General features: G+C 34.9%; 1 pseudogene; it reads right to left on the bottom strand.

Moving 5' to 3' along the window:
• Positions 1–36,880: 36,880 nt before the first annotated feature.
• On the bottom strand, positions 36,881–36,970 carry LOC119871719 (annotated as a pseudogene).
• Between the last annotated feature and the right edge of the window lie 35,119 nt (positions 36,971–72,089).

Here is a 72,089-nt window from a genome sequence, read left to right as displayed (position 1 = left end):
AGAAGGTTTTGATAGTCAAGGGGCAGCACAAGGGGATTCTTTGGGTATTGGAATTATTCTCTATTCCGGTTGTGTTGGTTGTTATGTAAGTTTACAGATATATTAAAACTGAGAAATATATAATAAAAAGTAAATTTTACTTTATGTGAATTTTTTGAAGCCAATACAGTAATAGAATTTTTTTTTTCTCTCTTGTTTAAAAGAAAAAGAATCAGCGTGCCTGGGTGGCTCAGAAGGTTAAGCATCTGCCATGGGCTCAGGTCATGATCTCAGGGTTCTGGCATCCAGCCTTGCATCAGGCTCATCAGGGAGTCTGCTTCTCCCTCTCCCTTTCTTTCTGCACCCTCCACTCATACTCTCTCAAATAAATAAGTAAAGTCCTTAAAAAATAAATAAATAAAAGAAAGAAAGAAAAAGAATCTTCAAAAAGATTTTCTATACTATTTCCTGTAGGACATTCACAGCTCCAAAATTAGACATCACGCCAATCATATTTTTGACTACTTTATAATCTCCTGAATACCAGCACACCAGATGCAGCCATAAGAGGAAAAATACACCAACTTGCACTGATGGGAAGTCTAATGAAACAACACTTTGCAACCCAATGTTTTTAGTAAAAGGAACCATTAAACGTAGCATATTATTTAATAAAACAATGTGGAGATGTAGTCTGGGCAGAAAAAAAAAAACAGAATAAGAGACAAATTCTCTTTGCTTTTGAGTACTATTTAATGAATCTAATTAGTAAGCCTCAATGGTCTTGTAGAGGCTTTGGGGATTTTTGCATTCATTTTGAAAACAAAATGAATGTTTTGGCAGCTCCTGAAACAGAATGTTAAGATAAGAAATGTAACACAAAAAGCAGTCACCTTGAATCAGAAACGAAGAGCTGACTGGAGGTGCTGCTGAGACTATAAAGAAGTTTGTCTTTTCTCTGCAAGATCACCTTTCATTTCAAACCACCAGCTTCACAAAAAAAGGCAGGGATTAGGGAGAAAAACAACTGTCAGCTGGGAATAGAACTAGTGAGAGGTTAAAATTCTGGGGGGTTAGAAGAGGAATCAAACAGTATAAGGCTATAAATAAGTTTATGTACAGTAAGTTGGCAATTAAGTTGCATGTTAATTAGCAAAAATAAAATGGGTGACCACCCAGCAGAAAGTTAATGACGAAGGCTTCCATTTCCAGCCAGTTCTGTAAGGGAAGTTTAGTGTTTGCATTTTTCCAGGGAATCTCTCCAGACTATGCCAAGATAGGTGCCAGCCTGCCTACCAAATCACAAAGGTCACTCTTATGTTCTTTGCCAGAGCCTCTGGGCTCATGTCAAGATCACTAAAAAAATGCTTTCTTTCAAGAACGGTTCTTACTCTTTACCTCATCTCCCACTATCATCTTTTAAAAAACATGCTTGCCCTGGCGTTAGTCAGCCATTGGAGTGTGGTTGGGCTCAGCTTCCAGCTCAGTGACACAATATAGAAATAAGACACAGAGTTAACTTCCCGTTTGCCAAGATATGCAGGCATAAGGTGATGGTATCTGAGGCCCTGGTAATCATCCTGTATCCTAAAGTCATGTGAAGTTTTGAATCAGGTGAATACTCATATAAGACCAACAGCAATAGGTCACTGCAGAATTAACATGGCATTTTGGGAACACTTCACAGGTCTTTTGGAAGCACTGTCTCTGATGCACAACATAATTGCAAGAAGTGACAAGTAGAAAACTTGACCGAAGGCTTTGTTTTCTGCCCCATTGTATCTCACAGTTTGCTAAGGCAAATCTATGTGATCAGAATGAGAAAATTAATAAACAAAAGTAGGAGTGGATGCTAGTAAAATGCACACCATGGCTCAAGATAAATAGAATCTCCAGTGGATTTTCTCCTGTGTAATTCTGTCAAAATGCAAACCTTATATACTTAGGAACATAGAGAAATACAAGTACTGAATAAAAGGAAGAGGGAGGGTTGGCCATCTAGTATCTGCTGAAAGGAAATTATCGCAAGGCAATAATAATAGTAATAATAACTTAAAATGAAAAAGATGGCAGATAGGAAGGAAAATGTCTAAGTTAGTATTTTCATTTTTTATCAACTCTGAGTACACCTTGGCTGTGTATGCATCATTTGACTATTTTTTTTTGTATTTTTATTCTTAAAAGACTTATTTATTTACTTTTTAAGAGAGAGAGTGTGTGTGAGCAGGGGGAGGGCTGAATGAGAGGAACAGAAAATCTTCAGCAGTCTCCTCACTGAGCAAGGAGCCCATCTTGGGGCTCGATCCCAGGACCTGAGAAAATGACCTTAGCCAAAACCAAGAGCTGGCCACTTAACTGACTAAGCCATCCATGCATTTGACTATTTAAAATGCACAGGTGGTTTAACACATGAAGAAATTTAAAATAATGTATCCTGGTATGTAAATTACCTGAAGAGTGAACTCCATTTGTATGAAATTCATTCAAAGCAGATCAGACCTGAAATTCCATGAAATTAGGCATGTAATAAATATTTTTTGAGATTGCAATGAGGTTCATTTACTATTATTTACTTGAGCATTGGTATGAGTCAGAACGTAGATTCTTCTTTTGATGATCATCTGTTTCTGTTTATAATTGGTCATCATACTCTCCAATTTCCAACTTTCATATAACATATACTGTATAAGTATCTGTGGTCTTATTTATCCTAGAGTGCCAACCCTTTGAAGAGTAAAAAAATGCAGTTGTCTAAATAGTTTTTAAAAATTAGGGGATCCCTGGGTGGCGCAGCGGTTTTGGCGCTTGCCTTTGGCCCAGGGCGCGATCCTGGAGACCCGGGATCGAATCCCACGTCGGGCTCCTGGCATGGAGCCTGCTACTCCCTCTGCCTCTCTCTCTCTCTGTGAGTATCATAAATAAATAAAAATTAAAAAAAAATAAAATAAAATAAAAATTATATAACACACACATACATACATAGCTTTTACTAGCATTTTTCATTTCTTTCTGAAAAGCTAGCTAGTTATGGATATCACCATGGTCAACTTAATGAAAAATACATAAATAAAATAGCTAATTTTATGTCATAATGTAAGTTACAAAACCACCAAAGTTTGGCTGAAAATTTATTCCATTTATTTATTTATTTGAGAGAGAGAGAGAGAAAGAGAGAAAGAGCATGCATGCATGAGTAAGAGGTACTAAAAGGTAGAAAGAGAGAGAGAGAATCTCAAGTTGACTCCCCGCTGAGCTCAGAGCCTGAGTCAGGGCTTGATCCAGAACTCCAAGATCATGACCTCAGCCTAAATCAAGAGTCAGAGGCTTCCAGGTGCCCTTTCAATTTTTTTTTTTTATATGAACACAGTTTTAATTGAACTGAATTGATACAGGTATATTAAGCATAGATCCAATCTGTGTTTGAAAATATATTTACAGGGAAAAGCAACCAAACAAGTGAATCCTTCTAATTTAATGCTGAGCTATAAACTTTAAGCCACACCCTGAGAAGCTTCCAAGTGGCAGCCCTATCAAAATTTACAATTATCAAAATAATACAATTGCTGTTCAGTTAAAATTGTGTTACTAAATATAACAAAATATTTGGATATATGTATTTGAATATATAAGTCATTTCTGAGTTAGAAATCGTGGATGTTATTAATGAATATGGCAATTTTTCTATCACACCTTCTCTATGGGCCTCAATGCCAGATGGCCTTTTTTGACAAGCTTTAACTTAGGAGATGTATCTATTTCCAAATAGACTGAGAGAATTAATTTTTGATACATGCTCATGGTCTCTATCACAGGACTATACTTCCAACAACATTGAGGAGCTAACAAATTAAATAAAGGAAATAAGTAGTCTCGAAATATAGTGACATCTAATCCTGCAGTCCAATGGAAGAAGTTAGAATTAGGGTGTAAGCTTGTTTTTTTAACAAATCTGCTGAGTCTATGCAATGTTTTGCTTTGCTTCAATTTCAGTTTGCTGTTGGTATTTGCAGGTTTGTTTACTTAAAAAGAAAGAAAAAAACAAATAATACCATAGAACATTGTACACAACTGCATGTTTCATGAAGTCAAATGATGACAGACATAACTATGTCCCAAATCAAAATCAGATTATCTCAAAATACATTTATCTTTTAACTGTCTCTCAAATTATGTTAACTATTCATTTCTTGAGCCTCCCTCAGGCATTTGCATGGCAAAAAATTACCTTGAGGAAATCTCAGATATTTTTTTAAAGTTCAGATGATAAGTTTTTATCAATTAAATAAAAAGTTTTTATCAGCTTTTACACATTGTGTGTGCATATCAAGATCCTAAGCTACTAAAATGCCAGTAACATTTCTTTAACCTTAAATATGTAACTATTACAAAAAGCTAAGCTACCAATGAGCAAAGCCAGAGAGCTTTACTTTTCTCCATCTTAATCTTCTCTTTATTTTAGAAATCTTTATTGAAGATTTCTTTTGCACTTTGACTTCTAGAGTTTACGAAGTTGTCAAGCATATTTTTTTAGGAAACCAAGTTTTGACGTTGGAAAGACTTTGACAATAGAACTAAAGCCAAAAAAACAAAAAAACAAAACAAAACAAAACAAAACAAAAACAAACAAATGATAATAAATTAGTCTTCAGCATTCTTTATGCAATTTTCTGTGAGTTTTGCTACTCAGAGCTTTCATACAAATTTTTCTATATCTAGAATCCCATGCTCAATTTGGGTTATTGCTCCAGATGAAGTTATTCCAGGAAAATGCTTTATGCTTTATAACTTAATAGTTCTAAAGTCTAAGCAAAGAGAGTTCTAAGTAGCAGTGTGACCATGAGCAAGTTACGTGGCTTCTCAAATACAGTTTCATCATCTATAAAGTTGAACCAACCTCAGTGGTTTATTGCCAGAGATAAAGAGTTCATCTATATAAATCACTTATCATAGAGCCTGTCACATGAAATATGCTCTATAAATATTTGTTATCAATGAATCATGGCTCCGGTTCTGCGTAAGATGAAATAAACACCCCATTCTATTTCTTCCACTAAATACATCTATAAAATCTGAAAAGAATGCACAGAAGAGCTATTCAAGGGCTCTGAAAGTAAATAGTAGCACCAAGATTAGGGAGGAAAATCAAAATTTGAAATACTACTAAAATGTCCATGAGTTTACATTTTCTTTTTTCACTTTGACGTCCCCTAGCCTTAACTCAGTGCACTGATGTACAGTTAAAAATCCTCAAGTTCTGGTTCAACAGTGGAAAAGGAAGCCATTAACACTCAGAAAGATCATGAATCTTTGTTTTCTCTCAACTCTCAAAAGTCATATTGTACTGGTGACAATTATAGGCAATAGGAGCCTACACCAACTGGAACTCTGGTTGAGGTGAATCTTTCTCTTAGATCAGTGGAGCTATAGTTCCAAGAGATTGTGATATATCCCTTTCCTCTCTCTCTCTCTCTTCTCTCTCTCTCTCTCTCTCTCTTTCTCTCTTCTTGGCCCTAGACATAGGTTCAGTTGGTGAAGTATACATAGAACAAGTTAAAGAGAACCTCAGCTTTCTGGTTATAGGACTAAGAACAGGATTCCTGAGGCAGCTGAAAAGAAGTACAGCTCATAAAAGTAGTCCAAGAAAGGTTTCTATGAACTCCTATGCTTGCTCTTAGCTGTGCATCTATAACTCTGTCATTGGTCAATATCTTAAAGATATTGAGAGCTGAATTAACAGATTGGCCAACATCGTGGTCCCAGACTGGTGATTGGGTGATGCATGTGTGGAACAGATAAAAACAGTACTGTATTGGATTTGGAAACCACAGAATGGGGCAGCCCGGGTGGCTCAGTGGTTTAACACTGCCTTCAGCCCAGGGGGTGATCCTGGACCCTGGATCGAGTCCCATGTGCGGCTCCTGAATGTTTCTCCCTCTGCCTGTGTCTTTGCCTCTCTCTCTCTCTCAAGATCTCTCTCTCTCTCTCTCTCTGTCTCTCATGAATAAATAAATAAAATCTTAAAAAAAAAAAAAAGAAAGAAAACCACAGAATGGAATCTGTGGCTGAACCTAAACTAGTCTATTACCTGTTAAAACAAACATACCATTTTTAGAAGTTAGTCAAAACTCAGTCTTATGTAATAATATTCCAAATATCTAATATTCAATCCAAATGTAGTTGGCATAAAAAGAACTAGAAAAATCTCAAATCACAAGGAAAAGATAATCAACAGATATCAATTTTAATATATTAGAAATGTTGGAATTCTTTGACAAACATTTTAAAGTAGTTATTACAAAAGGATTCCAGCAAGCAATTATGAACACTATTGAAACACATTTTAAAAAATAGAAAATCTGAGTAAAAGAATAACTGAAGATACACGTTAAAAAAAACAAATGGAAATTTTAGGACGCTGAATGGCTCAATCAAAAATGGAGATGACCGTGGAAAGAGTCAATATATTTGAATATAAAGCAATAGAAAATACTCAACATTATTTGATTATTCTCTGAACAACAGAGAAAAAAATAAGGTAAAAAAAACTAAGGACCTATTGGACAACAACAAGTGATCTAAAACTTGTGTTATCAAAGTCTCAGAAAGATAGTGTGGAACTAAAAAAATAATATCTGAAAACTCTGCAGCGGTGAAAGATGTAAACCTACAGATTCAAAGTATTCAAACAAGATAAACTCAAAGAAAACAGTCATGGTGACTTCACAGTTGAACTGCATAAAACCAAAGATAAAAAACAATTCTTGAAGACAGAAAAAGGACATGTCATATATAGGAGAACAGCAATTTTAATGACAGAATTCTTATCAGGAATCATAGAGATCAAAATAAATTGGCACAGCATTTTTAAACTACTGAAGGAAAATATCATTCCAAATTCTAAATCCAGCAAAAATATCTTCTACAAATAAAGACATCTCAGAAGAAGGAAAATTAAGATAATTTGTTTCCAATGAACTGATGTAAACATAATTCATGAAAAGCCTTAAGATATAAGAGAAAAATAATTAGGGAAAAAAGAAAACTTGGAATACCACGAATCCATAAAAGCATCAAAATGGTAACATTTGGGACACCTGGGTGGCTCAGCTATTGAGAATCTGCCTTTGGCCTAAGGCGTGATCCTGGAGTCCTGGGATTGAGTCCCACATCTGGCTCCCTGCATGGAGCCTTCTTCTCTCTCTGCCTATGTCTCTGCCTCTCTCTTTGTATGTCTCTCATGAATAAATAAATAAAATCTTTAAAAAATGGTAAACATTTGAGTAAATATGTTAGCTTATTCTTCCCTTGATATTTATACATTTGATTGCTGAAACAAAAGATTGCTGTTGTATAATAAATAATTTATTTAGTCTTTGTCCCAGGTTCCTGGCATGAAACTCTTAAATATTTATAATTTCCTGAGCAATAGGAGTGTCTTTATCATTCATGAGCCTCTTTGAATTATACCTGATAGTTTATAAAAATGAAATGCTTTATGATAAGACCCTAAATATTTCAGAATTGGAGTAACAATACCTGAAAGACCAACCATGTGGTTAGAGAGTTGGGCCTTTGAGCTGGTCTGAACTCTGAGAATAGAAAAGGTGCTAAAGATTAGTTCAATCATGTGGGCAATGATTCAATCAGTCACACCTATGTAATAAAGCATCCGTAAAAACTGGACACCAGATCTTAGTGGAACATCCTGGTTGGAACATGAAGGGTGACTTGCCTTGATTCCATGTGGTGAGGGCACAGAAGTTCTGTGCTTGGTACCCTCCCAGATCTCACACTTCATCTGGCTGGTGCTGATTTGTAACCTTTACAATAAAACTGTAATTGTAAGTAAAGTACTTTCCTCAGTTCTGTGAGTCATTCTAATGAATTATTTAACCTGAGGAGGTCATGGGAACTCCTACATTTATAGATAGTCAGAAGTGTGGATATCCTGGGGAATTCTGAAGTATGATGGTACCTGAATGGGGTCAGTCTTGTTGGTGACCATGCCCTTAAACCTGTGGAGTCTGGTGTTAACTCCAGATGGTTAGTGTCAGAATTGAATTACAGTATACAAGTTGGTGTCAGAATTTTTTTGGAGGAGGGTGTTTAATATACATAGATGTAATACACAAGAAAACTATGAAATAAAAGAGTGTTAAAAAGAACTATAGGGTAGTTTCTACATTCAACCTACAGTCGTAAAATGCTAGCTCTATAGAAAGATTGTGAAGTTAAGTATGTTTTTTATAATCTCTAGACCAACTACTTCTAAAAAATATAGAGATATAGTTAAAAACACAATAGATACATTGAAGTAGAATACTTTGTAGAACAAAGTAGAATAAAAGACATTTAAATAACCCAAAAATTAGACGAAAAAGAACAGAGGGATTAAAAAGAAAAACAGAAAAAAATGGTAAATGCATGTATTAGTCTACTCAGACTGCTATAGCAAAATAACACAGACTTAATAGTTTAAACAACAGACATTTATTTTCTCATAGTTTGTGGAGGCTAGAAGTTCATGACCAAATGCCAGCAAATTCAGTTTGTGTGGAGAGCTTTCTCCCTGGCTTGTAGAGGTCTGCCTTTTTATGTCTTTCCAGGACTTTTCTTTGGACTCAAAAGGAGAGACAGACAGACAGAGATCTCTGGGGTCTCTTCCTCTTTTTGTTAGGACTAGCCTTTTCAGACTAAGGTCTCACCCATATGATCTCATTTAATCTTTATGACTTTCTTCTAGCCCTATCTTCAAATACAGCCACACTGGGGAATAAAGGCTTTAAAAATGAATTTGGGGAAGGGTGTACTTCAGTTCATAACAATGTAAACCCTAATGTATCAATAATTTCATTAAATGCAAAATGTTTACTCATACCAATTAAGACACATTAACTAAAAATTTCCATCTATATGGTATTTATAATAAACTAATTCTACATATAATTATATGAGTGAGTTAAAAGTAAAAGAATGGACAAAGATACAGCATGGAAATACTAATCAAAAGAAAATTGGAGTGGCTCTATTGATATCAAAGTATAATTTTCAGAGCAAAGAAAATTAGCAGGGATAAAGAGAAATATGTGATGATAAGATGGTTAATTCATCAAGAAGATGAAAAAATCCTTAAATGTGTTTGCAGCTAACAAATGAAATTTGAAATACATGATGAAAAAAACATTAAAAAATACATTTACAAACATATAAATATAGACTTCAATAATCCCCTCTCAGTAATATATAGAATTATAAGACATCAAATCAGTGAGGCTATAGAAGAGCAAAACAGCACTATGGAACATTTATAGGTGACATTTATAAAATATTCCATTAAGAGCAAAATACATTTCTTTTCAAGAGCACATGGAAAAAATCACAAAGATCAAAGATCAGCAATGTGGTCACATAAGCCAATGTTCATTGCACAGTGTGAGAGGTAAGTACCTACATTTTTTAATATCACGTGATGGGAATCATTGGATCTTTTTTTGAAGCTAGTTGTCATAGTCTTCCTAACAGTGTCCTCCACTGCAACTTTACTGTACATATCTCATGAAGGGGGAAATGAACAATTAAAAAATGGCCTATAGTCTTAAATAGACACATCACCAAATTAAAAATACATAGGCAAATAGCACAGAAAAAGCTATCAACTCATCAGCCACTAGGATAATCCATATTAAGATCATGATTAGATTCTGCTACAAACCTACTATAAGGGCTAAAACAAAACAATATTGACTACACCAAATCCTAGCAGAGTACAAAGTAATGGAAATTTTCTTACACTGATGGTAGGAATGTATAATGGTACAGAAAATTTGAAAAATGGTTTGGAAGTTTCTTATTAAGTTAAAAATATACTTACCCTATGACCTAACAATCTCATCCATAGGTTTTTACCATTGAGAAATAAAAACTAATGTTCATTCAACATCCTATACACAAATGTTCATAGTTCCTCTTTTATAATTCTCAAAAACTGGAATAACCCAAATGTCATTAATCAAGTAGAGGGTACAGAAATTGTGCTACATGCATACAATGGAATACTGCTCAGCAATAAAAGGAAACTGTTGATACACACAGAAACTTGGATGGATCTCAAAGGTTATACAGAATGTGAAAGAAATCAGTATCAAAAGATTATATTCTGTACGATTTCATCTGGAAATGCAAAACTTTAGTGATGAAGAATGTATCAGTGATTTCCAGGGAATAATAATATAAAGGTATAGTGAAAGGCCATTTTGGGGGTAATGGAACTGTTCTATATCATGATTTTGGTGGTGCCTGCATTATTTCATACATGTGTTAAAATAATGGTCACTGTGTGATAGTTTATAAAATAAAAGCAAATAAATGAAAAAAAAAATGGTTGCTATTACTATTAGTTTCTGGCCTCACCAACTTAGTACAGATTAGGTGTCCTCAGAAAACAGTATATCTATTTTTGTTTATCAAATGTAATGCACATTTACTAAAAAGAAGAAATTATAATTATTGATATTGTTATAATTATTTAATAAGCCACTTTCAAAGAATTCTGAAATGACACCTAATTAATCTAATAAAATATTTATAAGTTATTTATTGCTATATAACAAACTAGTGGCTTAAAAGAACACTTTATTATTTTACATTTTGTTCTTTAGCTTGGTGGCTTCTCTGTTCATTTTTCCTGGGTTCATATATGTGACTACATACAGCTCAAGAGTTGGCTAGACTAGAAGATCCAAGATGGCATCAATGACTTGTCTGGCATTAATGCTAGCTGATGACCAGGGTAACTCAAGTCTTCTCTACATGTCTCTCATCCTCTAATATTCTAGATCAACTTTGTTATGTGGTGGTTCAGAGCAGCACTCCAAGAGGGTGAAACTAAATGCTGGACCTCTTAAAATTTAATCTCTGGACCCACTTTGGGGTCCAAAGTATTGCTACTTTGCCAATATTCTATTGGTCAAAGCAAATTTTAAGTTCAGCTTAATTCAAGATAAGGGGAAACTGGCTTTATCACTTCATTGCAGAAGCCATGAAATACTTGGGCTGTTGTTTTCCTGTCTACCAAACCATTATATTTTTATATTGTGACAGAAGATAATGACTAAGTAAACATTTCTGGGATGGCACACAAAAATAAACATTTCAGCCTTTTTCTCAACCCAGTAAAGAGGAAAGTTCTTTCATTTATGCTGTTAATCCCATTTTTGATATGAATAGTCCTCTGTTCATGATGCCAACTTACATGTATGGACATCTCTATTTGCAGACTTCTTTTGCTTTTCTTAAGAATTAATTAAAATGGCTGTTTATTTACTGCATGGCTCAGACCAGCAGCTAGTTCCTTGCAAGGCAGTCTTGATGATCTGCTAACACAGCTTCAGTTTCTCTCAGAGGAAAAACAAAATCATGCTAACATAGGAATGACAGTCATTAAATTCAGTCTTCCTTGGTTAGGAACCAGAAATAGTAGCACTCACTTTTACTTGTCAACTAAGAGAGAATTCTTATGAATAAAATTTGGAGAATTATTTGTATTTTGCAAAGGTGCTAAGTATTTTTCCCAAAGGAAGTAATTTCTAGATTTCCATTTTTAGAACCGCTCTCCCAAAATTGTCTCTGCAAATATATTTTCAATCCTTAATTTCACTTCTTTCTATTGCCTTGGTCTTAATTTATTTTATTATTATTCCTTGTAGTCTGCTTATTCAACACATAGAAATTTCATGAATATACATATATTGATATTGCAGTTACATTGGTATGTGAAACAGTGTAAAGAGTCCTATATTTCCATAGCTGAATATAGGTTTCTTGAGTAACATACAGGTTTACTTTAGGACTTTTCTTTTCCAACCTAGCAATAGCTTTCAAAGGAGGGTTCACTTACCTTAAGAAACTGAGAAATAACAGTACCTTTTAGGAAGGTGCAATGACTCTTTGTTCCCACAAGTATGCTGTGCCTAACATTACAATCATATCTTTCGTTGTTTTCACCCTAAAAGTAATGCTCTAATATCATCCTTGAACTCTGCTGTTAAGTACAACAAGCAGTTTATAACTGACAATAATGAAATGGTGAAAATCAGAAGCTTTGGGACAAATTACATATACAGCAACATTTAATTTTCATATTGGCTGGATTTAGGAATTAGACGTAGTGTTTTAAATACAAAAAAAAAAATTGACCAGCATTTTATTCAGTCCTGAGCAAAATGATTTTTTCATTTAATTGGAGGCTTATTCGGTTGTAAGTGGATGTAGCATGGCTCTTGCTTCTAATTAGAATCTAAACTCTACCTTCTGTTTGAGTGTACCTAATGTTACCATTGGTTTGATCTATTCCTGACAACCATACATTGTGCTTTTTCAGTTAGCCAGGATTCAAGCTAGTCGCCTGATCTAACAAAACAAGAAAAGAAACATCGGAATGCAATTGACTAGATGTTTGCTATTGCAAAGAAATGAGGACACTCAGGACTGTATTTATCAGAGCCTAAGCAATAGAAGCAATTGGTATAAGGAGGTTTAGGAAAGGCCTTGAGAGATCTCATTGAGATAGGGTTGTTTGGTGTAAGAAACTTCAAAATATTTGCAACAGTAGTCTACTAAAAGTGATAGATCTCATTAATTTGTATGGTAAACTATACCATCCTAAGACTAATAAAATGACATGAAGTTCTTAAACCAGATTTCTTATTATACTGCATTATTTTTTTAGATACAAATCTAATTTCTCTTACATATAACAATGATTTGAGGAGTTTGTAGCCTCTAAATGCCCCTCTGCAGGAAAAGATTTTATTCTTTACTAGAATATCTCCAGTTTTTCTCAACAGTTTGGTTTATCAACATTCTTTCTAAAGAGTTCTCTAGAGAATTAGCACTGTGACCCAAAGGCAATTTCATCAGTATGAAGCACAATGTGATAATCTTCTTCTTTGCTGTTTATTCCTCCTAAGGTTTCATTAGAAGTCTTCAGAATCATTTCACACTATTGATATCCACTGGGCTTGTCCTCATCTAAAAGCTCATGCTTTGTTACTATGCATTTCTGTCAAGCCAAATTTCCTCTACCGAATGCTATATATGTATTTTTGTTTAACATTCATTTGTGTGTATGTGTAGGTGAAGGAAAGAAATGTTCAACATTTTTCTTCAGGATTTCTGGAGTCTTCTGAATGCTCATATTGTCAACAATTATATTAATTATGCCTCATGACTTTGTATAATGAATAAAACATTTTGTTTTCTCCCTCATGAGTTATGGGAATAAGTGTATGAAGCACATCTCAATAAAGGGGAAGATAGATTTCTAAAAATATCTTATTAGCTATCCAGTCACTATTAATATTAAACAAAACTTGAGTTACAGAAAATGAACCTGATTGGAAATTTGACAGAAAGAGTTGATTTTTTGGCAGTCTATTTTTAGAGGAAAGTCAGACAAGAGAAACTGTGAATGTGGCATGAAAAACAAAGTACACCTATGCACAACTCACACTGGACAATCTTCTTGACACCTTCACTTAGGTTTTAAACTATTCTATGAATTTTTCTACATATATATATAATACCTAGTACTCCATTCCGTTGAAAATTAAGCTCAGAATCACAAATCTGAGATTATAAGAATAGCATAGTGTAAAATATTAAGTGAATTTCACTATGCAACACTCTCAAAATCAGGAAAGTCAATGCAGATGTTTTTCTTATTTATTCTTAACTAAACAGAGGATCCCTGGGTGGCTCAATGGTTTAGTACCTGCCTTCGGCCCAGAGCATGATCCTGGAGTCCTTGGATCAAGTCCCACATCAGGCTCCTTGTAGGGAGCCTGCTTCTCCCTTTGTCTCTCTCTCTTTCTCTCTCTCTTTTTCTGTCTCTCATGAATAAATAAATAAATAAATAAATAAATAAATAAATAAATAAAAATTATTCTTAACTAAACAAAAATTCAATTTCTTCATTCAGTTTCCTTCTATTCATTTTGGCTTCTTGCATGGAAAGTTTTATTATTTTTTCTTTTACTAATTTCAAAATAGAATATACTTAAGATGATATATAAATGTACTCATCTCTGCTTTTCCTTTAGCAATTTGTCTTGCTGAAAGAATTATAGAACTAACAAAATGGATTGGTTTTATTTAGTATATAATAATTTTTAGAACAAGGACATGCATGGAAAATCAATTCACTCAAATAATAGATATTAATTCAATGTTTGGTAAACATTGTGCTAAGAATCAAAGTGACACCATGTGTAATTGCCAACTAATAAGTTCAAGCACAGAGTAGGTTCTCATTACGTTTTTAAAATTTCAACTATTTCACAAATGATTTTCATTTGAGATTTGAATCATCAAACCTCTAATTTCGACTTCTTCAACTTTCCTTTTGGTATTATTTATATTCAAGTGGCTATTATATAAGAATGACAGAATCTAACATATTTGAAGGAGCTGCTTCCAAATACTAGTAGAACAATCTAAATGGAATCTAAGCAGTCTAGAAGCAAAACTTAAACTCATTAAATTTGTAAGTTGAGACCCACAAGTGAAGTCAGAAGTGTATATACTACCAGAACAAAAAGTATTCTTAATAATCAATATTCAAAACCCAAGTAAAATACATGAATCAAAGTATGATCTTATTGATTGCTTATATAGAAAGCAAATATATTCATTTTAGATATGTCCTTAAACTGACTATTCTCAAATGGCAATCACCTCTGGTACATTTCACTACCAAAAATATAAAGCACTCTGTGTACATAGAAGTTTTTTGGTTTAAGAATCAAAGAACCTGAGGGCTGGCCCCCAAATTTGTAACTATCTTGATATGGAAAGAAGATTATTTTGAGTTCTTTGGTCTCATATTTCTCATCTATAAAGGAGGAAATTACACTTGTTTTCTCCATCAACATACTGAGAGAGTCCTAATACTCTACATGCTTGAGATTATTCCTTCCCTCAGCTTCCCATTGTCACTGGTTGGAAATGAATGCCCAGGTGAATTCTACACGTTCCTAGCAACTTTCACTTTCCCCTCCTCTTTTAAAACATCACTAATATTATTTACTTTGAGATTTTCCAGGACTATTACTTCTTTTATCTTGCTGACATCTGTCACCTCTAGAAGTCTGGTATATCCAGGTCATCTCTTAAATCCTGATCCTAACCCTACAGAGATTTCAGGATAAGTAATGATGTAAATTTTTCACTTTCAATCTAGCCAATATGTTCTATTCCTTGTCTCTCTTGTTATTTCCATGATATATATCATCATCTCTCATATTTTTATTTATGTTCTTTTTCCACAAACATGTAACCTTCACAAGGACAGACCTTAAAAAAAAACAAAAACAAAAACAAAAAAAAACACCTGAATTTCATCTTTTAGAACCGTTAGGATTTACAGAAAAATTGTGAAGATAGTTAAGTACAGAGAATTCCCATATGCCCCATACCCAGTTTCCTTATTAACATCATATATTAATACAGCACATGTGTTATGGTTAATGAACCAGTATTGATATGTCTTATTAACTAAAATCTACACTATATTCAGATTGTCTTAGTTTTTATCTAATGGACTTTTCCTGTTGCAGGATCACACCCAGAATATCACATTGCATTTAGTCATCATCGTCCTTTGGCTCCTCTTGGGTATGACAGTTTCTCAAATTTTCCATGTTTTTGATTAATCTTTACAGTTTTGAGGAGTCTTGGCAATGTATTTGGTAGAATGGCTCTCAACTAATATTCGTCTGATGTTTTTCTCATTAATAGACTAGGATCATCGACTTTGGGAAGGAGAATCACAGGAAAAGTGCTATTTTCATTATGTCACGGGAAAGGTACATACTATTAACAGGACTTATTCCTATTGATGTTGACCTTGATGAAGGTCATGACCTGGATGGTTGACCAGTGTGTATGTTGGGTTTCTCCACTGCAAAGCTACTCTTTTTCTTTCTTTCATTACTGTATACTTTGGAAAGAAGTCACTATGCATACCCCATATTTAAAGAGTGGGAAGTTGTGTTCCACTTCATTCAGGGTAAAATATCTATATATATTATTTGAGATCTTTTTACACAAAAGATTTATCTATTCCCCCTACTATTTATTTATTCAATTATTTATGTCAGCATGGACCTACAAATATTTATTTTATACTTTGATTTATAATCCAATATTATATTTATTTTTTTGCTTAGCTTTTGCCAATGATAGCTTTTATATGTGGTCCTTATATACCTTTGATGCATTCTCATGATTTTTAAAAATCATTTCTTTACTTCCTAGCAATATAAAATGTTTCAGGCTCATCTTGTATATTTTTTGCCTCACTTTTAGAATCACCAATTTCTCTAAGGAGCACTGTTTCTTTTATTGAATAATGGCATTAGAAATTGCATTCTAGGAGTTAGGCTTGCTTTTTCCTACTAAGCATCCTCTAATCTATTACCACATGGATTATTTTAACCTCCTCTTGCTACTTATCTGTACACTTATCTGTATAGTGAGAACCTGCCTCCCAATTTTTGCCATCCATTTATTTGCTTAATTTCAGTATGCATAATATTAGCTCATACTCCCATGGAAAATTATTTCATCAACCAGGGTACAGTACTTAATGTAAAGTCTTTTTGGCCTTTATTCCTATAGATTCCTGTCATTTCCAAATTTGCTTAGATCAGTAGTTATGTTCCTGTCCAACATTTTCATGGAGATTGTTTCATACATGTGTTGTATAACACAGATTATTTTTCTATCCTAGAATTACTAATGTCTTCAGTGATTTTCTTTTAATTTACATAAATTAAGTTTCACTTTTTATGATGCAAATTTCTATGGGTTTTACATATGCATAAATTTTTGTATCTACTATCAGGTTATTAAATAAAATAGTTTCACCACTGTAAAAAATGTCTTCTACTTCACCAGTTCAAACCTGCCTCTCCAACCCCTGGCAACTACTGACTGTTTCAGCAATGCTATAACTTTGTTTTTTCTAATATGTCATATTAATTAATGTTATTATAATTAAACTCATAAAGTATATGGAAGAAAGATTTTTTAAAGTTTATTTAAATCTCAATTAGCATACAGTATAAAATTAGTTTCAGGTGTGCAATATAGTGATTTTACATTCCACACATTACCTGGTGCTCATCACAAGTGCACTACTTAATCCTCAATATCTATTTAACCTTATCCTCCCACCCACCTCCCCTATGGTAACCATCAGTTTGTTCTCTATAGTTAAAAGTCTTTTTCCTGGTTTTCCTCTTTTTTCCCCCTTTGGTCACTTGTTTTATTTCTTAAATTCCACATATGAGTGAAATCATATGGCATTTGTCTTTGACTTACTTCATTTAGTATAATACTCTCTAATACATCTATGTCATTGTGCAAATGACAAGATTTTATTCTTTTTTATGGCTGAGTAAATTTCATTATGTACACATACACACACACGCGTGCATATCACAACTTTATCCATTCATTGGTCAATGGACATTTGTGCTGTTTCCATAATTTGATTATTGTAGATAATGCAGCTATAAACATAATGGGTTCATGTTTCCCTTTGAATTAATATTTTTGTATTCTTTGGATAGTTAGTATTGTAATTGCTGAATTGTAGGGCAGTTCTATTTTTAATTTTTTGGGAACTTTCATAGTGTTTTCCAGAGTGATGTAGCAGTTTTCATTCTCACCAGTAGTGCAGGAGGGTTCCCTTTTCTCCACATTTTCACCAGCACCTGTTGTTTCTTGTGTTGTTGATTTCAACCATTCTGACAGGTGTGAGGTGATATCTCATTGTAGTTTTGATTTGTATTTCCCTGATGATGAGTGATGTGCATCTTTTCATGTATCCCTTGGCTATCTGTGTTTCTTCTTTGGAACAATGTCTAGTCATGTCTTCTGCCCACTTTTAATTGGATTATTCATTTTTGGGGTGTTACGTTTCATAAGTTCTTTTTTTTTCATAAGTTCTTTATAGATTTTAGATACTAACCCTTTATCAGATGTTATTTACAAATATCTTTTGCCATTCAATAGGTTACCTTTCAGTTTTGTTGGTCACTTCCTTTACTGTGCAGAAGTTCTTTATTTTGTTGTATTCTCTGTGGTTCATTTTTGCTTTTGTTTCCCTTGCCTAAGGAGACATATCTAGAAAGAAGTTATTATGGCTGATGTCAAAGAGTTTACTGCCTGTGTTCTCCTCTAAGATTTTTATAGTTTCAGTTCTCATATTTAGATCTTTCATCTGTTTTGAATTTATTTTTGGGTACAGTATAAGACAGTGATCTAGTTTCATTCTTTTACAGTTGCTATCCAGTTTCCCCAACACCATTTGTTGAAGAGACTGTTTTTTCTCCATTGGAAATCTTTTCTTACTTTGTCAAAAGACTAATTGATCATATAATTATGGGTTCATTACTGTGTTTTCTATTCTGTGCCATCAATTTTTGTGTATATTTTTGTGTTAGAAACATACTGTATTGATTACTCCAGCTTTATAATATAATGTGAAATCCAGAATTGTGAGGCTCAGCATTTTTTTTTCAAGATGTGTTGGCTAGTTAGGGTCTTTTGTAGTTCCATACAAATTCTAGGATTGTTTCTTCTAGCTCTGTGAAAAATGCTATTGGTATTTTGACAGGGATTGTCTTAAATGTAGATTGCTTTGGATAGCATAGACATTTTAACAATATTTGTTCTTTCAATCCATGAACATGGAATGTCTTTTCCATTTCTTTGTACCATCTTCAATTTCTTTCATCAATATTTTACAGTTTTCAGAGTACAGGTCTTTCACCTCTTTGGTTAGGTTTATTCCTAAGTATCCTATTGTTTTTTACTATAATCATAAATAGGATTGATTCCTAATTTCTCTTTCTGATGCTTCATTATTGGTGTATACAAATACAACAGGTTTCTGTATGTTGATTTTGTATTCTGCAACTTTACTGAATTAATCAGTTCTAGCAGGTTTTGGTGGGTTCTTTCAGTTTTCTATATGTAAAAGTAATCTGCAAATAATGAAAGTTGTACTTCTTCCTTACCAGTCTGAATGTCTTTTATTTCTTTTTCGTTGGTGTGGCTAGGACTTACAGAACTATGTTAAATACCAGTGGTGAGAATGGATATCCCTGTCTTGTTCCTGACCTTAGATGAAATGCTTTCAGTTTTTCCCCATTGGGGATGATATTAGCTGCGGGGTTTTGTACATAGCCTTCATTATGTAGAGGTTTGCTCTTTTAAAACCTACTTTGTTGAGTGTTTTTTATTATGAATGGATGTTATACTTCACTTTTTCTGCATCTTTTGAAATGATCATGTGGTTTTATCCTTTGTTTTATTAAATGTATCATGTTGATTGACTTATGAATATTGAACAACTCTTGCAACCCAGGAATAAATTTCATTTGATAATGGTGAATGATTTTTTTAAAAACTGTATTGTTGGATTCAATTTGTTAGTATTTTATTGAGAATTTTTGCATTCAGTTCATCAGGAATAATGGCCTAAAGTTCTCTTTTTTAGTGGTGTCTTTATCTTGTCTTGCTGGCCTCATAGAATTTGGAAGTTTTCCTCCCTTTTCTATTTTTTTTTGGGGGAGGGGGGAGGGAATAGTTTGAGAATAACAATTACTTACTCTTCTTTAAATGTTTGAAAGAATTCACCTGTGAAGCCATCTGGTCCTGGACTTTTGTTGGGAGTGTTTTGATTACTGATTCAATTTCTTTGCTGCTTATCGATTTAAGTTTTTTGTTGCTTTGAGTTTCAGTTTTGGTATTTTTATCTTGCCAGAAATTCATCCATCTCTTTTAGGTTATCCAATTTTCTGGCATATAGTTTCTCATAGTATTTTCATATAATTGTTTTTCTATGGTGTTGGTTCTCCTCTGTATTTTGTGATTTTATTTATTTGGATCCTTCTCTTTTTGATAAATCTAGCTGGAGGTTTATCAATTTTATTAATTTTTTCAAAGAACCACCTGTTGGTTTAATTGATCTGTTCTGTTGTGTAGTTTTTACCACTTCTATATCATTTATTTCTCCTTTAATCTTTATTATTTCTTTCCTTCTGTCAGCATTAGGCTCTGTTGTTCTTTTTATAGCTCCATTAGGCCTAAGGTTAGGTTGCTTATTTGAGATTTTTGTTTCTTCTTGAGGTAGCCCTGTATTGCTATAAACTTCCCTCCTATGATCACTTTTGCTTCATCCTAAAGGTTTTGGACTGTCATGTTTTCATTTTTATTTGTTTCCATGTGTCTATTTCTTCTTAGACTTCCTGGTTGACTCATTCATTGTTTAGCAGCATGTTGTTTAACCTCCACGTATTTGTGGTCTTTCCAAATTTTTTCTTGTGGCTGACTTCTAGTTTTATAGTGTTGTGGTCAGAACACACTTCAATCTTTTCTATTTATTAAGGTCTGCTTTGTGACCTAATATATGATCTATTCTAGAGAATATTCTAAGTGCATTTGAAAAGAATGTGTATTCTGTTTTAGGACAGGATGTTCTGAACGTATCTGTTAAGTTCATCTGGTCCAGTGTGTCATACAAAACCACTGTTTCCTTGTTTATTTTCTGTTTAAATGATGTATCCAGGGATATAAGTGGGGTGTTAAAATCCCCTACTATTACTATTATCAATTAATTCCTTTGTGCTTGTTATTGTTTTATATATTTGGGTGCTCCCATGTTGGTTGCATAGATATTTATAACTGTTATTTATATCTTCTTGTTGGATTGTTCCCTTTATGATTATATGGTGCCCTTTTGTCTTTTGTATGTAACAGTCTTTGTTTTATTTTTTTAATCTTTTTTTTTTAAGATTTTATTTACTTATTCATAGAGACACCCACACAGAGAGAGAGAGAGAGAGAGAGAGAGAGAGAGAGGCAGAGACACAGGCAGAGGGAGAAGCAGCCTCCATGCAACAAGCCTGATGTGGGACTCGATCCCGGGTCTCCAGGATCACCCCCCCGGGGGCTGCAGGCGGCGCAAAACCGCTGCGCCACCGGGGCTGCCCAACAGTCTTTGTTTTAAAGTCTAGTTATCCAATATAAATATTGCTAGTCTGGCTTTCTTTTGACATCCATTAGCATGATAAATGTTTTTCCTTCCTCTCACTTTCAATTTGCAGGTATCTTTAGATCCAAAATGAGTCTCCTGTAGGCATGATGTAGATGGATCTTGTTTTTTTTTTTTTTTTTTTTTAATCCATTCTGGCATCCTATGTCTTTTGATTGGAACATTTAGTCCATTTATAATCAAAGTAATTATTGATAGGTATTTATTGCCATTTTATTCCTTGTTTTCTTGTTGTTTCTGGAGATTTTTCTCTGATCCTTTCTTGTCTCTGTTACTTTTGGTATCTCCTTTGCACTCAGAGAGTCCTTTAATATTTTCCGTAGGCTGATTTAGTGCTTATGAGCTCCTTTAGTTTTTGTCTAGGAAGCGCCCCATCTCTCTTTCAATTTTGAGTGATACTTTTGCTCTATAGGATATTCTTGGCTACAAATTTTTTTTTCCCATTTCAGGATTTTAAATATACCATGCTACTCCCTTCTGTCCTGCTAAGTTTCTGTTGAAAAATTTCCAGCTAGTCTTACGTGTTTTCCCAGTTAGAGACTTTCTTACCTTGCTGCTTCTTCTTATTCTTTTTTTTTTTTTTTTTAAGATTTTATTTATTTGTTCATGAGAGACACAGGGAGAGAGGCAGAGACATAGGCAGAGGGAGAAGCAGGCTCCTAGTGGGAGCCCAATGTGGGACTTAATCCTGGGACCCAGGGATCACATCCTGAGCTGAAGGCACATGCTCAACCACTGAGCCATTCAGGTATCCCTGTCTTGCTACTTTTAAAATTTTTTTATCACTATATTTTGCAAATTTATTTACAATATGTCTTTGTGTTGGCCTGCTTCTATTAATTTTGATGGGAGTTCTCTGTGCCTCCTTGATGTGGATATCTGTTTCCTTCCCCAGGTTAGGAAAGTTGTCTGCTATTATGTCTTGAAATAAATTTTCTGCCCCTTTTTCTCTCTCTTCTTCTGGAATCCTATAATATTAATGTTATTACTTTTGATGGAGTCTCTGAGTTCCCTAAGTCTACTCTTGTGATCCCTAATTGTTCTTTCTCTATTTTGTTCAGCTTCATTATTTTCCATAATTCTATCTTCTACATCACTTTTCCATTCCTCTGCTTCTTTTTGTGGTCATTACAACCAGTCTGTTTTGAATCTCAGTTATTGCATTTTTCATTTCTGCCTGGTTGTTCTCTAATTCTTTGATCTCTATGTTAAGGGTCTTCCTGATGTCTTTCATGCTTTTCTCAAGCCCAGCAAGTATTCTTATGATTGTTGTTTTAAATTCTCCATTAGGCATATTACTTATATCTGTTTTGATTAGATCTCTGGATATGACCTTTTCTTATTCTTATATTTGGGATGAATTCCTCCATCTTCACATTTTGTCAAAGTTTCTGCCTTCTTTTCTGTGTTAGTTATGTTTCATGCACCTAAAGTAATGGCCTTATGAAGAAAAGGTCATGTAGTGCCCAGAACCTGGTGCTTCAGGGAGTATTTCCGATGTGTGCTGCATGCAATCTGCTGTTGTGTGTTTTAGCTGCTCTATCCTTCAGACCAGTCATCTGCAGAGGCTCTCCTTGCCTGCTCTGTGCAGTGTTTTGTCCCAGGCCTGCATTCTGCATGTGCTGAGTTTTAACTAGGTGTACTCTGATATGTTTGTGGAAGACTTACCACCTCTACCAGAACTGAGGCCCTGCAGAATTATCTGATTGGGAGATGTGGTGTGGGCAGTGGTTTGTGCTGATCTTTGTGGGGAGGGGTACACTGCACTGGCACTGAGGTAAGCATGACAGAGAAAGGGAATCCCACTCAAGCACAGGGGTTGGGGTGGGGGGCTTGGTGTATGCAGCCAGTGTTGGTGCTGTGCTGCTTCCTGTAGGTGGCTCTATATTTATGCTGAGGGGCAAAGAAGGGAAATGGCACCAGCCAACTCCTTTGTCCCTGTACAGGTATCTCATAAACACTGTCTGTCAGGGAAGCACTCTGAGAAGAGTGAATAATTTCTCCTTGTGTGCCCTAGGTGCTCTTCAGATTGCTGTTTCCATGCTGTCTGCCCCCGGCTTATTTGCCTGCTTTCTCTTCAAGAGCAGAGCAGTGCTTTTTAAACTCAGACTTCTGACCTTTAAAACTCCAAGCTTTAAGCCCCACTGGTTCCACAAATTCACAAAATTCAGTCCCTCTTATTTTCCAAGGCAATATGTGTGTGTGTAACATCTTCTTTATGAATTCACCTGTCAGTGGACACTTGGGCTGCTTCCATACTTTGGACATTATAAGTAATGCTGCAGTAAATGTAGGGGTACACTATCCCTTTGAATTCAGGTTTCTGTATTTTTGGAGTAAATACCCAATAGTGTGATTACTGGATTGTAAGGTAGTTCTATTTTTAACTTTTTCAGGAACTTTCATAGTGAATTTCACAGTGGCTGAATGTTTAAGCCACCAAGTCTATGGTATTTTCTTTTAGCAGCCCAACCTGACTATGGAAGCACTAAATACATACTTTCCAATGAATGAATGGAAGGATTACTTATGAGTTCTTTTTCAGTTAAAAAATGTCATGTCTCTACAATAAGTTGCTTTATGATTTTATTTCCTTTTGTCTTCTCCTACTCTCTTGTCCAAAGAAATCAGAGAAGAAATTAAAATAGTTATTGCTTTGAATTATGATTGTGATATAACTGTTTTTACTAAAGGCTTTTTGAAGCTCACTTGCAGGTATGTCATTTATAGTGACTATTGTATTGATTAAAAATAGTATGTGAGGAAATTAGGTATTTTGCACAAAAGTAATAGCATAGGAGAGCTTATTATTCTACTATTTTTATATTTTCAGATTATCATTTTTCAAAGCATTAAAATTAAAAATGACCTTTACATTTTTCTATACTATTATTAAAGTTTATTTTTATTATTATTATTATTTTAATTTATGGTAGAGAGACAGAGAGAGGCAGAGACACAGGCAGAAGGAGAAGCAGGCTCCATGCTGGGAGCCCAATGTAGGACTTGATCCTGGGCCTCCAGGATCGTGCCCTGGGCCAAAGGCAGGCACCAAACCACTGAGCCACCCAGGGATCCCCAATTATTAAGGTTTAAACATAAGAGGAGAAGTAAAGTGCTTTACTTAAACAGAATGTATAATTATGGGCCTCCCTGAGCAGATACTGAGCAGAAAAATGGCATACAAAAACAATGTGCTTGTTCTTTCCTGACTTTTAAGAGGCTCTCAGTTACAGATTGGGTAAAACAAATATAATGGATACTTGTCTATAGTTCTTTTCACTCACATAGCCCAAGCACGCTTGGTTTTTATGGGCCTTAGGGGAATTTTTCTGGTAGGTTAAAATTTATGATACATATCTGAAACAAGGACACTAATTAAAGTGCCATAGAAGAGTTTAAAGTGCCATAGAAGAGTTACTAACATCCATCTTACTACTAAAGGTCTAAAGGTTAGTCAGATGAGCATACAACTCTTGATCTCATGGTGGTGAGTTCAAGCCCAATGTTGGGTATAGAGGTTTCTTAATTAAATATTTTTTAAAATGTTGATTAAAATTAAGATATCGGGAAGTCTGGGTGGCTTAGCGATTTAGTGCATACCTTCGGCCTATGGTGTGGTCCTGGAGTCCCAGGATTGAGTCTCATGTCAGGCTCCCTGCATGGAGCATGCTTCTCTCTCTGCCTGTGTCTCTGCCTCTCTCTCTCTCTCAGTGTCTCTCATGAATGAATGAATAAAATCTTTAAAAATTAAAAAAAAATAAAATTAAGATATTATGTACCAGAATAAACCTGACTAGGATGAAAAACTTATAAGCTTTCCTAAATACCTCAAAATAACTTTTTCAGCATTCTGATTTTGATTCCAAACCCTAGTGTGAAGTACAGACATGATTCTCAGAGTTCTAAGTGCTCCAGAACTAATCCAATCAGAATTTGAGTCCACATAAAACATGGTAATCTTTTCAAGATTAACCAAACAAAAGTTAGAGAAAAATTTAATATTTATGTCGATTTTGATTTTGGTTAGTGCCATAGTTGGGATAGTTTTTCAAATCTATAGCAAAAAGTCACCTTTCCTGAAGTTTCTCAGAAACAGACCATTTATATTAAATGTAGCATAAAAATATTCCATTTTACTTATAAATATTTTTTAAAACATCCTAACATCTTCAGATATTAAATAATATTACTTTAAGAAAAGAAGTATTCCTGCTACCCTGCTCACACATACATATTGGTTAGTATCTCCCCTCAGTGTTTGTTTCCTTCTCATATTCAAAGGCTAGTCTTTCCTCCCCCCAGCCTGATTAGGATTGTCAGATGTACTAGAAAATACCTAATTAAATTTGCATTTCAAGTAAAAAATGAATATTTTTTTAGCATGAGTATGTTCTAAATCATGTATAGGACATGGTTATACTAAATCAATTATTCATCATTTATCTAAAATTCAAATTTAACTCAGTGTCTTATAGTTTTATTTGCTAAAACCCTTAGCCTAAAAGTGGACCTGGCACTTACCATCCTTTAATAGAATTATCCTACTACCAGATGTTTTAGTATTGGCTTTTTCAAAAAATTGTATGTTAAAGTGAAGATCTGATTAATTATTCAAACTATATACATTTTTAATTATAGAAAACATTTTATTTTAATCTATCCAATTAATATGGCTTAAAATTATTAATGGTCTATGTTAAGTAACTAAACCCAAAGTAACACATATCTGCTATGAGCGATGAGTTATTTTAACTATTTAGTGTAAATACTCTAAGCTTAATTATACATGCCCAAATTTATATTGATTATATCCTGACCAAGCTTCAGTCTAATCTCTTTTAAAGATTATCTTTGGCTTTGCCTCATAGAACTTTGTTCTCTTAGCTCTAAGTCTCCATTAAAAATAATATTTTAAATCTTAATAATCATTATATACCTTATATACATACATATATATTTAACCTATATAACCCACTAGAATATTTCTTTTCCTATATTGCTATTTTCGTTTAATGTGTCTGTCTTGTTAAATTATAAGCTTCTTGGGGGACAATAGATATTTCACTATTGTATCTGAGCTTACCACATCTCAGTTAATTAAATTAGTGAAAACATCAAGCTACAAAGAAATGGCAGCTAAGCATTAATACTCTAGCCATTTGGGCATGGTAGATGGTAACTTGATGTATTCCAAATCAGTAAAAAATGTCATATCTGCTTGTTAGGTCAAGGCAGAAAATAAATCAGATATAGATATTTAAGTGAAACCTCCAATTTATAGTGCCTTTAGGGAAATATGTATGCTATGTTTTAATTTTTTTTTCCTGAGATACAGAAAGTAGTTGAAATCTTTAAAATAGATGATACACTCATTATAACAATTTCAAATAGTTTTTTTTTTTAAAAAAAAACTATTGAGGTTGTTCTTGTTCCTTTTCACAGATGATAATCCTCAAATAGTCTGGTCCCCTATTATTTGAATCTCAGGAATACAACAATGTCAATTAATGAAAATAGCTGTTTAAAAAATTTCCCAATGCTTTATAGATATCTAGGATAAATTCGCTATATTGAATTTTTTTTCTCTATGTAGCTTTTCTTTTCCCCCCTGTAATTATTCCAGAAAATTCAATCTGGCTTGTAGAAAACACCAAAATCCAAACTATATACATTTTTTAATTATAGAAAATATTATATTTTGATCTATCCAGTGTAAGATAGCTTAAAATTATTAATGGTCTATGTTAAGTAAATAAACCCAAAGTAACACATATCTGCTATTTTGCCCCAGTTTCTATTTCCTGTTCTTGTGGTAAGAAAACTCAGATTTTATTTGGGAATAACACTTTCCTCATTAGGTGGAATCTTGGTGGGGCTGTCAAAGACCTTGCACTTGTTTCTGGAGATAAATACTTCCACGTAAGCAAGGACAAATATCTTCTCCCTGGAATGTGAGATGGAGGAGGGACAGAAAACTGAAATAGTTGAGACTCTCTATTAGTCCTGACTTCCCAATCCAAAGAGCTTTCTTGTTTCCTGTCCTGTTGGAGACCTGGTTCTGTAAACTTTTTTTTCTTTTTTTCTTTTCTTTTTCCTCTTTTATTTTTGGAGCTAGTTCATATCCTGCTAAATTCAATTTATTTAATTGAGCAGAACCAGTCTGGGTCACTTGAAACTAAAGAACTTTAGCTAATATACAAGTTTATACATTTACTTAAGTCATAGGAGGAAAAATTAAAAGGCTCAAGTAGCATGGAGACCATATTAGTTTTTCAAAGGCTGCCTTAACAAAGTACCATAGATTGGTATGTTGTCTTCAACTACAGAATTATAGCATATGCTTGTTTTTTGTTTTGTTTTGTTTTGTTTTGTTTTGTTTATAATTCTGGAGGCTAAGAGTCTGAAATCAATGTGTCTGAGACTTCTTTGTGGCTTATAGGTAGTCTTCTCTCTGTGTATGTCTGTATTATACTCTTATAAGGATACCAGTCATACTGTATTAGGGCCTATTTTAATGATCTTGTTTTACTTAATTACCTCTCTAAAGACCCTATCTCTAAATACACTCGTATTCTGAAATACTGAGGCTCAGTACTTCAACCTATGAATCTGAGGGGTACACAATTCAACCCATAATAAAGACCTATGCTGTTTGGGCTGAAGGTGTAATTGCATTACTTAATGACCATAGAACTGAGAGAGAGAGAGAGAAATGGAAGCTTTTTAGAAGTGTAGTTAGTGAAGTGGTTAGGAAAGCTGTAGGATTCAATGGGATACATAAGATTAGAGAAAAATTCAGTACTATTTGAGCTGTATGATGGATTTCATAATTTATTGTGTGCAAAAAAGGCTTCAGAAATACGATTTTTATTTTTTCCCACTAGTTTGCACAAATATAGTGTATATGTCTAGATCAGTGGTGTGAAAAAAATGGCTCAAAATTTGATTTCTTTGGAATTAGATACACTTTGCATTCTCTCTGACAGCTGAAAAATAAAAATGTTACATTTACATTTGTGGAGATGCTAACTCTAGTGGATTTTTCCATAATTGTTTTCAAGCATTTTAAATAGGAGCTAGAGTAAGCAATTATTTTACATTGTGACTCAGAGCTGCAAAACTAAAACAGAAGTTTAATGAAACAATACTTTCCTTATCTATGTGTGATACACTCTTATTTTTATTTGATGTAATTTTAAGATATTTTCTTTAAAAAAATGTAATTTTTACCTGATGAAATGATTTCATAACTCACCAATCAATGACAATCTGTAGTCCGATTTCTATACTATAGAAATTGTAGGAATAGTTTCAATAATATAGAAACTACAATTAATACCTACCATTGTAGAATGGGAAATAACTATTTTTATTATCAGAATATTCCAATATAAGTTATCCATTATTCTCCATTATTTGTATAACTGTTATGTTCCCCTGCAACACCTTGATGGAAAATAGTTTTACAGTAAAAAAGTTGAAAATCCATTTTTATTGCATAATCCCCATGTACAAGTTATAAGAGAAGACACAGGGCAAAATGTCATTTTTCAAAATATCTATTTACAGATTCTGTAGCCAGCTTTTTTTGAAGACTATCTCATAGTGATGAAAATATTGTATAATCTGTACTATTGAATATGATAGTCACATGTGGCTAATGGGTATATGAAATATATGTTATTAGAGGAATTACATTGTTTGATTTTATTTAACTAATTAAAACAGCCACATGTGGCCAGTGGCTGCCATATTAAGGAGAAAAACTCAAGGACTTCCTCTATACAGTGGAGGTGCTGGCATCAACCATGCAGGTAACTTTTTTTTTTTTTTTTTACCTCTCAGAGCAGAATTATTGAAAAGTATCTCTCTCTTCTTATCCTTCACAAATAGTGAGACATACTTATTTAAAATTGAAACTTGCATGTAAGGGGTCTGCGTAGGTGATAAGTGGGCATAGGTGGCATAATTCATATCAGGGAAAATTAAATCTTTTGTATATGTAGATATCAATAGGAAAGGTTTAAAAGAAAGACAGAAATCCCTGTAGAGATAAAATGTGGGATGCAAAGCACATCACCCTTAGGTGAGTACATGAAGAAGTTTTTAGAAATGCAAAGGAAGGTCCAAAGCCAAGTAAGGTGTGGAGATAAAAATTGTTTGGCATAATAAAGGTGGGAAAGGGCAAGTGACTAAAATAGAGGAGTTGAAAAAATTTGAGTGGAGTCTTGAGGGTAGGAGGAAGTTGAGACCCAAAGCCAAAGGAAGGCTGGAACAAGTAGAGAAAATTGATTGTGAAAAATTTGTGGTAATAGAGGAATCCTGAATATAAGAATTTCTAGTTTCAATTTTAAAATCCTTTGCAAAACCAACAAATATTTGTGGAAATAATATGACTACGCTAAAATTTCAGATGTTTTTGTTGTATTCAGGAAACTAACGACATCAAAGATATATGGTGGAGATCTACATTGGGATTAAAAGTATAAAAGAAGGTAAAGAACCATCCCAAGAAGCTCTTAAGTAATTGAAGTAAATTATCATCAGAAGCAGGAATTCATGACCAGATTTGTTCATGTGTATTAAAGCTTTCTGATGTTTTCATAAATAAGACTATGGGGATCATAAAATCTTTTCTATATTCTTGGCTTTGGCATTGATTAAGAGAAAGATCTAATAAAATACAGTGTAACTTGATAAAAATTGACTTTTGCTTAAAACATTGGTTGTTCTTATGGAATTCTTTTTTTCTGAAAAATACAGTTCTTTTTTGGAACTTATTAAACAAGAAATATATAAAATTTTCTATAGGTCAGAAACTCTTCTAATTACTTAAAAATACTGTTTATAATTCTCACAATACATCCAGTTTTCAATGTTGAAATTGAAACCTAGTTTAAGCAACTCCTGCAACATCTCACTACTAGTGAGCAGAGGAACCCTGCAATCTAACCCTAATAGTTTATTCCTGCAGGTCATGCTCCTCAGGCATAAAGTCTTCTGTCTCAACAAAGTAAATAGAAGAATAAATAGAGTAGATTCTAGAATTAAACATACCTGGGCTTAACTCATTGATTTTACAGCTATGTAATCTGTGTAAATAATTTATTTTTTTCCATGTTGTATTGAATTTCAGGATTGAGTTTGGATTGAGAATTGAGTTTCAGTTCATTTTCAGCAGATTAAAGAGGATTTATAATTTGGACTGATTTAGAATTTTCTTTTATTTTATCTTGTAATCTATTTATTTACCATTATTTTTGAGTGCTTATTATTTGCCAGTCACTATTATTTTAAATACATAAGTGCAGCCATGGATAATACAAAGGCTCCTGATCTTATGAAGCTTATAATATTATATATCTACTAGTTCTTTTAACAACCTAATTAATAGGCCAAATCATAATGTGATTGTACCCCCATTTGGTTCCATTAGAATTCAGTCAGTACTCTCAAGGTATGCCTGAAGTTTATCCAATTATCTTCTGAAGAAAAAAATAGATAATTTTTATCAAAATCTGTCTCTTTGAGTCAGATGACACATTTTAAAAATAATGTGACTGTCCTAACTAGTCTATAAACACCCAGGACAAAGGCAAGCTTCATTACAGATGAAAATGACTGGCTTCTTGCCACAAGGCGAACATCTCCTTGTCAAGAAATATTTGAGGCACATCAAAGACTGGTAATTAGTGCTAATAGGAAACCCAACAAAATCAATCCCTTTTCTGCATTTAGTCTCCCAGGGGGAGTTTGGCTTCAGCTCACTATTGATGGATAGGCTCCTTGAATTTGGGAAAATGGCACTGTGATTATTTGTACTGTTTAAACCAGAAATGTTTCTCTTAAGATTGACATACAATCATCATTACTCCTTCAGAGATACATTTAGATCTGAATTAATCATCATGGGTCCATAGAGAGTGCGGTTAGAAAAAGATTGTATCTGACAAATGAGGTCTACAAATCACTGCAATTTCTAAGGCTGGTCAAGCATAATGAGTATTAAGTAGATATAACACTTTGATCACAGGGTAAGTTAGTTGTGTCTTGTATTATTGCAGTTGGTATATAAAGGATATGTGATTAATTTTATTTTGATTAGTTTGCCTGTTCAATATTCACTGTTTTTGTTTGTTTGTTTGTTTGTTTTACAATAGCACACAGACCTGAATTCTTGGAATCACCTATTTCTCATTATTAGTCTTCTGGCTCCAACTATGAGTATATTATCCAACCCTGGCCAATCATCATGTTCTCTCTTCTAGCTACAACAGAACAAAAGCATGACTCAAATCAGCCAGTTCAGTGAAACTGAAGTTTTGGATTTTTCTGGAACCATGAGAAAAGTGAAACTCTCTAATGCTGGGAATGGTGGCTGACAGGAGGATCCCATATAAACACTCTTAGGAGTGTTTGGGTTTTCCAAGTAGGAAGAAAATGGCTGAATGAGTCCAAAATGGATGAAAGCAACAGAACAAAGAGAAAACGAGTTCATGTGTTTAGCTACTGACTCTGGTCTTCCTAGATCATTCTATCTGACCTTATACTCTTAAGTTCTACAAGTCACCAATTCTTCTTTTATCTATCTAGACAAGCTTTGGTTTGTTTTCTGTCTCTGGGAGTCATCTGGAATCATTCAAACTTTTTTCCTTGAAAAATAGTTCAAACTTTTTTCCCAGGTTACGGTTCTATGAGTGAAGACTGGAGAAGGGTGTCCATGTAGAGACTAAGGCACAGAAAAAGAGGCCACATCATTAGGCTGTCCTGACTTAGAAATGGTTATTCCAGTAGATAAAGCCCAAGAAGGCAGGTAAAAGAAACTATATCTGAAGCCAATATTTGGAAATAAGTCCAGGCAATAGTTGTTGACAAGCTGAAATGTGGGGGTAAGGCAGATTCTCTGAAGACACAGCTGTTAAGAGGGTGTCTTTCAACTCACCTTTTGCTAATGAGCTAATTCCAATGAAATTCACAGGGTAGATGTCCTGAATAGAGCAGCCGATAATCTCTCATATAATACTTTTGATATGTAATATATCTAATTTCTGAATGAGTGATTTTAATGAGAATTATGTGCAAAAGAGCTTTAGCATAAAATGTATTGGTAACTGAAAATCAGTACTTTATATATGACAGGAAGAAGAGCCTCAGTTAACTAAGAAAACTTATTTCCCTACTATATAAGGTTAGTACCTGAGATTGTACTGGGAGAGAATGCTTGAAATCACTAACATTCAAGGCATTAATGCTTTAGTTTTGCTCTCTTATGTTTGAATCTGTGTGATATGTTATTCATTATGATTCTTTCTGTGAGCAAAGTTTGGCTTTCTGTAGGAACCTGTTATGGTATGGCCTAAGTCTCTATACATTAGCCTTCAATCCTTCAAAACTGCTGCGGGAGTCATAATTAAAAGTTAGTTGAGAATGCCACATAAATTGATCAACTATTGTCCATTAGGCTTAGGTTCCAGGAGGAATATATTTTTTTATTTACAATATGTAGGTCATTAGAAAATGGGAAAGAATGAAAGAAACTTTTGAGTGTAACTCATTTATATTTCATGGATCAAATGCCTCAGCATTTATATTTTACTAAGTTTTAATTAAAGGATGCCTACAGTTTTATGTAACTATTAATAAATTCAAGAATTTCTATGAAGTATTGCTATACTTCAAGAAATTTTATAAAATTCATTATCCTGATCCTAAAACTTTTCACTAAGGGGACTTCATAAATGAGGAACATCCTCCTGAAGAATTAATTTTATACTTCAGTTTGACCCCTACTTAGATGGCACCAACTTTACTTTCTATGCCTAAATGCAAACACTAAGATCTCCTTCCTGATATATAGGGCTTTGTAGAACCTGTCATTATTTTAGTGAGCAGGCTTTCAGTTAACACAACTCAAACTGGCTTAAAAAAGAAGAAGAAAACAAGAAAGAGGAACAGGGAGGAGGAAGAGGAGAAAGAAGGGAATAAAGAATTAGGTAGTTTGCATTAGGTACAACTGGATCCTGGAGTTTAAGCAGTGACATTATCTGATTTATTTTCCTTATCCTCCCAACTCTGTTCTACTTCTCCTCTGAAACATTGGCCTCCTGTACTTGATAATCAACTAATGGTAAATCGGAGCTCATAGCATTTCAGCTTAGTTACTCCACTGGAAGGAAGTCAACTGGGTTTTTATTTTATTTGGGTTTTTTGTTCTAAAATCTATAAATTTTGTCCAAAAATTTGTCCTAAAATGTATAAATCCAAAGAAGTACTCACCTTAGCTCTGTGTATGAACGTTAGCAATGGGAAGTCAAATCTGATTATGTGATATTTGTGTTATTCTTTGTTATATGAGTGTTAAGGGCGGCCTGGGTGGCTCAGCGGTTTAGCGCTGCCTTCAGCCCAGGACATGATCCTGGAGACCGGGGACTGAGTCCCATATCGGGCTCCCTGCATGGAGCCGGCTTCTCCTTCTGCCTGTGTCTCTTCCTCTCTCTCTCTCTCTTTCTCTCATAAATAAATAAAATCTTTAAAAAAAAAAAAGAAAAAGAGTGTTAATATTGACTCCCTGCAGATTGTATCATCTCAGATATCAGAAACCTTCCTTGCATATGGTTATATCCCCTATTACACAAAGGAGTGGGCTGTGCATATAGTAACTGATCTATACATGCTAGCTATTTACTGTTTGAGTGGGAATATAGTCCTTATTCCATAGGAATACCATACTACTTGAACACATAGAATATCTTCAAATGACCACAAAATTCCAAAGCACTGGGACACCTGGGTGGCTCAGTTGTTGAGCATCTGCTTTTGGCTCAGGTGGTGATCCTGGGGTCATGGGATCAAGTCTGCATCAGGGTCCCCGCAGGGAGCCTACTTCTCCCTCTGCCTATATCTCTGCCTCTTTCTCTTCGTGTCTTTTATGAATAAATAAACAAAATCTTTTTAAAAAATTCCAAAGCAACCAGGCTTTTCACATTTCTAGGCCTTCTTGCATGCTATTCTGTCCAATTTTCCCTCTTCCATTACTCCTCCTTAACCGGTCCATAAATATAATTCTCTCAGAATTTTTACCTGATTCTGCATGCCCTCAGACTAGACTAAGATCTTGAATTTACCTTATCATACTTCATTTTGTTTTGTTTTGTTTTTCCTTTATAGTGCTTATTATAATTATGATTAATTGGATAATATTTGTTTTTCCTATTAGACTAGAAGCAGATGCATTACTTAAATTATTTACTTATGCATTGCTAGCATTTTATCATCAAAGGCACTGAATACCATAGACAGATAATTTTTAAAAATGATTAAAAAGAATGTTAACTCCAGAATTGTTTGGTAAGACTTCTTTGTACTATTCAATCAAATTTGCCAGCAAAACTACCTAATTGTGAATAGCAGCAGCAGTACCTAGATCTCAAGTCTAGGGTTAAGGATCACAGGATAGTAGCTTACATATAGAAGTTTTTTGCTTACTCACATAATTTCTGTGCAAATGTTCCTGGGCAGTGAGTAGGCCTTCTCCTTTTGAGAATTCAGAGACTATTTCAATTTTCTGGCTGCACCATCTCTAATCTCTGCTGGATTTTAAGGGCCTCAAAATCCTTGGCATCCAGCAATCAGATGGGAAATGAACAAGAGTATAGAGAAGGCATACTCATTTTTGTTAACCCAAATAATCCAGAATTAAGACACATCACTATTGTGTAAATTCCAATGACAAAACTGGTCATATGGCTTAGTTTAGATGCAGTGAAATGTAGCTTCTAGCTAGCCAGGCACTTGCCAGCCATAGCTGTACATGATGCATAGAATAAGCAAACATGTGGGGTGGATAGCTACTGATCTCTGCTACTACACTGTTTTAAATAGTAGACAAAACCTCCCATAAGCTGATTTCCAAGATTCAAAAAGTTCTATTGATCTTATCAACAAAACTGGCAGCAAAATGAACAATGCATGCACTCTATTTTTCTTTAGTGAAGACAAAACACAGCAAAACATAAAAAAAAAACCCACAGAAAAAAAACCTTGACCTATTTTCTTTTTCATAGTTTTGTTTCAGTTTCCTGTTTCTTATTACTTGTGTTAGTTGTTATTCTGAAGGAATGTGGAAATAAAACCTCAGGCAGGGATAATAAGAGTGATACAACAGACTTGCAATCTCTCTCTCAAATCTGGATTTCCTCTTTTATTATTTCTTAGTATTTTTAAATGTTAAAAGCAAAGAAAGTGATATTAGTGGCATATATAATCACAATGTCTATGTTCTAGCCTATCAAGAAGATGCTAATTAGTTGTGTTTTTAATTTATTTGTTATGTTTAACACAGCAGTACTCTTTATCATTTTCACAAAACATGAAGGCTGAAGGTTACAACAGTGTTTTACTGACTGAAATACAAAAACAGGTGGTAATGACCACAATGTTGTGTTCTGAGGTTAAAATACTGGCAAACCAAATAACAACTCATCAGCAGATGTTGCATTATGTTGATCCCTTCAATTCTGGGTAGAAAAGAAGTCTAAGCTCATGAAAATAATGTGCAACTAAGAAAATGTGGACATGTGCACAGAACACTGGATTTGTTGCATATAAAACATTTCCCCTAAGATTCCCACCATAGTCAATTTTATTTTGGTTAGGAATTCAGAGCAAGTTTTCACTGCTAATTCTCTAAGCCACATTTATTAAAGATTCATAACTTTGACATTTCTTATAATATGATTTTTATTTTTATTTTTTTAAGGATTTTATGTATTTATTCATGAGAGACAGAGAGAGAGAGAGAGAGAGAAAGAAGCAGAAACACAGGCAGAGGGAGAAGCAGGCTCCATGCAGGGAGCCCGACATGGGATTTGATCCCGGGTCTTCAGGATCATGTCCTGGGCTGAAGGCAGCGCTAAACCACTGGGCCACTGGACTGCCCTATAATCTGTTTATAAATAATTTTTCATAATTTTTTAACTGTTATAAAATGACCCCTTCTTATTTGCCATTATTATTTATTCAATAAAATCATTATTTTGTCACATATACACTATTGATTCAATTAATTATTTTATTTCTTTATCAACTTCTAAGGTGTAGATAGATCACTTTGATAGGTGTTTCAGGGGATATATGGTATTTTTGCCCTAGGAACTTGCAATTGGTTCTTTTCTTTCAGAACTGTTCATACCAGAGCTGAATAAACATATATGACAAGACACCAGCAATGTTTCAGAGAAGTATATGGCAAATTTTTTTCTTTAAGATTTTATTTATTTATTCATGAAAGACAGAGAGAGAGAGAGAGAGAGAGAGAGAGGCAGAGACACAGGTAGAGGGAGAAGCAGGCTCCATGTAGGGAGCCCCATGTAGGACTGGATCTTGGGTCTCCAGGATCACACCCTGGGCTGAAGGCAGTGCTAAACCGCTGAGCCACCGGGCTGCCCAGTATATGACAAATGTTTAATAAATTATATACATAATGTGTGCTATGTGTTCTGAGAATTATTTCTTGTTACAATTCAGAGCAGTAACCAGAGAGGGCTTCTTGGAGGTGGCATGAATTAAAGACTTTGGAGAATGCATAATAGTTAAATACTAAAAGAATGAGCTAGGGAATTCCAAAGAGGAAAATAGTATAAAAAAATACAGAGAAGGAGACTTGAATATCATATAGAAAGAACCAAAACAAGCAAACAAGCAACACAGCATAATGACAGAACTATTAATAGAATATTATGATTGGAAAGAGGAGGGCTCAAGAAGGGAAAGGGGAAGAGATTTAGCAGCCAATAAAACCATCACCCAATTTATCTTGGGAAGTAGATACTACACTTGATCTTAGCCAAAAGGCTGAGAAGCAATTGGGAAGCAGAAAAAGTGTTTTATAAGTTAAAATCTCAACGAAGATGAGATGTTATCCATTTTACAAAAAGGTGAAGAACAAGGAAATGTTTCCATTAGAGAGAACATCACATGCAAAAGCCCAAAGGAGACAAAAATGTTGGCTATTTAAAGAACTACAAGAAATTCCATATGAGTAAAAGATAGTGTTTGCACATGGGAAAGAGAAGCCAATGGTTGGGATTGAGAAAGAGGAGTATATGGAAGTGGGTTGGCTGGGAGGTTATTTTCTCCATGTTAAAAAGATTGAATTTTACTCTGATAGCACTAGAAGCCACTGAGAAGGATAAACAAGGTCAGAATTGTATGGGTGATTTCATTAAGCAGCAGTAGGAACTATTTATGAGAGAGGCACTGTTGGAGGCAGAAAGAACTATTGCTAAAAAATTGGAGTGATTCAGATGACAGTGGTGAAGCAGACTCTGGTGGCTTGGGAAGAGAAAGACATAAATGTATGGGTGACAAAGAAAAAGAATTCATAATTTTTATGCAAATAGATGACAGCAGGGCCATTTTAGGACCTTCAGGGTCCATATATTTCTATGCTGGGAGTCCATACCCCATGTTGTATTAAGCATATTAAAATATATGCACAAACCCATAAAAGTCATAATTATAATAAATAAAGTGAGTGTTCTAAGTTTCATGATTTTCAGTTTATGAGGTACATCATTTTTTAAATAACTTTACCCTTATTAGGGTTGATTATTCTTTATGATTTTTACATTTATATAAGAATTGCAGTGAACCATAATTGTCTAATTGCCAGAAAATGATTTGTGAACAATTTAACAGTTACTAATTTTAATTTCTCTGTTTTCATATATGTGCGAGTGAGTTTTATATATTATTTTAAACATCGTCAGAGCCCTTCAAAAGCTTTATGGTCCTAGGCACCGTATCTTACAAGTAAAATTGGTTCGGATAGTGTTGACATCACTAATTTATCAGAAATCACAATAGGGAGAACAAATATCATTCCAAGTGCGTCCCACCATACCCTTTGTAGTTTCATGTACTCAGATTTTAAACCAATTCTTTAAATTTAGTAAAACCTCTTAAGAGTGTTCCAGGTCATGGCCAACTATGCCTACCTCCTTATGTGGATAATAGTGGTGAACTCAATGAAAAACACACGAAGTGAGAAATCTGCTTTCTACTCAGACCCCTTTCCTAAACACAGTCATTTGTGTTCTTCTAGGGGGAGGAAAAGAACACAGCAGCTGTTATATCCCAGGCCAGCCCAGACCACTCAGTGTAGCTATTTCCAGTAATCAAAGGGCCCAGCATGTTGCAGAAGGGCAGGTGCTGAACTGACGTCATTCTCCTTCAGGGCCAATCTTTAGCAGGCACATATTCATCTGCCCATGAAAAGTGCACTCCATGAATCCTCACCAACAACAACATGCCATGGCAACACCGCTGACTGCGACTTTCTCCTTGATCAGTTGCCATTCCTCAGAAAATCACAATTGTCAGCTAAGCCTTCTAACAGAGCAGAGTGTAGAGTAAGAAGGTAAGGTACTTTATGATGCAGCATTAGTGAAGTGAACTTACATCAAAGCTCTCAATTTCATAACATATTAAGAGAAAAAGTGAATTTTCTTGAAAACTGTTCCTCAAAAATATTTTTTTTTCAGTTACCAGCATGTTACATAAAGCACTCAAAATCTGATTTGCCATTATGTCAAAGGAACATTGGTATCTTTCATCTAAGTAATTTGATATAAACCTATCATACAGACAATTGAGATTGATATTCAGCCCTTATATATTTTTTTATCTTATCATCACTTTTCAGGAGAAAGCAAGTAAACTAGGAGAAAGGTTAGGAGGATACAGAGAAGAGGGAAAAAAAATAAAGAAAAGAAGAAGAAAAAGAAAAATTAAAAGACAAAGAAAAAAATCTGTAAAAATTAGTTTATATTTTTCTCCTTTCCACAAATGGTTAGTTCAAACATTTTTTTTTAATTTCCTAGCCTAATTATATGGAGCCACCACCCTAAATCAAATTCTATTAGTGAATATAAAAGTGCTATCTCCAACTTAAATTCACTTGTTTTCTTCCTGTCCTTAAAACAAAACAAACAAAACAAAACATCTAACTACATCATTTATTACAATCCTGTAGATTATAAATTAGTCCCACAGTACTGGGTCTTAATTCTAGTCAAAGGTAGTTTTTCTAAGGACTCAAATACACCAGACACTCTGTCCTCACAGTCTATAAAAGGTTAATTCATACCATCATATCTGAGAAAACTTTATCTCTACCTAATTTGATCAGTGTGGTCAATATAGAAAGTAGCAACATAATAAACATTAACTTGTTCTCTCATCCTTATGTGTTCATTCATCTCCAGAGAAAGATCGAAATTATCCATGAATGTGAAGCAAGGATTATGCTTCCAGCATAATCAAAAGACCTGGACTGCAATCTAGACAAATAGAAAATATTATGTAAATGTGCACTAATTGATTTATTTAACCCTTTACTTAATTTGTAGCACCTTGGTTCTAAATTTTGGTACTGAATTTAAGCTGCCAAGCAGTGCTTATTACCATGCAAAAAAGAAAAGGAATCAGATGGCAGAAAGCTACTTCTTTGTTGTGCTCTGAAGCTAGTTTTCTCTCCAAACACCTTTTTGGTTTTGTTCTTCAAGAGAAATTAATCTTCAAAATCATTGCTAGTGGCCAGTTAATTTAGCTCAAGTTAAAGTACACAAATTTTGTGTAGTTCATTTCTTCCCCCAACAAACTCTGTAAAGAGCCCCTGTTTAATTATTAGAACAGTGAATTCAAAGTAGGTATCAATCTTATCAATTGTAGTGCTATTTTCCTCAGTATCAAGGTCATTTCAGTTACACAGGCAAGTATCAATTTAACAACCTCCACTGATATTTGTTAAATCACCTCTATCTACTGTATGTGAGACAATCACCTCAAGTTGTCTTTTTTTTTTTTTTTAGACTTTATTTATTCGTGAGAGACACAGAGAGAGAGAGAGGCAGAGACACAGGCAGAGGGAGAAGCAGGCTCCATGCAGGGAGCCCGATGTGGGACTCGATTCCAGGTCTCCAAGATCACGCCCAGGGCTGAAGGTGACATTAAACCTCTGAGCCACCCGGGCTGCCCATCCTCAAGTTGTCTTAATGAAGTTTTTCTGCAGTAATTATAATCTCTTTTCTGAACTGTATCCAGAAAGTTTGGTACCTTACTGTTTTTCTCATTATTTTATTAACATTTTAATAAATGAATTCTATTTATTTTATTAAATTCATATTCTAGCTTGAATATGATAGAAGTTCCTTGTAAACAAGAACTGTATCTTTACTACATTAACTTCACAGCCCTTCTTTGAGCTCATATTTACTGGGAGCACATCACATCCTAGACCCTGACTAATATTTGAGGATATGGAGAAGATGTATTAGAATCCACCTAGGAAAGGTCTCAATCAAGTGGACATGATGAATTTGTGAAATGATGAATTCTGGAAAATGTAAGAAGTTCTATGGATGAAGAGTTATGAGGACATAAAAGATGGGCAATGAATTTTGCACAAAACAGAGATTTAATCTGGGTTATAAAGAATAAATAGCAGTTTCCTAGGATAAAAATTAGAGAAAGGGTCAGGAAGAGGAAAATTCCCCAAAGTACAGGACAGAATCATGAAAAGAGTTTCCACAACATTTAGCACAAAGCTATGTAAATATTAGAGGCTTTAATAATAGTTTCATTTTGATTAATGAAGTTCCTTGATATTGGCTGGGAAGATCTAGATTAACATTTTTTGCAGACTCCAAGCAGAAGTCCTTTTACTTTGTGTTTAATGTGTTACCTTAAATGAAAGCTGAGCCAATTCAGTTATAAAGAGAAACTTGCCAAATATTCAATTTGATGTATTTTGGTGATGTAAACCTGCAGAATATCTTAAGCCTTTAATATTCCCCACTGTTCTATTATAATTAACATGAGCACTCTGTTTGAAGGACAAAGTTTAGTCTACAAAGGCACAGCCTGAAGTAATAGCATTTGCATCTTGGTTGATTTCCCTTATGAAAATAAGGAGGGCTCATGGGGAAAAAGAATACTGCCCAAGTCATCTATTTTGGTACAAATACATGTCTTTGATTCTAAATTCTAATCACTTTAGCTTTTGCCCCTTCATAGCAGAAATACAGTTTCACTAACATTGTGGGATCATATTTATATTCATTTAGACTCCACAGATGCTTAATGAATGCCTAATGCTTTATATATGTGCTATGCTAGATAAGAGGGATATAAGCAGTGAACAAGACAGACACCAACTACTGATTGCATACTGTCTTCTAACAAAAAAGAGAATGAAGAAATGACTGACCATGACAATATGATCAAAAGACTCAAATGACTCACTATTCCTTTATAATATATGATTTAAATTCAGTATCATGGTCTGTAAGGCCTTACATAATTCCCCAACATCATCACCAACTACTGTCTTTCTCCCACTTTACTTTAGAGGCATTGATTTCCTGTTTTGTCTTCAAAAGTGTCAAGCTTACTCCCATTCCTAAACATTTTCATTTGTTGCTCCCTCAGCAAGAATATCTTCACTTCTTTCCTAAATTCAACCAAGAGTGTATTTAAATGTTACTTTTATGGAGGTCTTTCCTGACCATTCTATTTAAAATACACATTATGTACTTTTGTCATACTCTAATAGTCTTTGTGGCTCAAATCATTTTCTAAAATAATATCACACACACACACACACACACACACACACATACACTCTACTTTAAATGTCACTTTTCTAGACAGAAAAGGGAGTTTGACTTTCCTCTTCACATCCATATCTCCAGTTTTTTGAATAGTGTTTTGCACATAATAGATATTTCTTTTTTGGGGGGGGGATTTGGTTCATGTATGCAGAATGAAATATATGGAGAAGAAATATTTTTGAGTATTCTTTCCCTTTAGAAATTTGTACCAGATCATCCAACATAGATTTTTATTTCTACTTTGTCTATCTCTACTGTGATGCTAGAAAAGAAAATGAAACAAAAAACATACATCTCATAAGCACTTCACATAGGAAAATTAGAGTCATATCATCATTAATATCCTTTTACATTTGAGAGAAACATATCCACATTCAAATAATTCCCAATGTGAACTTCTCAAATTGACAACTGGAATATGGAGTAGGTATCAGGGGACTTGTTTTCTACTTACATATAACTGCATACATTTGGAAAAGTTAATTACCCATTCTATGCCTCAATTTTCTCACACAGATAAACATTTCACAAAGTTTTGTGGATGTTTATAAATAAAAAAAAAAAAGAATTTCTCATTCACATAATCTTAAGTAATGGTGGGTATAGTATCAGATAAACGACTTTCTTTACTGTAGAATACTTATTAATCATTGTTGATAATGAATATCCCCATGGGCTTTAGGTAGAGTGTTTCCAAATTACTTGATCTCGGATACCTCTTAACATAAAGCACATTAGAAAGGATGTTTTACGTAATCCCCTTCAGAAAAGGCTATGCTAGATGATTCTAAGTTCCCTTCCAATGGGAAACACTATGGTTCTATGGTATTTCAAGCCCTCAAAACAGTTTGTTGATTCACGCTCAGTGGTAAGGGACATGGTTTTGGGGACTTGAGAATGAGTTAAGAAAAAAGGTCAACTATTTGAACACAAACTAAATGGCCCATTTTTAGTGAAGTATGTATTTGCCACTAATTCCCATGCATATTTGAGTGAATAAATTGATTAATGTTGAATTTAGCTCTTTTTTTAAACACTAACATCAAAATATTAATGGATATTTGGATATTTCAATATTAATGGGTGTTTGAGTATTTCATTCTATGCAGAAATTGTTTTCCGTTCCATGCAAAAAAATTATTTTGTTTTGTTCTAATAATACATCAAGCCAATAGCAGAACTATTCCAGATGAATAGCATCAAAATATTCATTTCACTAATAATGAAGCTGTTAATAATTGCTGCTGGAACTGTAGCATTTAATAAAAAAGATCTTGATCCTGTTGGCATGGGGTTTAAACTCTAGCTTGAGACAAACATAGTAAACCAATAAATATATATATAATAATTTAATTTTGATTATGAAACATATCATGAAGAACTACAGGGTACTATTATGCCATATAATATAGAGAGTCCAATTTGTTGTGGAAAAGCAGTAAAGATTTTCATGGAATGCAGTATTGATGCTGACATTTGAAGAACTAGTTGGAGATGACAAGGAAAGGTAAATAAAAAGAGAAAGGCTGTAATAGGAGGGAAGAATATTCTAGGAGGAGGGAAAGCTTATGAACAAAGAAGATTGATTAAAGATTTTCAGGTATAGTTGCCAGCATTGGCAAGTAAAAATACAGGATGAACAGTTAAATTAGAATTTCAGATAAAACAATATTTTTAAAATATAAATATGCATCAAATGTGGTAAAGGGTAATATTAAAATGTTTTTTAAAAGATTGTTTATCTGGAATTCAAATTTAACCAGGCATTGTAAATTTTATCTGACAACCTAAATTATAGGTTCTCATCTGGGAGAGATGCCCAGAACCCTTCGAGCAGGTAGGAGAGTGATTGAAGTTGAATAAGATAAATTCTTTCACCTTTAACTTATTCACTCATGTATTCTAAAAATACTTTTCATACACTTAATGTGTCATACACAGTCTTCAAAGTGCCTTGGGATATAGTAAAAAAAGATACATAGATGAATCCCCTATCATGCTACTGATCAAAGATTCTGATGAAAACTTCTCTGTACTGATGATACCTAGCACCACATTTGAGATAGACGTGATTTCTCTAGTAAGAGAAGTTCAGCAGCTAAAAATATCATAAAAGTACAGAAACAGTGTTACTCAGAATCCATTGGCTTTGATTTCACAGTGAAAGTTAGCATCTGATTTATACATAGGATACACTTAAGATTTAGCTCAATTGTTTTCTAATTATCATCTTGATTCCTCCCCTCTGGGTCCTTCCTCTGAGCTAGTGGTTTTCAGTTTGTGTTCTAAGAGGATCCCTCAGGTGCCGTGAAAGATGAGGATGGATGGAGTTAAGCATACAATACACATTGTACCATCCATTTAAGTTTCAACCATGACAGTATTTCAAAGATGGGTGACTGCCTTCACAGGTGTTTACTGTCATATTACAATTCAGTAATTTTTTTTATTTACTAGAAAATGGTAGTGAATACTCTTCTACGTGAACCCATACACATGGTCATTAAAAGAATAATAATTGGGTAGCCCGGGTGGCTCAGCGGTTTAGCACCTGCCTTTAATAATAATAATAAAATCCATGAAATGGTTTCCAAAAACCATTAACCAACCATTTTACCTAGTTCAGTGGTTCACAACCAGTGGGCATTTGGCAATATCTGGAGACATTTTTTTATTATCAGGACAGGAAGGGAGGGAGGCTATTATGAGCATTGAGTGGGTAGAGGTCAGGGATGCTGGTAAACACACTGCAAGGCATAGGACAGTCCTCCAAAACAGAGTATGTTAACAGTATCATTAATAACAAACCCTGATATAAATTAGCAATTAATCTGGTTAGAAACATAATGGTTTAACGCACAGCAATCACAATTGTAAAACATAAGACATGAGTGAAAATCCTTTGATCATTTTAAGATAATAGAAGTTTACCATTTTGGAATACTTACAAATGTTAGACCACTATGTACATTTAAACTTCACAAAAATACAGAGACTAGTTGCATTAGATTTCACTTTAAGTTTTAGGGAATGGAGACTTGAGATGATTAGCTAGTTTGCCAATAATTAGTAGAGTTTGTTTTCAAATGTAGGTACTTTGCTGCCAAAATCAACATACACATCTCCTTTACCATATATTATTTTCCACTGAATGTATTTTTCAATGGAATGATCACAGTACAGAGCTGATTCTGTAGCTCAATATTATTTTAGTTGAAATGGTAGTAAACTCCCTCTACCTCAATATTGTCAACATTTCAAATTAAGGTATACTTTTTTCCACCAATAATTACTAGTATACCTACTCCTCATAATCCTAGATATATATTACCTTGATTAAACACCATCTTCTATTTTGAGTTGAATCAATTTATTTTTAAAGGTTTATTGCTGTTGGAGACTCCCAGCATCCCCTGCACATAGGCACACACATGCCTTAATTAAAGATTTCCTTCTCTGCCTCCATTCCCAAGGAAGGGAATATCTTAATCTGTTCTCAACAACTATCTTCAGCTTTAGTGTCAGTAATCATATCATTTTCATACCTAAATACCTGCATTTTCCTTTGGCTAAATTCTTTGTTCTTTTACATTTAGATTTATTTATTTATTTATTTATGAGAATACACAGAGAGGGGAGAGAGAGAAGCAGAGACACAGGCAGAGGGATAAGCAGGCTCCATGCAGGGAGCCCGATTTGGGACTTGATCCCGGGTCTCCAGGATCACACCCTGGTCTGCAGGCTGCGCTAAACCACTGAGCCACCGGGGCTGCCCTACATTTAGATTTAACTTCAAATGTAAATAATGTTATTCAAGCCCATTAGACCCTAACAATCATTCCATCCGTTTCACAGGTAATTTGCTTCCTAATTACCACTTAAAATAATACATATGTTGCTATTTTTTATGTTCATATATTCATTGCTGCTATATACAGTTAATAAAGATACACATAGAGAGTCAAAATTATATCTGCAAATCATTGCAATAAATTAGATGTTTATTCATAGAAACATCTAGTTGATGATCACTTGCTGGCAAGATTGGACAAGTTTCAAAGTGACTCCAAAGGAGATCCAAGCATACTGTTAAAAAGAAAATCTCCACAGAACATAATAAGAACACTCGTGTTTGCGAAGGAACTATGCCTCCATCAAAAATTGAGTCTAATTTTGAGGTTGAGATTTCATTTATTCACTGCGATATTAACTGCACACCCAGAATTATTGGTTTCAATGAAAGAGAGAATGTTGTTTCTGATCAAACAAATTCTAAATAAAACATTGCCAGTTCACATTTGTCATTTGGATTTTTTTTCATTTCTTTCAGAAACTTACCTTAACACTTTCATATACTATTGATAGGAATGGAAGCTGATTTGACCCTGATGGAGAGAAACTTAAAAAACAAGAATGCTCTCCTTCAGAATCCTTATATGAGACATTAGAAATAGACTTTAACCAAAAGAGGCAGATAAGGATTTTAATATTAGGATGCCTCAAAGTTCAAAGAACTGGAGGGAACAGGATCAACTAGAGCCAGAAAAGCACTGAGTGGAGGTATAGGAAGCAGGGGCTAATGAATATCCTTCAGGGAGCCTGAAATAAAATAAACCATGTCTAAGAATATTTTATTTTTTATTTTTTTATTTTTTATTTTTTTATTTTTGTCTAAGAATATTTTTGACGCAACTATTCATTTTCACATTTCAAAGAAATAACATTTGATTGCCTACTTTGGGTCCCATGATCATTATTTTTCTAAGGCAGAGCAGGAAATCTTTTTTTTTTTTTTTTTTTTTTTTTTTTTTTTTTTTTTTTTTTTTTTTTTTTTTTTAGAGCAGGAAATCTTAACTGACATTTTCACAAAAATATATGCCAATAGCAGAAAGATTGTTGCCAATAGAGACTCATCACTCATATCAAAAACCTTAAAAATAAGCATTCCTCTAATCAAGAAACCAATCTCTGGTTCATAATGTGGGAAAACAGTCAAATAAGTTTCTAAATTTATATCTAGTAATTAATGTTATGAAAAAACTGAAAAAACTCCATACTAAACATGATATTTAAAAAAAACAATCATGGAGTACCTGGGTGGCTCAGTTGGTGAAGCATCAGATTCTTGGTTTTAGCTCAGATTTCAGGGTCCTGGTATGGAGCCCTGACTCTGACTCCGAGCTCAGCACAGTCTGCTTGTCCCTTTCCCTCTGCTCCTCCTCCTGCTCTTTCTCCTTCTCTCTAAAAAAATTAATAAATAAAATATTTTTAAAAAATCATAAAAAAATCAGACTAAGTGAAAGTATAATCCAATTCTTGTTTAAATGACAATATATGTATTTATGGGAAAGTGCCAAATGAAGATATAGTTTAAGCAATTTTTACTATATATTTATTCTTTTACCTTTATATCTATTTTTGAGCTTCATTGAACATAGGCAACACCCTTTTTGAACTTGGCCACAGCAACTTCTTGCAAGATACATCTATTAAGGCAAGGGAAACAAAAGCAAAAAGGAATTATTGGGACTTCATCAAGATAAAAGCATCTGCACAGCAAAAGAAACAGTCAACAAAACTAAAAGACAACCTACAGAATGGGAGAAGATATTTGCAAATGACCATCAAATAAAGGCGAGTATCCAAGATCTATAAAGAACTTATTAAACTCAACAGCAAAGTAACAAACAATCCAATCATGAAATGGGCAAAAGACATGAACAGAAATCTCACAGAGGAAGACATAGACATGGCCAACAAACACATGTTCCCCATCCCTTGCCATCTGGGAAATACAAATCAAAACCACAATGAGATCCCACCTCACACCAGTGAGACTGGTGAAAATTAACAAGGCAGGAAACAACAAATGTTGGAGAGGATGTGGAGAAAGGGGAACACTCTTGCGCGGTTGGTGGGAATGTGAACTGGTGCAGCCACTCTGGAAAACTGTGTGGAGGTTCCTCAAAGAATTAAAAATAAAACTACCCTATGAGCCAGCAATTGCACTGCAGGGGATTTACCCCAAAGATACAGATGCAGTGAAATGTTGGGACACCTGCACCCCAATGTTTACAGCAGCAATGTCCACAATAGCCCAACTGTGGAAGGAGCCTCGGTGTCCACTGAAAGATGAATGGATAAAGAAGATGTGGCCTATGTATACAATGGAATATGACTCAGCCATTAGAAATGACAAGTACCCACTATTTGCTTCAACGTGGATGGAACTGGAGGGTATTATGCTGAGTGAAGTAAGTCAATCAGAGAAGGACAAACATTATATGTTCCATTCATATGGGAAATATAAAAGATAGTGAAATGGATTCTAGGGGAAAGGAGAGAAAATGAGTGGGAAATATTAGTGAGGGTGACAGAAAATGAGAGACACCTAACTCTGGGAAATGAACAGGGGTGGTGGAAGGGAGGTGGGTTGGGGGATGGGGTGACTGGGTGATAGGCACTGAGGGGGGCACTTGACAGGATGAGCACTGGGTGTTATGCTATCTGTTGGCAAATCGAACTCCAATAAATATATACAAAAATGTGCTCTAAAATGATTAAGAGAAGTTTGAAGAAACTTCCGTCCACTTAGAATCTATCATGCCCCATAAGATGCTGTAATATTGGAAAAATCATAATCTCGTTCAAACATTGGTCATTAGTAATCTGATTTCTTACTCTGGGAAGCCACAAGTCTAGCAAAGGTTACCCCGTTGTGATCCATAGATGCATCTAGTGGTCAGTAAGACCATACACATACTTTAAAATTCTCAACGAGTATGTATTTCTTAGCATGAGAGTCTATAGGTTTTATCAAGTTTTCAGAGAGACGTGAGAAAGCAGAAAATTAAAATCTCTAATTTCTATCCCTCCCAAATTCCCTTATTTTGTCTTTTATCTGTTATTTCTCACTATTGGAAGCATATGATGGCTGCTCAAAATGATGTTAGCAATTAATTAAAGAAAGCTATATGTTTGTCATCTGTGGTAATGAGTATTCCCACATGTGGTAGAGATGAAAAACAAAATTAACTTTATTAGGATAGGAACACATGAATAATAACTTAGTATAAAACCTGTCTTGGGATGCTTGGGTGGCTCAGTGGTTGAGCATCTGCCTTCAGCTCAGGGCATGGTCCCAGAGTCTGGGATCGAGTCTCACATCGGGCTCCCTGCATGGAGCCTGTTTCTCTCTCTGCCTGTGTCTCTTGCTCTCTCTCTTTCTCTCTCTCTCTCTCTCTCTCTATGTCTGTCATAAATAAATAAAATCTTAAAAAAATAAACCTGTCTTACTCCCTTATTAGAGATATGGATAGCAAATCAAATAATGGATGGCATATTTTAATACATAAATGTTGCAAAGTGGTACAGACTAGGATCAGAATATTGAAATAAACTCTTCTTTTCTACATTGTCTTTTTAAGTCAAGGCCAAAGTAAAGTCTGACTGCACTTATAAAGCCTTACCTAATTCTTTTATCTCTTACTAACGTCACTTTTCTGATTTCCTATTCCTGGAATAATACATGGTTTTCAGCCCAACTCCAATCAGTTGTTTGGCTGCTGGAGAAGGATTTGGAGGACCTGTCAAGGCTCAGCTGGAAAGAAAAACTCAATGATTAGCAGTGTGTGCTGTGAACTCTGACAGGAGAATGGTTGGCCTTAGGCTAGAACAGAACAGGAGACAATACACTGCTTACAGCATAAAGATACTAAAAAAAAAAAATTAAGAAACTTATCAAGACCTGGTGAAATTCTGAAGTTTTACACTGGATTCACAGTCTGCCATATGTGAATAAAAACAGGGTTATATCTTTGGGATAAATACCCAGTAGTGCAATCAGAAAGGATGAATACCCACCATTTACATCATTGTGGATAGAACTAGACTCTATTATGCTGAGTGAAATAAGTCAATCAAAGAAACACAATTATCATATGATTTCACTTATATGTGGAATATAAGAAACAGTGAAAGAGACCATAAGAGAAAGGAGGGAAACTGAGTGGGGAAAAATGGGAGAGGAAGACAAACCATGAGAGATCCCTAACTCCGGGAAACATCCCTAACTCTCCTTCTGCAGAAGGGGAGGTGGGTGGGAACATGGGGTAACTGGGTGATAAGCATTAAGGAGGGCACATAATAAGATGAGCACTGGGTGTTATACTATATGTTGGCAAATTGAATTTAAATGCAATGTAAAAATATAAAGTAAAGAAACCTCAGGGTTATTACAACCTTTGTTACTTTCACCTTGAGCAACCACATTGCTCAGGTGAACCTTTAACTCTAATACTGAACCCTAAACTTAAAAGCATAAGCCAAGAGAATCATAGCATTGATTATCTGTTGGATCATTTTTTTTAAGTTCCATTATCCAACTGACCATACATAAACCTAACTAGCTACTATTAGTTTACAACAAGTAGTTCTAAGTCAGTACAATCAGTAGCATGGAAACATTTTGGATGAGAGTGAAAAAAATAAAATAGGCTTTTTTCTCAATGCCATTTTCTTACTCTGTAACAGGCACCGTGCTTATTTATTTGTCAAGTGACCTTGTAATTAAGATTCATCATCATCATCATCACTTCCAGTTACAAGTGACAAAACAAGTTCGAATTTGTTTTGCCCCAAAATAGGTGAGAGTTGAACCCAAGTTGATCTCTGCTATATCCCATGACTTTAATCTTTGCATTATAGAACCACAGAAGACAATGTTAAATCATTCATACTGTTTGCAGAGTCCCTTGGTGAATAAGAGAAGACAAACACAGCTAACAGGAGATCAGGGTAACTACTAAGTGCCTGTTTGATTTAAGAGCAAAAGGAAGGGAATCCATTTTCAGCAGGAAAAACACAAAATCACGTATTCTCTATTTTCTTAAAAAAAAATCCTGATAAAAAAAAAATCCTGATAATGAGAAAAAACGGTCTCATATTGTGATTATGGATGGCAAACTCAAATGCAAAATGGTCTAATGGAAAATCATTAAGAGCACTGGATTGGGAGCCAGTTTTAAATCTGTAATACATACAAAGCATGTGAAATTAGGAAAGTTATTTAACTTCTGTGTTGTTGAGTTCCTGCTTGTGAAGAAATATAATTAGATTGTTATATCCTTTCCACATAAATGGATTGTTCCAGATAGTTTTGAGAATTAAAATAATACCTGGCACGGAGTATCATTCAAGTTAATTATGATCATATTTATTATAGTAACAGTTACCCATATTCCAATTCCACTTGAAGTACCCATAATTTAGTTCTGTTATCCATACTTTAGGTGTTATTTTTAAAATCCTTTACCTTGAGCACTTCTTGTGATCAATAACCCCACCATTAATAACCGTCCTTTCCCACATGAAGCACTGAGGAAACAGTGATGAACAACAAAGATGCCTCTCTGTCCTCATAAAATTTTCAGCTTCTCAGAGACTGCAAGAATCGAAAAAATAATCCTGAGTATGATGAATGTTTTGAAAGGGAAAATATGGTTGTAATGACGTATAATTGGGGGTGCTAGGGTCAGGGAATGCTCCTTGAGGGGGTGCTGTTTAAGCTGAAACATGCCCATAGAGAATTAAATTGAACAGAGCACAGAGCATCACTTTTTTCACCATCTATCTCCCCCGCCAACCAGGCATTCCAGTGTAAAAGCTACTGTTGCCATTGCTCACACCCCTTTCCAAAATTGCTCCTGTATCTCCATTTTCAAAACCATTCTTGGGTCTCTCTCTATTCCTCTCCTTTCATTCCACTGTTCCTTCTCAAGATGGACTTGCACACATATGACCCTGGTGCCCTGCACGGAAGTGCTTGCTGCCACACTGGGGGAATGTGGTCAGCAGACAGCCTTCAGCTGTAGGCTCATTCAGGAGCTGCCTTGGCCACAGAGAGGACTCTCTTCTTCCCAGCTATCCTTGTGCCCAAGGCCACTCACATTTGGTGTTTGATAGAGGTGGGGATAAACAGACCCTGCTCCTGCCTTTTTAGACCACACTGGAATAACTGTGTGTCCATAAGCTCCTGAAGATCCTGGAGGTGGTGAGGGGCAGGGTTCACTGAAGCTTTATTGTACCTTCATGACAAATAGATTTCTCCCTTTGCCCAATCCCTTTGGTTCTTTTCTTCATTGTTTTGACCTTAATAAACCTCTGGTACTTTTAGTACCTCTGGTACTAGACTGCGAGTCTCAGCAACTGCTTCCAGACAACCTAGTCCATAAGACTCCTCATATTTATTTTGCTCTTCAGGAAACAGCTCAGTCAAATCACTTATAAATGAATCCAGTTTTCCAAATTGAGTTTCTTCTATTTTTTTCTGCATATTGTTCTAATAAAAAAAGAGAATTCTAAGTCTTGCAATTTGAACAGTAAAAACCCTCTCATGTGTTCATGTGGTCATGTATATGTGGAGGATAATTAGAAAGGCATAGTGAACCTGTGAATTTTCATGTATTAGTTTTGTGGTTCATACTATTCTTAAAATCTCTGGACTCTGTCTTCCATGAGGTTGCTTTCCAGCCACTGAAATTCCTGGAGCTGGATGAAGGGCACCGAATCCAGCACATTCTGTATCAAAATGTCTGCCTTTTATCTGCCCCTGGAGACAAATCTATTTTTACCCTCTTGATTCTCCAGCGCTTGTGATGAAATACATAAAACTGAGAGATAAAAATGGGAAGAACCTTTGAGAAAAGAAAGGGAAGAATACTGTAAGGTTAACTCACATAACCAAGAATGGGAGTAGGTGGGGCTGGCATTTTTGCTTGGTGTGCTTCATGTGTGGTGGGAGGTTTCAGTGGTGAATGAAAGGAGCAGAATTGGACTGAGTATGACAGAATTAGAAAAGAAAAGGAGTATTTGAGAAAATTGCTGGGAGTTATGAACATCTCTTTTTTATATATATTGAGAGATAGGGAAAAGATTCTAGTTTATCTTTTTTTATGCATCCAGACTACAGCAGACTCCCTGTATCAGGATTACTTGGACAGGATTCTGTGGTCCCACCTCCAGAGTTATAGATCAAATTTAGAGGAGCTTTCCAGTATCTTCCTTTTTAATAAACATCCAAGTTATTTCTAGGGCACATGATCCACACAGCACATTATCTGAAGCACTGATCTAGGTCAGAAGCTGGTCTTCATATTGGACAAGTTTTGCTGTGAACACACACACACACACACAGAAAGTTTCTACAGGATATACAGGCATGAATGATTTTAAGGAATATATATTGAAATCTACTTTTGAATACAGACTTCCCTAAGGTTAATCTTCCTGAAAAAGCCCATTGCCCACAAGTTTACCATAACCACCAATGCTTTCACAATTGCCTTTCTCTCACTTCCTAAAGGAGTTGCATTTCTCCTGCCTGATGAATCTTGCCAGAATGCATTGCCCTTAGGTATAAATCATACAGGCAATGAACAGAGGGACAATTCTGGAGTGTATAGTTGCTAAGGAAGAGGCCCAAGAGAAAAAACAAAAAGTCAGTAAGCCAGTGAGAAACACTGAAGTTTTATTCCTGCATAGAATCATGGCAGAATTGACTTTCAAAACTCTTGAAAGGCTCTTAGCTATTTCTGTTCTCTCCCACTGACTATTTCTCAATCATCCATAAATCTCTCTTTATCCTTCTCAATCTCACATTTGAAAAAGTATTTATGGTATGTGACATGTTCATTTGACTTAAAAAATTCTCTGCCATTCAATTTATATGAATTATAAATTTTAAATATTTCTATAAAGTGAATTAGCAAAATATGCAGATCCAAAGTTTTAATTAAATTATGAATTAAAAGACAACATACATAATAAATTAGGCAGAAATATTTTGATGCCATTAAACTTAGAATGAAAAATCTTAGGTGACAACTTGAAAGATGTTAGGAGTTAATTTTTAAAAATTATTTTAGTAAATAAAGATACACATGTTTGTACATACCTACTCATATGTATCAGTACAAATCATTTTTCTTTGTCATGAAAGAGTCCAAGTGAAGTAGTTCTAATTGGCAAAAGGCTCTGCTCATTTAGCCACTTGCAGATGTTGATGTCTTGAAATCAACTTTGTTCTAGGTTCCCCTATGTTTCTGACCTCATCTTTCCAGTCTGGCTGGATCCCTGCGACAGCCAGATGAAGAAGCAACATGTTACAAAGCGCCCTAGATTATGATATTAGCCCATGTTCTCCCAGCAAACACTTGGCCACGTTTAATTGCAAGGAGAGCTGGAAAACATAGTTTCCAGCTAGGATCCTACATCTCAGATTTTAAAAACTCAAGTCAGTGGAAGAAAAAACAGATTCACGAGACATTTGTCTCGTATAATTTACATTAGTAAATTCATGAAGTGAATTTACTAATACATTTTTATGAGCTAGTCAGCACTTCACACAGGGTATATTTTAATACATTGTTGACTTATGTTTATTAGTGTTTTATTTTTGTGTTTCTCAATATGTTAAGGGACATTATAATTTTTCTTTTATACTATGCTTACCTAGTTTTCATAAAAAGACTATCATAATTTCTTAAATGAACTGGAATAATCCTTCTTTACATAGGAATTGGAATAGATTGCCAACTTTTCAAAATATAAGCATGATCTGTTCCTACACTTGGTAAAATTCACCTATAAAATCTCTGGACATGAATTGCTTTATTTCAATATTCTTAAATATTTTTTAAACAAATGATTCCATTGATTTAATTAAAATTGGTCTATTTGTGGTTTTCTACTTCTTCTGAATAAATTTTGGTAAATTATAAAATTTTCTAGGATGTTAGGCATTTTGTTAAAATGTCAGATGTATTAGAATAATATTAATTGTTGATCATATTTGCTTGTGCTTCTTAATGTGTTGTTTTAACAAAAGCCCTAAAACTGATCTAGTCTATAGAGCAAATTATTCTTCACCTTTATCTATATGATCTGCTATATACAATGATGCCAGAAATAATAGGTGGTGAGTTGTGGACATCCTACAGAACCCCTGGCAAGTTCTAGTAGGAAAAACACAGTACATACTGGTAGGTATTGAAGCAAAGTCATGAGTTCTGCAAATTTCTATTCTGGTTTTAGAAAATTATTTCCTAGTTTACCATTGAACTTAGATAGTGTGAACTTGTAACTGTGGAGCATCAACGACTATGCAATCTGAGCTGCCTATCATAATAAGCCTTAAGATGGAAATTCACAGCAGCATTTTATCATCCAGTTGAAGTGTGATATTTAAAATGCAGTTTGATCAATTCCTTAGGGCATGATTAAGTTGCATGGGCCTGTGGTTCAGACCTACTTGCTGATGGGTTCTGGTTTAATATCTGTCAATGAGAAACACTCATATGAGACCTGTATGATAGAAAGGGGAGGCTCTTTATCCAGCCATAAGAGACAGATATATAGTCTTCTAGGTATTCTCCAGCGAATCACCTGCCTCAGTGCTGTATAGAGGTAAGTATATCCGTGGCAGCTTCATTTGGCTTCTGAAACCCTACAGAAAAACTAATAAAATAGTCAAAAATATTCAAAATAATTTAAAGGTTTTCAGGAGTTAGGATTATTTCTATTCTTACCATTTTTTTTCATTAAGGGCAGCTGCATGCATCAACAATAGCTCATTGATGGCAATTACAATATTTAGTGTAATGGGTATCATGGGGTGCTGCAATGTGGAGTAAGCTCACTGCCCATTCTTCAATGTGGCTATGACTTCTATTTTGGCAGAGTATGATCATAGGGGATCACTTTTACATTTCAATATCCCTTTAGAGAGTTCTTGGCATGGTCTTCAAATACTAGTAATAGAAGTCATTTTGTATTTCGAATTGACAGGCAGTGGCCACAAGCAAGAGTAACAAAAGCATTCTAAGCAGGAGTGAATGGTCACATGCATGCATGCACGGGTGCAGCATGAGGGCTAAAGAGTAGGCATGTTGCTCTATTCATGTTTGGGACCCAGGCATTCTGGCAGCAATAAGAGCTGATCATTAAACTTTAAATGTGTGGCTATCTGGCTTGGCACAGGGAATTGACAGCTTTAGGTCTCACAAAGACAACTTTTGGAAACCACTGCCCTAGACAATACTTACTAGGATCTAAACTAGGTTGTAACATAGATCTTAGTATGAGCTCATGTACAAGTAAAGGGCTGAAGAAAGCTGGCAACAGAGAAACAAGAATAAATCAAATATAGGGAGTAGAGTAGAGAAGGCACATGATAATGATCAGAAAGAGAGAGAGAGATGAAAAATTACAAATGACTTTCCAAGTGTAATCCTAGTCTTTAAGGTATGGCAGCACTTCCTTGCCTAGAAATCATGTGCTAACATGACTTCTTCTGAGAATTTGTTTTTTAGGTTAAAGTAATTTGAACAGACATTCCACACTTACCCAAGTTATCCCATACATGACACATGCCATCGTACTGAGAGAAAAATATTTAAATCTATTGAGGGAGGATGAAAATGACTCCTTCAAACTACTGCTAAATTCTGAAATTCCAAACCAATAGCATCCACCTAATTAGGGTACTGAAACATCATTCAATCCAACAATTTCATTTTACAGATAAGGAAACTCTGTATAGTCGCATTTTATGCAATTCAATAGCAATCTGAGCAAGGAATATTATAGCTCTAGATGAAAGGAAAGGAAGGATCCAAACCTTCATACAGAACAGTATGAAAGAGAAGTCACTACTCAGTGCAGTGTGGTATTAATTCTGATTTTGTTTACAATTGATGAGGATTTAAATTTGGGAGAGGTTTTTCCTTAAATATACCTGTGTTTCTCACATGCTGTCTCAGCAATTTAGCAATCTAATTACTTGCATGGGCTCATTCTCAAGACAGAAGCTTAGGTTAAAACCCACCTTGAATCTCAAATCTGGTTGCTATGGTAACAATATCCATTTTCTATTCATTGTGCACTCCTAGCTATCTCATGTGAGGAATCATAGATTTCTCTCTGATGCCAAAGTACTATGATAGATCATCATTATGGATTTTTATGTATATTATTGTATAGTTTATAATTCCTCTTCAATGGTCATTTAACAGCCTGCATCTTATATTATGCATTAACATATCCCCAAATTCCTCTATTCATTTGGAAAATGTTATAAATCTTAGACTTTGGTTTTGCTATAAGCTGACATTAATCATTTTATTCTTCAAAACTCCTCATTTGGGCCCTGTGAAGAAAAATTCAGAAAAGAATTTAAATTCTGAGAACATACTTTTATTCCCCATTAATACATATGATAATTTTTGTAATATTTATAATAGCCTGTAAGCTCCTAGTGGGCAGAGAACATGTTCATATTCTTTGCTTCCTCCTGAGAAACTAGAACACTATTTCAATACATATTTACTGAGATTGGACATGCCCTACCTAAAGGCAATATTGATGAATACCTACATGACATTCTCCTAATTCCAAAGTATCTCTTCTTACTACTTGCTTTAATGGATTAAAACCCCCACTCTCACCTGCACCTCTTGGAAGGACACCAAGTTTCAAGTAAGATAAAGATAGCAAGCCTGAGTAAAAATGTAATATAATTCCAATCCATCATCAGCATAACACTAATACTCTCTGAGCATGACAATGATAATGTTGTATCATTCTAAGGAAGCATTTATTTTCTGAGCATGACAATGATAATGTTCTATCATTCTAAGTAAGCCTTTAACCTTTAGAACAACCACATTTTACACACAAACACAGTTTGATGTAGACAGGTTGGAACTACCTAACTGAACACGCATAACTAGAAAGTATTCACACTCAGATGCACTGAATATCTTCCATTAGTTAGGTTATTTATGGCTACAAGTTAAAAATCCAGATTTATTCTCATTGTCAGGGCTAGGACAAGGATGGAAATAGAAAGGCACCCAGAGTATTTATTTATTTATTTAGCATAATTTTTTGTTGGAGTTCAGTTTCCCCAAATTTAGTATAACAACCAGTGCTCATCCCATCAACTGTCTCACTCAGTGTCCATCAACCAGTCACCCCGCCCCCCCTACCTCCCTTTCCACCACCCCTTGTTGTTCTCCCAGAGTTAGGAGTCTCTCATGTTCTGTCACCCTCACTGATATTTCCCACTCATTTTCTCTCCTTTCCCATATAATCCCTTTTACTATCTATTATATTCCCCGTATGAATGAAACATACAATGTTTGTCCTTCTCTGATTGACTTACTTCACTCATCATAATACCCTCCAGTTCTTTCCACGTTGAAGCAAATGGTGGGTATTTGTCATTTCTAATTGCTGAGTCATGTTCCATTGTATATATAGACCACATCTTCTTTATCCATTCATCTTTTGAAGGACACCAAGGCTCCTTTCACAGTTGGGCTATTGTGGACATTGCTGCTATAAACATTGGGGTGCAGGTGTCCCGACATTTCACTGCATCTGTATCTTTGGGGTAAATCCCCTGCAGTGCAATTGCTGGGTCATAGGGCAGTTCTATTTTTAACTCTTTGAGGAACCTCCACACAGTTTTCCAGAGGGGCTGTACCAGTTCACATTCCTAACAACAGTGCAAGAGGGTTCCCTTTTCTCCACATCCTCTCCAACATTTGTGGTTTCCTGCCTTGTTAATTTTCATCATTCTCACTGATGTGAGGTGGGATCTCACTGTGGTTTTGATTTGTATTTCCCTGATGGCAAGGGATGCGGAGCATTTTTTCATGTGCTTGTTGGCCATGTCTATGTCTTCCTCTGTGAGATTTCTGTTCATGTCTTTTGCCCATTTCATGATTGGATTGTTTCTTTGCTGTTGAGTTTAATAAGATCTTTATAGATCTTGGATACTAGTCCTTTATCTGCTATGTCATTTGCAAATATCTTCTCCCATTCTGTAGGTTGTCTTTTAGTTTTGTTGACTGTTTCTTTTGCTGCGCAGATGCTTTTTATCTTGATGAAGTTCCAATAGTTCCTTTTTGCTTTTGTTTCCCTTGCCTTAATAGATATATCTTGCAAGAAGGTGCTGTGGCCAAGTTCAAAATGCCTCTAGATTTTGAGGGATTCCTGTCTCACATTTAGATCTTTCATCCATTTTGAGTTTATCTTTGTGTATGGTGTAAGAGAATGGTCTAGTGACATTCTTCTGCACGTGGCAGTCTGATTTTCCCATCATCATTTATAGAAGAGACTGTCCTTTTTCCAGTGGATAGTCTTTCCTGCTTTGTCGAAGATTAGTTGACCATAGAGTTGAGGGCCCATTTCTGGGTTCTCTATTCTGTTCCATTGATCTATGAGTCTGTTTTTGTGCCAGTACCACACTCTCTTGATGATCACAGCTTTGTAGTACAACTTGAAACCTGGCATTGTGATGCCCCTTGCTCTGGTTTTCTTTTTCAATATTCCCCTGGCTATTCAGGGTCTTTTCTGATTCCATATAAATCTTAAGATAATTTGTTCCAACTCTCTGAAGAAAGCTCATGGTATTTTGATAGGAATTGCATTGAATGTGTAAATTGCCCTGGGTAGCATTGACGTTTTCACGATATTCATTCTTCCAATCCATGAGCATGAAATATTTTTCCCTCTCTTTGTGTCTTCCTCAGTTTTTTCAGGAGAATTCTGTAGTCTTTAGGGGATAGATCCTTTACCTCTGGTTAGGTTTATTCCTAGGTACTTATGCCTTGGGTGCAATTGTAAATGGGATTGACTCCTTAATTTCTCCTTCTTCAGTCCCATTGTTAGTGTATAGAAATGCCACTGATTTCTGGGCATTGATTTTGTATCCTGCCACACTGCCGAATTGCTGTATGAGTTCTAGCAATCTTGGGGTGGAGTCTTTTGGATTTTCTACGTACGGTATCGTCATCTGTGAAGAGGGAGAGTTTTACTTCTTCTTTGCCAATTTTTATTTCTTTGCCAATTTGAATGCCTTTTATTTCTTTTTGTTGCCTGATTGTTGAGGCTAGGACTTCTAGTACTGTGTTGAAGAGCAGTGATGAGAGAGGACAGCACTGTCATGTTCCTGATCTTAGGGGAAAGGCTCCCAGTGTTTCCCCATTGAGAATGATATTTGCTGTGGGCTTTTCGTAGATGGCTTTTAAGATGCTGAGGAATGTTCTCTCTATCCCTACACTCTGAAGAGTTTTGATCAGGAATGTATACTGTATTTTGTCAAAAATACAGTATCTGCATCTATTGAGAGGATCCTATGGTTCTTGTTTTTTTTCTCTTGTTGATATGATCTATCACATTGATTGCTTTACGAGTGTTGAACCAGCCTTGCACCCCGGGGATAAATCCCACTTCGTCATGGTGAATACTCTTCTGAATGTACTATTGGATCCTATTGGCTGGTATCTTGTTTAGAATATTTGCATCTTTGTTCATCAGGGATATTGGTCTATAATTCTCTTTTTGGTGGGGTCTTTGTCTGGTTTTGGAATTAAGGTGATGCTGGCCTCATAGAATGAGTAGAAAGTATTCCATCACTTTCTATCTTTAGGAATAGCTTTAGTAGAATATGTAGTGTTCCTTCTTTAAACTTTTGATAGAATTCCCCTGGGAAGCCATCTGGCCCTGGACTTTTGTGTCTTGGGAGGTTTTGTTGACTGCTTCAATTTCCTCCCTGGTTATTGGCCTGTTCAGGTTTCCTATTTCTTCCTGTTCCAGTTTTGGTAGTTTGTAGTTTTCCAGAAATGCATCCATTTCTTCTAGATTGTCTAATTTTTTGGTGTATAGCTGCTCATAATATGTTTTTTAAATCATTTGTATTTCCTTGGTTTTGGTTGTGATCTCTCCTTTTTCATTCATGGAGGACACATTTAATAAGGCACTCACCCTCAACCCTTCACTCTACTTCAAGTCTTGCCCCATCTTTTACATCCTGCTCTCTGCCCCTGGTAGTTGCCCTATTTGGCCCACATCTGAGTTTTCTTCCTCTGTAATTTCCCTATATGAGCTTTTCCTACTGGATTTTACCAGGACATTAGAATACAGAGAGCTGTACTTAACATAGCTTTGAACTTTTTAAACAAATTTCCTGACTGTTTATTAAGTTGTATTACACAAGGTTCACAGAGTAGAGTGCATTTTAGAGGGTTGGGTTGAAATGTACTGAAAAACTAACATTAGTGTATAGACACTAAAATTCCTTATGATATATCTCAAAAATATTATAAATATTAGTATTGTTTTCAGTTATTTACTTGACATTTAATCATTGATTAGTTTTCTGGGAATCTAGCTTTCCATCCACGAATATAAAATACTAACCTTTAAAATAGTCATCTGTAATCCTAATCCTGAATACCATTGAAGCTGTTCTTTATCCCTTAACTGTCTTCATTTCAGGCATTCTCAGCACCTAAAGACTCCTTAACACCCTCAAGAGTGCTAAGCTTTCTCTTGATTCTAGACTTTAAATACAATATCCCTGCCTGGAATTCTCTCCTCCAACATGTATTTTTGTTTAGCAGTTTCTACTACCTTTCAAATCTTAGAGAAGTATTTTCTACAGGGGAATCTGTTCTCAACTTTCCAATAATAGCTAAATCCCACTAGAGCTGTTGTTGTTGTTTTTACAGAAGATATTATTGTTTTCTACTCAACTGTCATTCTCCCCTTTCTTTCTAAGTAAGAGCCATATTTTTATGTGGATACCTAGCATGCTTAACCTAATCTAATCACAGAAGGGCTATTTCCAGGTAGCCTGGGTAGCTCAGCGGTTTAGAGCTGCCTTTGGCCCAGGGCCTGATCCTGGAGACTGGGGATTGAGTCCCATGTTGGGCTCCCTGCATGGAGCCTGCTCCTCCCTCTGCCTGTGTCTCTGCCCTCCCCCACTCCCCACCCCCCGCCAGTGTCTCTCATGAATAAATAAATAAAATCTTAAAAAAAAATAAGTGTTATTTCTTTTTCCAGTTGCCAAACCAATGAAGTGTAGGGAAAATTAGCTGGTAATTCCAGGAGAAACATTCTTTCTGGTTAAAAATAGATTTGGAAAAAAAGAGCTGTATATGACCTCTCCCCCTCATCTTGTTTCCTGTTGTGTTTACAGTTGCAGTTGTTATGTTGATTCAAAGCTGTGCTAACATCTTAAAGCCATGAAGAAAATATCACAGTCACATCAAGGGCGAGAGAGGTTGATTTGATGAATCAGGAGACAGCGATTGATGACATTCTGAGCCAAAGAAATGATCTTGGTGGTGCCTACCTCTATTTTTTCTTGAGAAAAACAGTAAATATCCTTAGGGATTAGGCCAGTGTTGGTTTGACTTCTCATTATTTGCAGCTAAAAAAAAAAAAAAAATTTCCTAATTGATAATGTTTTCAAATATCAACCTGTACTTTCGTTTACATAAGACATTTTGTACTTTTAACCCCATTAATACAATTCTCACAAGACATTGGAGGATTTCCAGTGACTAGCAAAGAAAGTCCCTGCTAAATAAATATTTGTTAAATGATTGTGTGGTGGTGAAAATATGTATTATAGAATTAGACTTTCTGGGTTTCAGTGCTAGTTCCACCTCTTAAGGTGGATTAGTTTTACTTCATTATATCTCAAATTTGGTATCTGTAAAACAGAAATAAATATATTACCTATTTTGTGGGGTTTTTAAAGAGTCTAATGAATAATGTGAAGTACTTAGTTCTTGGAACACAATCACATTCAATAAATGCTTGCAATTATGAATTGCCAAACTCTGTGCTAGTTGCAGGCCATTTTAAGATTAAGAAGATTAGCACTCTGCCCACAAAGAACTCATAATCTAGTAGAAGAAACTCATATGAAATAGTGAGTTAATTGGCACTATAGAGGTCTCTGTAATAGTTATCTTATTAATGAGAAAAAGGAACACCCATTTTTGCTTAGGGGATATTGAAAAGGCCTCCCAATCAGAGGAGAAATCTTATGTTGTACTCACAGCCTTAGCCCATATTTCCTTAACATGAAACTTCAGAAAATGAAATAAAGGTAGGTAGAATGTCTTAAAAATTCCATCAGAAACAATTGTCTCTTAAGAGTAAGTCCTATTATTTCCAGCTGAAAAAACATGTAAAGAAAGGTAAAGTGGGCACAGGGTAAGGCCTGATCAGGGAGTTGTACCCTATTCTTGGCTGCTCCTGTATTTAGCATTTTCCAGCTGGAAAGACATCTTTCTTGATTGTTAACCTTCTTCAAAAAAGACTACAATGAGAGGCACTATATACACACCGAAAAATACTCAAATAGCTGAGCCCTTCTGGATCTCAGGAATGTGAGAATGGGAGATTGCTGACAGCAAAGAAGGTAGGAGGAGAATTTCAAGGGCCATCTGCCAGCTAAAAAGATAGAAAAACAATGCAATAGCAAGACATGCAACCTGAGTCTTGTCTTTTCATTGGTGAGTCTCTGAATGCAGCTTCTAAACTTGCCTCAAGAGTTTCTAAAAACAAAACATTTACTCAGAAAAAATTAGGACCAACAGTACCTAACTGCTTTGCCTTAGTATTTTGCCTTTGCTGCATTATATCTTACTGGGGGAGCTGTACCCTATAAATTTCTAGATATTTATTACTATAAATAATTTTTAAGACTCAGTATGTTCATCTCACTATGATTATTTTGAAACATTAAAGTATAGAAAATGCCTTAGTGTTTTCCGCATCTCTATGAAACACTTTTTTTTTTTAATTTATTAAAGGCAATACCATCTTACATGAGCTTTCCCCCACCAAATCCCTGCCACTAGGGAGGATGATGCCAGCACACATGCATACAACATTTACAGCACACTTGTCAGTCCCATTATTTCCTCCTCTCCAATGATACTTCCTCACCTCCTCCATGATCCATTTTCATGAATATAGCCTGAATCTCTTCATTCCTGAAGCCACTCTACACCCCAAATTATTAATTTTAATAGCCTAACATAAATTATTTTAGCTCAATCGCTCCACCAGTGTTAAAAGCAATTGCACCTCCATCTCTCTTTTCTGCTTCTCCATCAACCTCTTGTTTTTATTACCATCTATTTTCATTTTGTATTTTAGATGTTCTTTAACCAATGGCATTAATTGCATTGTATGCCCCTTAATAGTCATTTGATAAAACAAAACAAAAACCAAATAAACAACAATATATCTTCTCTTTTCTCTACCCTAGTGCTATGGACTGTATCATTTTCCTCCCAATTTATATGGTGAAGCCCTAATCCCAATATGATTTATTGGAGATAGAGATTTTAGGAGATTGTTATTGCTATAAAGGTGGGGTCCTAATTCTAAAGGATTGGTATCCTTTTAAGAAGAGGAAGAGTGAGACACTCTCTCTTGATCCATGGGCACACATTGAAAAGTGGCCATATGAATACACAGTGAGAAAGTGGCTGTCTGCAAGTTAGGAAGAGAGTTCTCACTATAACTTGACCATGTTAGTACTTGGACTTCCAGACTCCAGAACTGTGAGAAAATAAACTTTTGTTATTTAAACCATCTAATCTATGGTATTTTGCTACACAAGCCCCAGCTGACTAATACATCTAGTTGATTAGTGTGACTCATCACAAACCAAAAGTACTAATGTATTTCTCTTGTCAGTAAGGTTTTCCATAGTCCACAGTGGATACATTAAATTCTGTCCCTTTTAAATATCCAAATTCACTTTCCTTTCTCTGTTGGATTTGCTGTGTGATGGGCTCCTATGAATGCCCTCCCTGGAATTTTGGAGATTTTTCCTACTCATAATCTGGAGGTGGATATATGATTTGTTTTGGCTAATAAGGTAGAGGCATACTAGATACAGGTAGAGTCTTAAAGAGGATATATGAGCATTTTTTGTTGTTGTTGTTTCAACATTAGTTTTCTTGGATTGCCCTAACAAAATACCATCAATTGGGTGGCTTAAACAAAAGAAATTAATTTTCTCACAGTGTTGGAGACTGGAGGTGTGAAATAGGGTGCCAGTATGATCAGGTTCTGTGAAGCCTCTCTTCCTGGACTGCAGATAGCCTCCTTCTCAATGTGCTCTTACATTAACTCTCTGGTATTTTTCCTTATAAGGACACTAATCCTTATGACTTCATTTAATCTTAATTCCCTTCATAATATGCAAATGTAATCATGTTAAATGGGGTAGGGCTTCAACATGTATATTTAGGGTGGGGAAGGGACACAAATATTAGTTTATAACAGTTTCCTCTCCTAGAATATTGCCACCATCATTAGAATAAGCTGGAACCAACCTGCTGTAGGATGAGAGACAACATGGAGAGAAAATTAATGGACTCAGCTGAAGTCATTCTAGCTCAACCAGCCACAGCCAACCCAGAAGCTGACAGCAGACACATGAGCAAGTCCAGCCACAATCAATGGAACCTAGCTGGATCAGCTGAACTGCCTTGCACATTCAAAGACCGATGATGAATAGCAAATGGTTGCCATTTTAAGCTCCCCAAATTTGATATTAGCATTACTTAGCAATAGCCAGCTGATAATATACTATCATTCTCTGAAGATCACATGACCTTTCATATAGAGAAAATAGAAGCCACTGCACAGGAACTTTCTTTTCTTTTTGTTCCCAAACTTACAAATTACTGGAAATGATTCTGGCATTTTTCCTCATTTTTTACTAATACATAAAAGAAAGTGTCTCTATCTAAAGCCAAACATTCCATCTGCAGTCTAGATTCTGTATCTTCTTGCTTTCCTCACTTGCCATTCAACTCATCAACCTACTGCAATTTGATTTTGCCTTCATTCAGCAAGCCACAATGGTCCTTGCAAAGATCGCTAAGGTATCTCTACATCATTTTTCAGTTTTCATTTACTTGACCTCTCAGAACACAGTGAAAAATTCTCCCCTTTCCAAAAAATAAATAAATAAATAAATAAATAAATAAATAAATAAATAAATAAATAAATCATCTTCCCTTGTGTTATGTAATACCATCCTTTCATGCTCATATTCCTTCAACTCTGTCTACTCTTTCAATACCTTCCTGGATCTTCCTCTTCCATCTAGCTTTTTAATACTGGACTTCTTGAAGGCTTGGTCTTAAGATTTCTACTTCAATCATTTAGTTCTTTGCCTTTAGGTGAGCTTTATATTTTCTGTTACTTCATGTTGACTATCTCTGCTTTTATATATCCAGATCCCTCCTCTAAGCTTTTGGATTATGGAACTCCAGAAGTCTACTTATATTCTCACTTGGATATCTCAAAGATATTTCAAACTCAGTAGGTACACATATCTTCTTAACATTTTTGCCATTTTACAACTACACATGGCATTCTTAATTGTTACCCAGCTCAGTAAATGGCATCACCATTTACATGCAGTTGTGGAAGCCAGAATTACAGCACTTTGAAAACACTTTCTCTTCCTACCATTTCCAGTTTCTCTCACGACTATATGCAGTGAATAGCTCACAGATGTAGTCCTGATTCCCCTGAATTGCCCTATAATTTTGCCACCCTCTCTTTCTTTGCAGGATTCTTATGATTTAATCTAAATGCACATCTATTTATCTACTAGAATACTAATTCCATTTAAAGGGTGTGTCAGTGTTGACCTTATTCATCATTCTATTTCCAGCACTTAGTACACTACTTTAAAATTTATAAATATTTAAAATACATATTGAAGGAATAAAGGAATATAGATTTGAACATTTAAATACTAATCTGAAAATTTTAATCAACTAAAAATTGCTTTGTGTCCCATTGTGGACAATTGAAATTATGAGCATTAAAGCAAAAGTTATTAACTGGGGTTTATTTACATGTCCGTGGAACACAGAGAGTCTCTGTGGTTAAGAATCATTGCAAATGCCTATTCGCCTATATAAGGCTCCTCAAAACAATGAGGACTAGTTATAGGGTGAAACTAGTGACTTTTTTTTGAAACACTTTGACATCAATTTTCACAGGAAAGAATTAATACAGAGTGCTATAATATGAGTAAAGGAAAAGAAATAGATGGGCTTTGTAGGCTGATGTTCAAGTGCTGGATTTACCATTTATCAAAGTAATCTTAGTTGATTTAACCTCTAATAGCCTCTTTTGTTTATTTATGGAAGAATATTTTAAGCCTAATTATACTTTAGAATCACTTCTTGAACTTTAAAAAAGAAAGAGAGAAAGGGAGGTACGGAGCGTCAAACCCAGAGTTTATGAAATGAAAAATAGGATATGTATGCATGTTTTGAAACTTCATGGGCTAGGGCACCTAGGTGGCTCAGTCAATTGAACATCTAACTCTTGATTTTGGCTCAAGTCATGATCTCAGGGTTCTGGGATATAACCCCACATTGGGTTCCCCATTCAGCAAGCAGTTTGTTTGCTTGAGGATTTTTCTCTCTCTGTCCCTTCCCCATTTTTTTCTTTCTTCCCTCTTTCCTTCCTCTAAAATAAATAAATAAATCTTAAAAAAAAATCCACACAACTTCATAGGCTAATGTGTTACTCAGCCAAAAACTGAAAGACATCAGGTAGAAAAGGAGAAATTCCAGTACCTTTCTCATAGGTCTGTTGGAAACAACAAGATAATGTGGGCAACTCTCATCACAGCATCAAAAAAATTTTAGTTTCCTATTCTTTGACTCTTTTCTATGATAATGGGAACAGTAAATAAAGTACTTTTAGAATAATGATATGAAATTTAAAAATACTGAGTTTAATTCTCTCTCTATTCTTTAGTAACTGAAAGAATGTAGGCAAGCCACATAATTTCTTTACATTTTAGTTTTCTACCTGTTTAATAATAATAATAATAATAATAATAATAATAAATGTTTACTCAGATGATAACCAATATTCTTGAAGAAATAAATAACTGTATCAGATAATCAATTCATCCAATATTTTTTGAACACTTACTCTATGCTTGACACTCTGATAGGAATTATAGATATAAAACGGAAGAAAAAAAAACTGAACATGGCCCTATCTTTATGATCCAAAAGATTTTTTAATAGAAAAATAAGTAACCAATTTTGATACATACCACAGTATATATACAAGTGATTGAAACAGAAAGTAATTATGAAGGGGAGTACTTAGGTGAGAAGTCATTGAGAACAGCCTCTGAGCAAGTTATTTTTTACTATTAGATCAAGATAAGAGCTAGAAGAAAGCACAGTGTGCTCAGGTGGAAAACAGGGCTTTGGACTGAGATTATTTTTTAAGTTGAAACTTAGAAGATGAGAAGGACTCAAACAATGGACAGATTCAAATGTTTGGCCTTTTGTTAACCCTGATGTGATCAAGGCAACTGCCTTAGCCAAATTCGAAAAAAGCAGCAGATTTTGCCCTTTCAAGCAGTAAGATATGCCAATGCCACCCACTGATATTTGATTTTCACCTTTTAACAAGGATGTCTTAGATTCTTTTATCATCAGTGGTATCCAGAGACCTCTCACATTGTGTTCATTTTATTCACCAAGTGGAAATCAACAATGTTGAGTAGGATCCAACTAATCTCTGGGAAGAACAATATTGTGGATTCTGTCACAAAAGTCACAGATGCCAAGGTTTTCTAGAAAATTAGGTTAGTTATATCCAGGCAACATCACCCAAGTCACAGTCCCTGTCCTTGTTCTCTAATTTTTTTTTCGTTTTAAATAACAAGGATCATATATATATGAATATATTTATATATGAATATATATATGTATTTATCAAGCAAACATTTTCATTTTTTTCCTTGATCCTTCTTCCTATTGATTGGTTCACAAAAGGACAGAAGGGAGGTCCTTACAAAAAGAACTTATACAATCTCATCAGTTCTGCTGTATGCTAACAGAAAAAGAAGGAATTTGGAATTCATCTTGGAAGCTTTCAGGTTCCCAAGTGTTCTGAGTCATCTTCTTCTTATTAGTGGAGAGACAGCATTTTAATAAGAGAGTCTGTATATGCAGCATCCTTTCCATAGTCAAAGAGCTTACCTTTTTATGCCACCCTATCCTGGGGAGAACACTGAAGAATAGTCTCATTTATAGGAAAAAAGTGACAGACCTAGCTCTTATCTCAAGAGTTCAAAAAGCTCTAGGTGTTATTTCAAAATTCAATCAAACATGAGGCATTAAAATATAAATCCACATTTACATTATCATAACAAAATTATTAGCAATGCTACATCTATAGGTTCTATTAAGCCCAAAAGAAATGTTTCCATAATTTTCATATGTCCATTAACTATGGTTCATTCCTTGGTTCATTCATTCATTTAGTCATTCAACAAATATGTATTTTTGTGCTTACTAGGGGCTAGGCACTGTGCTAGGCACTGGGAATCCACCACTGAATGATGCAGACATGTTGAATATCCTGGAGGAGTAGGCAATTATTAAACAAATAATTCAATAAAATAATTATAGATTCCTTAAATCCTTTGAAGAAGCACGGGATTTTTGAGACATTAGTCTACTGAATGTAAGGAGTGGCTATCAGAAAAATCATTTTGTAAGGAAACAACATTTAAACATCTACATGGAGGACCAATAGGAACTTCTAGACAGATGGGTGTAGGTGTAGGGATTGGGACAAGGTAAGCATTTTTTAATAAGCCATTTGAATGACAAACTTTGTGCAGATGTCCCTGTGAAGAGAAGGGAAAGCCTAAGAATTTGAAAGAAGTATTTTGCAGAGGTCTGGTAAGCAAACAAATAATTGATCATCTGGAAATTGAACCATACAAGGCATGCATGTTAAGGAATTTGTACCTTATAAGGGCAATTGGAAGCCACTGAATATTTTAAAGAAAGATAGCTCTGAGTGTTAGGTGAAGACTACATGTGGGTATGTGATCTGTACTGGGAAAAATATATTATTCCTGAAATATGATTACTTAACCCTGTGGTAATAAAGCCTCTGGCTAGAAGTCAGATAATTTAGCTTAGAGTCCAGTCTCTTCCATTACGTAAGATATTAAAAAATCGTAATTTTTAAAATAACACCAAGAAATTTTTAATAAACCAAGTTTCCAATGTCAATCTCAAACAGGTCATTCATATTACAAATACATATAACTTTTAAAATGGTAAACATTTCACCTTGTTTGCTTGCCCTACTTTTAAAATGGTAAACATTTCACCTTGTTTGCTCGCTCTGCATTACACTTTGCATGTGCTTCTGTGAGTTCCCAAACCAGCAGCATCAGCACCAAGTGGGAACTTGTTAGAAATGTAAATTCTCAGGCCCCTTTCCACACCTTCTGAATGAGCATTCCAAGTGATAGTTTGAGAAATGCTAAAATTTGATAATAATCAATATATACAAATGATGTTCATGAGCAAATATTGTTGAATTTTCTAAGACAGGGATGTTTGGTTACATCTATGAATTAGTACACTATAAACATTTATAGACACTAATGGTGGAGGACTTCAAATCTATTTAAAATAACTCCTTCTACAGAATGAAAACATCAGGCCAACTGAAACCCAGAGAGGGTGAAAGTCTTGCTCTTGTCACAGTGTTTGAAAGAAAAGACTGAGATCAGACAAATCTGGGTTTGAGTTTTTGTCTATCACTTATCAAGTGTATGACCTTTAATTTTTCTGGATTCAGTTTCTTCATTAAAAAAATAAACATAGAGATTTATTTAATATTGGTGCTATGAGGATTAAATGAAATAATATTGATGAAACACATTAGCCACTACTTCATACCCAGAAATTATTCAATAAATGATAGCAATTCATTGGTTCAAGGAAATTTTTTCCCTAATATTTTCCTCTTTCTCTGAATGGAATGTCTTAAAAATAAATATGTACATTTGCTGTAGCCATGATTCTACTCTTTTTCAGGAAAGCTGTTACTATGTCAATGGTATCAGTCATTCTTAAACAGCCAGTATAGATATTCTTTTCTTTTTCTTTTTTCCTTGTTTTACATTGCTGGTCTCTCCTATTAAAAAAGTAAGGACCCTGAGAATTCAAAGCTATAATCTGAGTGCCTAAAATAATAGGGGCTTAATAAATATTTGTGAAATGACTGGGCTGAAGTTGGATTTGTGCACTGGGGGCTTAGCAAGACATTGATAATTGTACCACATAGTGAAAAAGTTGGTCTGGGTTATGGTTACTAGTGAGACTCCAGCAAGAGTGATAAGAGCTTTTATTGAATGTTCCCTCTGTCATATTATGGTAAACATTTTACATATCCAATACCATTTAAATAGTCTTAAAAAGTTATTAATCCCACTTTACAGGTAAAGAACCCAAGGCTTATCAATGAAAAGTTGCCCAAATTTACAGAACAAAGAGGAGGCAGATCTTCATCTTCAACCAAAATAGTCATACCCTTACAAGAGCCTATGCTTCTGTCCAATGCATTACAATTCTTCCAAAATACCAAGAGCAAAAGTAATGATTAAGATGACCAGTGAAAAAGGAAGAGTTGAAAGTTTGGTACTGGCAAACACATAGGTCCTGTCCAGAATTATAAGACAGAAAACTGGTATTTGAAAACTTCTCTGATTCTCAGAGGGAGGTCCCAGTGTCATTCTAAGTGGGCCTAATTTTTACAGCTAGACCACATTTCTTTCCTGTGGAACATAAATAGTCTCATAGAACATCAGCATCAGACAAGGTCATTCTGAGGCCATCATAAAGAGGCACAAGAACTTAGTCATTGTACAATTCACACAATACCAAACATTCCTCACTCTTGGCCAAAATGAGGGATTGTTACTTCTTTACAATTAAAGGTTTATCCTCATATTAGGCCCCCTACCAGTAAATAAAATTTATTAAAATATTTAATCATAGAATTTCTCCCACTTTTTAACATACCATATCTAGAGCAAACCCATGCTTCCTTAGACCATTCCTCAAATTACCCAAAGTCAAAATCCTTTAGTAGGTTATTTCCAATATCACTTTAGACACCTCATAGCTCCTCATGGAGTCCATTCCCACTGGTTGCAATGAGTAATAAATCCACTTGTTCAACTATAGGCATGTTTCTGGTGATCTTCGACCAGAGAGTATTGACAGTTGTGATATCTGATAGGAGAATAGGAGGCTAAGGAAAGTGAGCTATTTTTATGTGGTGGTCACTTGGATAGGTTTGGAATATTTGCTTTTTAAAGAGACTGTTCATTTTAAAATCCCACATCTCTTATGTTTTTGTCAGAGTCTTTAAATAGAGATGTCAAAGTTTTTCTTTTTGATCAAGACCTACATTATCTAATTAATAACTATCAAACTATTCCAAGCCTTCCAGAGGGGCTTGGGAGGGCCATTTTAGAAAACCATCCTGAAAACCAAGTGAAAGCTATGAAAATACATCTTCATCTCACAAAAATCCTTTTTTTTTGCCCTGAGCATTTG

Source organism: Canis lupus, chromosome 4 (genome assembly GCF_011100685.1).
Source record: "Canis lupus familiaris isolate Mischka breed German Shepherd chromosome 4, alternate assembly UU_Cfam_GSD_1.0, whole genome shotgun sequence".
Taxonomy (NCBI): Eukaryota; Metazoa; Chordata; class Mammalia; order Carnivora; family Canidae; genus Canis; species Canis lupus.
The sequence above is the reverse complement of the archived record's forward strand: the minus strand, read 5'-3'. Positions and strand labels throughout refer to the sequence as shown.